The 59,170-nt window shown below is 33.2% G+C and overlaps 6 protein-coding genes across 8 annotated transcripts; 5 read left to right on the forward strand and 1 right to left on the reverse strand.

Moving 5' to 3' along the window:
• The first annotated feature begins 4,728 nt into the window (after nucleotides 1-4,728).
• Nucleotides 4,729-10,514, forward strand: LOC129894434 (E3 ubiquitin-protein ligase RGLG2-like). 3 transcript variants are annotated; one of them, XM_055970134.1, is made up of 12 exons: nucleotides 4,729-4,989; nucleotides 6,172-6,422; nucleotides 7,985-8,069; nucleotides 8,147-8,287; nucleotides 8,363-8,476; nucleotides 8,581-8,678; nucleotides 8,806-8,885; nucleotides 8,970-9,075; nucleotides 9,190-9,317; nucleotides 9,447-9,648; nucleotides 9,963-10,019; nucleotides 10,103-10,514. In XM_055970134.1, exons 2-12 carry the CDS (start codon nucleotides 6,195-6,197, stop codon nucleotides 10,181-10,183), a joined length of 1,320 nt encoding a protein of 439 aa, XP_055826109.1. In that variant the 5' UTR covers nucleotides 4,729-4,989; nucleotides 6,172-6,194; the 3' UTR covers nucleotides 10,184-10,514. The 3 variants fall into 3 exon arrangements, with proteins under 3 accessions (XP_055826109.1, XP_055826110.1, XP_055826108.1); XM_055970135.1 differs by having other exon boundaries at nucleotides 6,177-6,422; XM_055970133.1 differs by having other exon boundaries at nucleotides 4,730-4,989; nucleotides 6,190-6,422.
• A 214-nt stretch (nucleotides 10,515-10,728) lies between these two features.
• On the forward strand, nucleotides 10,729-12,756 carry LOC129894433 (aldehyde oxidase GLOX-like). Its single transcript, XM_055970132.1, has one exon. The coding sequence runs from the start codon at nucleotides 10,779-10,781 to the stop codon at nucleotides 12,627-12,629; it is 1,851 nt and encodes a 616-aa protein (XP_055826107.1). The 5' UTR covers nucleotides 10,729-10,778; the 3' UTR covers nucleotides 12,630-12,756.
• A 611-nt stretch (nucleotides 12,757-13,367) lies between these two features.
• LOC129895418 (indole-3-glycerol phosphate synthase, chloroplastic-like) lies at nucleotides 13,368-18,664 on the forward strand. The gene is made up of 10 exons (XM_055971135.1): nucleotides 13,368-13,678; nucleotides 14,252-14,500; nucleotides 14,606-14,782; nucleotides 15,599-15,673; nucleotides 16,345-16,389; nucleotides 16,483-16,647; nucleotides 17,440-17,518; nucleotides 17,912-17,994; nucleotides 18,084-18,152; nucleotides 18,407-18,664. The coding sequence occupies exons 1-10, from the start codon at nucleotides 13,478-13,480 to the stop codon at nucleotides 18,488-18,490; spliced, it is 1,227 nt and encodes a 408-aa protein (XP_055827110.1). The 5' UTR covers nucleotides 13,368-13,477; the 3' UTR covers nucleotides 18,491-18,664.
• Nucleotides 18,665-28,634: 9,970 nt separating this feature from the next.
• Nucleotides 28,635-33,713, forward strand: LOC129896553 (28 kDa ribonucleoprotein, chloroplastic-like). Its single transcript, XM_055972487.1, has 4 exons — nucleotides 28,635-29,264; nucleotides 29,366-29,467; nucleotides 31,247-31,528; nucleotides 33,487-33,713. The coding sequence occupies exons 1-4, from the start codon at nucleotides 28,791-28,793 to the stop codon at nucleotides 33,550-33,552; spliced, it is 924 nt and encodes a 307-aa protein (XP_055828462.1). The 5' UTR covers nucleotides 28,635-28,790; the 3' UTR covers nucleotides 33,553-33,713.
• A 593-nt stretch (nucleotides 33,714-34,306) lies between these two features.
• Nucleotides 34,307-37,946, reverse strand: LOC129896554 (protein-L-isoaspartate O-methyltransferase 1-like). The gene is made up of 4 exons (XM_055972488.1): nucleotides 37,731-37,946; nucleotides 36,442-36,712; nucleotides 34,985-35,149; nucleotides 34,307-34,806 (listed from the first exon to the last, which is right to left on the reverse strand). Exons 1-4 carry the CDS (start codon nucleotides 37,923-37,925, stop codon nucleotides 34,556-34,558), a joined length of 882 nt encoding a protein of 293 aa, XP_055828463.1. The 5' UTR covers nucleotides 37,926-37,946; the 3' UTR covers nucleotides 34,307-34,555.
• A 9,866-nt stretch (nucleotides 37,947-47,812) lies between these two features.
• LOC129895750 (protein SIEVE ELEMENT OCCLUSION B-like) lies at nucleotides 47,813-51,218 on the forward strand. Its single transcript, XM_055971513.1, has 7 exons — nucleotides 47,813-48,116; nucleotides 48,226-48,348; nucleotides 48,638-49,089; nucleotides 49,182-49,294; nucleotides 49,456-49,598; nucleotides 49,677-50,162; nucleotides 50,346-51,218. The coding sequence occupies exons 1-7, from the start codon at nucleotides 47,883-47,885 to the stop codon at nucleotides 50,961-50,963; spliced, it is 2,169 nt and encodes a 722-aa protein (XP_055827488.1). The 5' UTR covers nucleotides 47,813-47,882; the 3' UTR covers nucleotides 50,964-51,218.
• Nucleotides 51,219-59,170: the final 7,952 nt, after the last annotated feature.

Here is a 59,170-nt window from a genome sequence, read left to right on the forward strand (position 1 = left end):
ACTTATGAATTTGAATTTAACGAAGGTCATTTTATGATTGTACTTTCTTTTCAATATTTTTATATGTGTAAGCGAATGTGTTAGTATAATATAATTAAAACGTTTTTTAAAAACCCCAAATTATAATTCTTTACCAAACCACAAAAAAAGAACTTTAACATATCGAGCCATACTGAATTGATTTTGTATGATAATGATATCGTGTTTTTGAAAACCAAAAATTAAAATTATCGAACCAAAATTTTTAATACCATATCATGGTGCACCATGTCCGCTCTAATCACAAGCACATGATGATGAGGATTTAGCTTTAGGCCTTTCACTCTCTCCTTTTTGAATGAATTTTACCTTCTTAAAAGAGTAAAAGATGATTAAAAAGAGGGGCTAAATAAGTTCATATTTTGATTTAAAATTTGTTCAATAAAATAAGGTCATATTTAAGAACTTGTTGTCACGTTATAAACAACCAATTGCAATTAAACGTAGGGGTATTTATGTGCATTGACTTTACAGATACTTTAAAAATTATAACTGTATTTTTTATTTATTTATAGATTTTGGAGAAGTAAAGTGACCCTATTATAGTAGGGATCGTTTTTTATGAGCGAAAAAATAATAATTTTGAAATAAAATATAAAATAATTTTATTTTATATTTAATTAAAAATATTAATTAATTTTAAAATTATTCATCTCATTATTTATATTATAATAATAAAATAAATTATTTTATTTCTAGTACCAAACTAAGCAAAAATAGAATTCTATATAGCATTTAATATTGCCAAGTTGCCAAATAATTTCTTTTAACAGTAATAAGGACAAAAATCCTGTGGGTCAAAAGTTATGTTAGTGGATGGTTAATGATTATGGAGTAAAGTAAGAAAAAGATAGTAGTTGATTGGACTAAGCAAAATAATTACTTAACGTCTTCAAAGATTCAAAATTGAACAGGCAAATATAACCGAAATTTATAAGTTTGTAGATTAATATTATAATAATAATTAAATTCATATCTAAATATTTATAAATAGTTAATAGCTTTGTTAATCTCTAGAATGTTTAAGAAAAAATTATTGAGTTTACCTAAATTCGAAACCGGACTTTCACCCCTGTGAATGAGTCGCGGAACATTATTTTACAGGAAGATTCCCTAGCCTTTTTGTTTTGCCAAAAAAGTTGTCACTAATTGGATTACTTTTTATTTTCTTCATTTTTTTTAATTTGTCCACTGTACTTTAATAAAAATAGATATTTATTTTTATTTTAAAAAATCAAGAGATGATTTATTACTTAATTTTTAATTTATCTTTATTATTAATTATAATTATTTTCTAATGCATTTTTCAACGAATTGAATTTATTATATTCACAAGGTGATATAGTAAAATTATCATTATATTTATTGCTTTTTAAAAAATGTGTCGAGTCAATTCCAAACAAGTAAAAATGAACAAAAGGGAGTAGATTGTACAAGTAATCCTTCCGTAGACGATCATCAAAATGCATTAGTATATTTTTTAGTTCTTACCCTCAAATATAGAGTGACACATAAATTTAACATAATATATGAATAATTAATTAATTTAACAATTAATAATTTGTTAAAATAAAAAAAAATAAGAACAAAAATATTTAAAAATGCTTATTTTAATAAATTGAACTTCGGTATTGGACAGTTCGGTATTTAATCAAATATCACAAAAATCAAAATCGCATTTGTCAAGATATTTCAAGGATTAAGCACAAAGTCCCTTATTAATTATTCTTAAAAAAGAATAAAATCACATTGAAGTCAATCTTGAGATGCAAAAAGGGCAAAGTGATGAATATCAAAGGTGACAAATGCATATTATGATATGGTTCAATAATAATTGTCAATTGATAAAAAAGTCGATAATTGACTAATTAAGCTTTAAGAAAATGACACATTTAAAATGTTGATTTATGCTCCGATAATAAATTGCCAGCTCAAAAAAAAAAAAAAGACCCCTAAACTCTAGTATGATTTGGAATTCTTTGGCGTATTGAAACACAATTCATATTCTTATACAATAAATTCAAAGTCATTATCACGTAGTATAGTATTTTGGTAAATTTCCTTGTGTTTATATGATTGACATTTGATTGATCATACCATTTGTCCCCTTTTAAATTATATGGAAAGTATAGTAGGAAAAGTTGACTCAGTATAAATAGACCAAATCAACAAATCTATGTATTAGAAAACGGAGTTATCCTGTTTCCATATTTAGTTGACTAGATAGGACCGTAAACTTCTTAGAAATAGCCTATCCACAAGTAAACTGGACATTTTTGGGGGTTCATAAACGACTTAGTTACAAATACATAACATGAAAACAATGTTTTGTTTTTACATTTTAGAAACTTCTATTCAATATTATTGCTATTTGAATCTAATATATATGAGGGGTGTGAATTATTAGTCAAGTCTTTTAAATTTTATTTTGTTGTGTTTGAAATCTGAGAGACAATATATGATTAGTTTGAATCTAAAAGAATCAAATTAAATAAGATATTAATAAATTATTCTCAAGGGCAAAACTAGTTAGGGCGGAGGGACTTTATTCGAACCACCTTCGATTGAATATTATATTATCTATAAATAGTTAAAGTTATTCTTATGAATATATTCTATATATAATAAATATTGAACCTTCTTTATATGTATACTTTATTATATTTTAAATCCCCGTGATGAAAATATTAACTATATTACTGTATATGATATATTTTAACTTGTTTAGGGATAAATAATATGAAAAAATAAGTTTACTAGGGTGTGTGTGAGATGAGATCATCAGGGGTAATTAATATGAAAAAAATAAAATAAATTTAGTTGTGAATTCAAAATAGTCAAACGACAAATGATTTTTGGGATTTTAAAGTTTGCATGGGAACTTTCAAAGAGTGATCATTGTACTAAAATAATTTTCACATATTAGTTGTTCACTTTATTAAATCATAAAAGTATTAATTAATTTTTTTTATATAATAATATTAATTGATCATTATATTAAAAATAATTGTCACATATTATTTGTTCAATTAAATCACGAAAGTATTAATTAATTTTTTTCTACATTATCCTTACAATTAATTCTTTTTGAAAATGTTCATATTTGTAAGTTTTCAAGAAGTTTTTTAAGAAGTGAATTAGTAAAATTATCTTTTTATTTATGATTTTTTTCAACAACATATAAAATAAAAAGTGATCAATTAATATGAAACGAAGGGAATATTATTCATGTATCTATAACTTTTTACAAATTTTGAAATTAACCTTTTGAATTCATATACATGCATGATGCACGCATTATGATCCACTATAATTGATGAAGTATCAATTCCATAAGAACGCGTAGTAAGTTATTAGTATTATATGAGGAGAAAAATTCAGTTTAATAATTTGCACCATTGACTTGGAGTCATTCAGCAACACTCCTATGAATAAAATGTACAAATAAAGATGGAAATTTTTTCTTGATTAACATTTTAAGGAACTTGTAAATTCTTCTTGAAGTTTCATTTTATAACTCAAAATATTTTTTCAATATTATTTATGTGATATTTAAAAAGTTTGTGCCAAACAATGATTACTATTAAAAAAAACATGAATTTTAAAACATAAAATATATCGTTAATTATAATAATGGAGAACTTCTATCTCAAGTTATATTTGGTAGAGGAATATATAATTATTCAAAAATTATAATATCCTAATTCCCCATCACCTCATTTAAATCAAGAGGATTAGGCCAATATTAACTTATTGCACCATTTAGAAAACGAGGAGCCAAACACTTCTATAAAAGAAGTCATTATTGTACAATTTTTATCATAAACTTTTTAAGGAGTACATATTAGTTTTAAGCTTTTCTACTTTTACAAAAAGAAGATAGCAAAATTAAGCAAACTTCTTCCAAGGTATTCGTGTTTCTTTTGATTATTATATACTACTTTATTATTATTCTTGAGAAATCTGTGTGTGTGATAATTATTTATTTTGGTCTTTCAAGATGAAATATAATTTCAATCCAAATTACATTGTTCTTAGCCTAATATTCCGTTGTTTTAATTTTATAATCAAATTGACATTATGTGCATAGTTTAAGAAGTCTTTTAAAACAAAATTCGAGATTTCTTTAACTTAAGCAAAAACAAACAAGATCCCCCTTCAAATAGTTTTTCTAAATATTAGCTTCCTTCTTTTAAAACTAGGATCTTATTGTACACTTTTTTTTTTCTTCTGAAAATTTGGGGCGGGGAAGGAGAAGGAGAAATGGAGAAAGGATTACAAAATGAAAAATCAAACCTTCATCAATAAGGTGAGATGAGAGTTTAAGTAGTCAACCAACTGAGTTATAAAGATTCTCTAGTACAACTTTGAATAAGTATTCTAATGATAAAAATTCTTAATGATTACAACTTTGAATATCACATCAAATTAATTGAGATGTATAAAATACCCCTAACACCATAATTATATATATAGAAAAGGTTAAAATAGCCATGTTTACTATATGAAATTGAGATGTTTATAGAGTTATTTTATTTGTGTTACATTACACATCTCAATATACTATTATAACAACATACGGCGTGTAATTTGATAAGTGCACTCTGAAAGGACAAAATGACTTTACCATTGGCTCATTACATATCTCAGTTAAATTCTTTAAATATGAGCTTTGAGGGAATATAAATAGAGCAAAACCCCGTGATGTGTTGGAGTTGTGAGTTATCCTATTTGGCTCTGTACAATAGAGAAACTTCATAGAAATAACAATTGAGAGACGTACGCTACAGAACAAAGAGAAAAAACAATCGGTTGGTCCACTTCCTAAAGCATAAACAAGAAAAGCTTCATTGTCCCAACCTACTTTTTTTCTGCTCCATCCCATACTGTGCACACAGAAACTGAGAGAATCTCAAGTAATGCAGCAAAAATTGGGCGGCGCTTGAACAGGTGCCGCACACTTTCTTAATTTTTTTTTTGATTTCTTGATGAAATTGGGACGACCCCTTTTATTGTTAATATGATTTGTGTTTTCAGATTTGAGTATTTCCAGTTTTAATGTACATTTGTAATCTTTAATTGTTGGGTGAGGAGTAAATGCAAATTGCAATATCTCTCGGAATAGTGTCTTATTTATTGGGTTTTTGTGTAGTTGTTCTGATTATACACAATGTTTTCTTTGGTTTTGACTTACTGGGTGTTGGGTAAAAGGTGTTTTTTGATTACGTTGGATTCAAAGTGAAGTCTTTGACAGATACGTTGTATCTTGAAATTCAAGTGTTTCTTGGCTTAATTTTGATAATCTTGGATTCATATTAAATTTTTTTGGCAATACTTATTTTCTTGTATTGTTGAACTTTGTTTTATCTTATAATCTGCAATTAACTAGTCAGGAGTGTGGATAGAGAGAAGTGTTCCCTTCCCTTTTTGGCGTTATTACAATTTTTCTTGGGTAGAGTGGGTAATGTATAGAATTTACCAACATTTGATTGCTCATACTTCCACTGACCAAAAGAAATTTGATGTCAAAACGGACTTAGTGATCAATTTTTGGAAGATATACATATATGTTTTATTAAACTTATATTCACACATGATTAGTCCTGTGATAGTTACTGCAAAATCAGCTTTATGAGGTTGATTGATTGGTTGGTGAACATGCCTGGCTTGACCAAGCTAGAAACGTATACTGGTGCAATCACACAATAATGAGTCAGGCGAGCTTGGCAGAAGAGCTTTGGTGCATACAATAGTCTAGTTTTGCACTATTTAATCTCAATATCATCCTTTGCTCCTTTATTGATATCAGCTGATCCTCCTCCTACTTCGTCACTTGCAAACATCAGCACATTCTTTTGTTGACCATTTTAGTAGATGTTACCTCTCTTCATCGAGGTTGAACCTAGATAAGGCTTTGGTGATCTTTCAACCTACTAGTGTTGTATAAGATTGTACCAGTCTCATCAAACTTTTTCCATGGTTTATGTAAACTACAACCTGTTGGGAGTGTGTTTGTGTACAAGCACCCTGTGTGTTGGTGTGTAACTGTGTCTGTTTTAACCTATAAGTTTCGCATCTTTCATGTTTAATTTATTGTTGACGAAAAATGTAATAAAAGTTAGTTGTTAAAAGAATAGATTTGGCCTATAGATTTCATGGGTGGCAAGAGTTCAAAGAGGTCAACAACTGGTCGATATGCATCATATGGCTCCAGTTCAAATTCAGGTTATCCAGGCTATGCACAATCACCGTATACTCAACCATCCTACAATTATCCACCACCACCTTCTTATCAAACATATGGTGGTCCACCTCCTGAATCAAGGAAAAGGCTTGAAAGGAAATTTTCAAAGATAGATGATGACTTCAACAGCTTAGAACAGGTAAAGTGAAACACTTCCAATCTATGAGTGGGTAAAAGGATAAAACTTCAGCAAGTTTATGGTACTGGGGAATATGACTATAACCTCTTCAATCTGTTTTGTTTGTTAAAAATTGTCCTTCATGATTTTGGTGATGCTGAAAGCAAGCATTTCTTCTTCATGTTATCAACATATTCATGTATATTTTACTTCCACTTGCCACATTAAATTCTGTTGAACCTGCTTTGTAAGATTAGAATGTGCATTCTTAAAGTTAAGTCAACACAATATTTTGGTTGTACAACATCTTTCCAGATTTTTTCTTGAAAGATGAATAGTCATTCCCTCACAAATTCTGAGAATTCAAATATGTTTTGCATCTTGTTTGCCCACTCTTCATTCAGGGTTTAGGTTTTAAGGAATGTCAGATTTGACTCATTGAGTCTAGTGATTTTCTATGTCAATATGTTCATTCCTCGTGGTTATTGCCAAAAGTGTCTTAAGGCTTCATTTGTTTTTCACTAAGATTAAGACGTCTGAGTTTGAACGCACATATGAATATGAATGATTAAGTCGTTGTTTCTAGATTTGAACACTGAATGATTATGACTGTGTATAATTTATTTGTTTTTGCAAGAATAATAAATATACAATTCAAATAAAAAAGTACTTAAATATTATATTTTAAAAAATAAAAATAAAATTATTATTTAATAAAAAAATTAAACATTAGCACGTAACGATTGATAGTAGTGGTTGACAACGGTGGTGGTTGATGGTTGTGATGGTAGAGGTGGTTGGTGGTGGTGTCTGGCAACGAAAGTGGTAGTGACTTTGTTCAAAATCTCAATGATTTTGACCTATTTAGATCAATAAGTGCTTAACTCTTAATGTAAACAAATGCACTTAATGACCTAAGATTTGAAGTTCTTAACCATCTAGTTTCAGACCTCCATGCAAACAAATGAGGACTAAATGTACCCCTGGATCCTACTTTTCTATCTTTGGTGAAGCAACTGGTTCTGACTAATTTTGGGCATATATTTATTTAATTTTGCACCTAAAGTTATCTTTTTGAGCATGCCAATTGTCTGTTGTAAACTATAAGCTGCTGGTAAAGCACCAAATTTTCCGAGAGGGTTGGTGAAGAGCTTGTCAATCCAACATGTGATGTGGAGCCACATTTAAGTTTATTTGCAAGTAAATGTGAAATTACTCCTTCAAGGCTAGGCGTCTCGTGTCTATTTAGTTGGTACAATCTGTCCCCCGTAAATTCCCCCGAATTTTTTTTGGAAGCTCCCTGATCTTAGCATAGATTGTCATGTATTGGAGCTAACATACTCTATTTTGTTCTTATTACCCTTTGTACTCATTGCATCTGCTTTTGTCAAAAGAAAAAAGGGAAACTAACTTTGTCACTAAACCTGAGAAGTACCACTATGCTTTTGAACCAAATCTTTTAGTCATGCCATATTGAATGCTGGAGTTAGGAAGTGTGAATTAATTTTTTTGAAAAAATCTCTTTACCAGAGTCTTTTAGATAGCTTTTTTTTTTTGGTTAATAATGTAACTTTCTTTTCTAGGTCACTGATGCCCTTGCACGTGCTGGTTTAGAGTCATCTAACTTAATTGTTGGCATTGATTTTACCAAGAGCAATGAGTGGACTGGTAATACCTAAATTTGTTGTAGAATACCTATATTTTGATTTACAACACACTGTCCATCTAATCCGCTCTTGAACTAGGTGCAAGGTCATTCCACCGGAAAAGTTTGCATCACATTGGGGATGGGCAAAATCCATATGAACAAGCAATATCGATCATTGGAAGAACACTATCCAAATTTGATGAGGACAACCTAATTCCTTGTTACGGATTTGGAGACGGTATTTCTCTTTACACTTAATTTCTAAGTGGATTTGTTTTAATCACAGATGTCTTATTTGATTGTGTATTTGCAGCCTCAACACATGATCAAGAAGTCTTCAGCTTCTATCCCGATGAAAAATTCTGTAATGGATTTGAGGAAGTACTGGGTAGATATAGAGAATTAGTTCCCCAATTACGGCTTGCAGGTCCAACTTGAGTCATCTCTCTCATATTTGCCTATTTCTGATGGTCTGCAGTGGGCATAGTTCTGCATTTCTTTTTCTGTTTCACGACACTTTTATCTCTACAGGACCAACATCATTTGCTCCTGTTATTGAAATGGCAATCACTATTGTTGAGCAGAGTGGTGGTCAGTACCATGTTTTATTGATAATAGCAGATGGACAGGTAGATATGTTGTTGCTATAACAACAATAGTGAATATTCTATTTTGTCACCGGATGCATTCTATGTTCTTTTTTAGATAATTCCTAGTGCTTAGATACTCATTATCTAAAACGAGAGACTATTACAGGTTACTAGAAGTGTAGATACTGCAAATGGGCAATTAAGCCCTCAAGAGAAGAGAACAGTTGAAGCAATTGTTAAAGCTAGGTAACTTTTTTGCTGTAGAAAAAAATAATCTTTGATGATGTTATTTCCAAATAATTCTTGAAATCTCCTGATCTTTGTTTGCAGTCAATACCCCTTGTCAATTGTTTTAGTTGGGGTTGGAGATGGGCCATGGGACATGATGAGGGAATTTGATGACAACATCCCTGCTCGAGCCTTTGACAATTTCCAGGCAAGTAACTACTGCTGTTTCTTTTCCTGTTCTTGATGGTATTGGTTTGTTATCTCTTATTGCCTTAAGATTTGATTTCCTTGTGTTAATTTTTTTTTTTCCTTTTTTCTTTAGTTTGTTAATTTTACAGATATCATGTCAAAAAATATGGATCTTTCCAGGAAAGAAGCAGAGTTTGCCTTGTCAGCATTGATGGAAATACCATCTCAGTACAAAGCAACTCTGGAGCTGAACATTCTGGGGTACAAACTTAACTCTCATCGTTAATCTGTTACTAGTTGATACTGAAATTTATCTTCAGTTTATTTTCTACTTCACTCTTCAGTCGCTGCTCATTTTGTTATCTCAACTGGCTTGTACTTTTTGAGCAGTGCTCGTAGAGGGAACGAAATTGATAGGATTCCTCTCCATCCTCCTCGCTATGGTACAGCTTCTTTTGGCACATCAAAACCTTCACAAAACAGTAGTTACTATCCTAGTGCATCTTCTTCTAGCGGACACAATTCAACTGTTGGAAGCGGACACAATCCTGCTGTTGGGTCAAGTCATCCAGCAAGTTCTGCAGATAATCATGTAAGCATAAATTTTTCCGTTTGATTAAGGTTAGCTGGTTAGATAATTGTTTCATTCTTATTTATTTCAACTCGTGATAACTGTTCAGAATGAGTTCTGAACCGATTTGTGAAATGATTTCGATTCTGTTCTAACTTATTTATCTCCATTTTCTTTTGCCATGAGTTCTGAACCGATTTGTCAAATGATTTCGATTCTGTTCTAACTTATTTATCTCCATTTTCTTTTGCCTTTTCTGATGTTTGGGTCCATATCTTGATGTACCTTCAGAATCTTTATTTTAACTACTAATTTCACATTTCATGGTTTGCCAGCTTTGTCCCATCTGCATAACCAATCCAAAGGACATGGCATTTGGTTGCGGACATCAGGTATAGTTGCACAGGTTTTCAATTTCCTTCTCAGGTAGCAGTAGCAAAACTACATATATTGACAATTTCTCGTTTATTTGCAGACATGTTGTGAATGTGGTCAAGATTTGCTGTTGTGCCCCATCTGTCGGGACAGCATTCAAACTAGGATAAGACTTTACTGAGTCACTTCTCTTGGCGGAAGGACAGTTTGCTGCTGCTATTAAGAAATCCTCTGATTCTTATAATACTGGGAAGGGGTTTCCTAAATTAGTTTTTTCTGATGGATATCAATGTCAGCAGTATCCTATATCTTTTTAATTTAGAGATGCTACATTTCAGTATTTTGCTCTGTACATAGATTTTTTTCAAGGCCACTCATTGTTCATTGAATCTGGTGCTCAATGTGCAAGTAAATTTCTGCTTACCAACTGTGTTCATCGACAAACCTTGTTATGAATAGTTTCACAAAAATGGAGGAGAAACGGGATAATGTCCGAGCAGATTTATACTCTATCTAAATGCTTCTAAATAAGAATTAGTTTGATGCATGCTTCAACAAGTATAATTCTGTCTGTCATTTTCTCTGTGATATTCAACATTCATCAAGTATCTGAGCAACCTTTTCTTTATATATATATTTCTCAAGTCATCTTGGAGGCCACAATTTTAAATTGAGTTAATACCTTTCTGGCAGAATGGATGAGTCTTTGAGTGTGTAAAAAGAATGTTTGGTGCTCCCGCTCTTTTAGTGATGAACCATTGTCACACAAAAGGTTCATGTGGCGAGAACTACCTAACCATTTATTAGTTAGACCAAAGAATGACCATTTGCATGACTTCCTCTATAAGTCCCTATATATCCTTTCAAACCATAAGGTATTCGATGAAAATTTCTCCAGCACTTATTTTTCTTCTCTCATGGAGAAGCTCTGGCAGACACTAATCAACTGCATCATCATCAGTGCAGCTATTTTACTGCACTGTCTTATTTCATGTAGAGCAAGAGCTGTGTTGCCCCATTCTGCAGAAAGAAAAGGGACATGGAAGTTACTGCTGAACAACACTGGAGTGGTGGGTGTGCATATGGTTTTAACCCATTGGAACACTGTGATACTGCTTGATCGGAGCGGGTCTGGTCGATCAGGGTACCAGCTACGTCATCGGTTAAATGGAACAAGATGCAAGGGCACTCATGATGACTTGTCAGACCCAACTTGCTATGCTCATTCTGTTGAGTACAGCATTTCCAACAACAGTATCAGGCGCTTGAATCTCATGTCTGACACTTTTTCATCTTCTGGCTCCATCTTGAGTGATGGAAGGATAATTGAATCTGGAGGCTTTGGAGACGCTTCGACAAGGATTCACTACTTTGGGCCTTGTAAAAGTGGTGATAATTGTGATTGGAGCCTGGGCAAGAAGCACTTATCTCAAAAACGTTGGTACGCTTCTAGCCAAATTCTCCCCTCAGATGACAGGATCATCGTTGTTGGAGGACGAGGGTCCTTCACATATGAGTTTATACCAAAAATGTCGACCAATGGAAATGTTTTTCATCTTCGTTTCTTGCAGCAAACTAATGACGGAAATGAAGATGGAAACAATCTTTATCCTATTGTTCACCTTTCCGTTGATGGCAAATTGTTCATTTTTGCCAACAGGGATTCCATTCTTTTTAACTACAAGCAAAACAGGGTTGTAAAAAAATTCCCAAGAATCCCCGGAATAGGGTCAAGGAGTTATCCAAGCACAGGATCATCAGTTATTCTTCCACTGGATCAGAAAGATGGCTTCCGCAAAGTGGAGGTCATGATATGTGGAGGGGCAGCTTCAGGGGCGAATGCAGCTGCTCGACAGGGCAGATTCTTGAAAGGTCTAAACAGTTGCGGAAGAATGTTGATCACTGGAAATAATCATAAATGGAAGATGGAAAATATGCCAGGGCCACGCCTGATGAACGATATGGTGCTTCTTCCAACAGGACATGTACTAATCATAAATGGCGCAAAGAGAGGTTGTGCTGGATGGAGAAATGCAGCTAGACCTGCTCTTGAACCTTACCTATACAACCCCAAGAAAACTCTTGGCAGAAGGTTCACGGTTCTAAAATCCACTAAAATCGCGAGAATGTTTCATTCATCAGCAATTCTTGTACCTGATGGAAGCGTACTAGTAGCAGGGAGCAATCCAAATAATCAATACATTTACAAAAATGCAAGTCACCCTACTGAACTCCGGCTACAGGCATTCATCCCGGACTATATGGGCAAGGAATACAGTCATCAACGGCCTCATAACGTGTCAATTGACATCAATAGCAAGGAAGGAGTTGCATATGGTAACGAATTTTTGGTTCGTTTTTTGCTACAGAGTAAGCCTAGTAAATATCTGGCTTTTAGTGCATATGCTCCGCCATTTACGACACATTCCCTGTCGATGAATCAGAGGTTGTTGAGACTCAGGTGCACACGGATAATAAGTGATGCAAAAGGTTGGTTGAATGCTACTGTGGTAGCTCCTCCATCAGCTAACGTTGCGCCCTCTGGATTTTATTTGCTTAGTGTTGTTAATGAGGGAATTCCTAGCATTTCTGAGTGGATTAAGTTCATTCAGCCTGCTTCAACTTGAATTAATCATCTTGTTTAACTTATGAATTCTATTGCTAATGTTCCATACAATATCGTTTTTGTTACGAATGATTTCTTCGTGTCATTTCATGCTAATTGATTACATAGACTTATTACTCTATTATTTATTTGGTAGTTTTATGATTTATCAATGAAATGTATTACACCACTATGAGCAAGTATTTTTTTTCCCCATGTACTTGTAATAGTATCCATTTAGAAATACACTTTTTACTAAAGAGAGTGTTGAACTTGACATTTTATTATCTCGACTTGAACCACTATTTTCAATCATATTTGAGAATTATAATAAGGCATAAATGCAATTATTCAATCAAATTATTGCCATAAAAAATTGAAATAAATATAGAAATGTACTATGATCAAAACTTGTGAGATCAAGAAATTTCTTCTGCGCGTGCCAAATTTTATACACAAACTTGTCTGGATCATGATTCAACTACCATAGCCCAAACAAGAAAGAAAAAGAAAAGAAGACAAAGAATGCCCCCAATTGAGTGTCTTAAGATGGTACCCAATGTCAAAATTTCTTTAATAACACACAAAAATATTTATTAAATCATTTTTCCTCAAATTATAAGAAATTCTAGTAGATTAATTGGTTGACGACTTAAATTTTGTGATTATTAATAAGATTTATTTTCACTTTGTAATTTTTTCGTTACCCGTCAAATAATAATTTTTTTAAAAAATGAAGCTAGAGACAGTTGGACATGATGCATCGCGGGGGTTGGCGGCTGCGACTAATCCTATTGCCCTTCGGTGGTTCAACATAGCCCCTTAAGAACCCCCATTTTTAACAACCATTTTTTTTTCTCTAATTGAATAATGGATTCTGTAATAACCACCACCTCCGCCACGGCAACGGCGGCAACTGCAGCGGCGACGGTAAGACCCCGGTTCTCGTTTCAACTCCTTGCCAATCCCAGACCTAAGAAATCGGCATTCTCCTTGTCAGTTCCAACGACTATTTTCACGACCCACCGAGCTCGAATTTTGCCCCAATTTTCACCTGTTCGAGCTCAAGAGGTAGCCGAAATTGTTGATTTAATTTTGATTTTATTAGGTTTTGGTTATGACTTGAAGATTGAATGATCTTTGTCGTCTTTTTTTCCCAGCATTTGAAATGAGGGTTTTCCTTTTTGCTATATGCTGTGTGATTAATTAATTAATTATTTCGGCTGCATATGCTTTCTAAGAAGCCGCGTGATTGTTTTCTTCCTTTTTGCTGCAAAAAGATGGATACTTGATTAAGGAATGATTTCTGCGGTGATAGTAGTGTTTTTAATCTATTAAAGGGTAACCATTTTTAGGTTTTCATATTTTGTCTTCCATGCTCTGTAAAAAAATCCTACTGGTGGATATTATTTCATTTCAGTAGTTGATGTTCATATGGTTTGCATATTGATTTCTGGGCTTTGTAAAAAATATGTCTCATTTCCATTACGGAATGATGTATATACTGTAGGTTTACCTCAAACTCTTGGGTTCAGACATGCCTCTTCTATTTACATTTTTTGATAGCATCACAAGATAGATGAGAAAAATCTTTCTTATAGAGATCGTTTCACTAAGATAAGTCATAATTGATTTGACTTGAAGGATGGTTCAGCCGTGGTTTCTGAATCAACCATTCCTGAAGGAGATGCTCTCAAAATCAAGCAGTGGGAAGTAGAAAGATTCCAAGATGAAATTGCTGCAAGTCAGGGTATAAAAATTAGGAGGAGGCCGACAACGGGACCTCCCTTGCACTATGTTGGCCCTTTTGAATTTCGTATGCAGAATGAAGGCAATACTCCATGTAACATACTAGAAGAAATTGTCTGGTATAAGGACAAGGAAGTCTCACAGGTATCTCTTGGACTAGAGTCTCAAATGCTGCCTGAGGGTATATATGCTATCATGTTTCCTATTTCATTATATTCTACGTACTAAAAGGTGATTTTTGTTTGCCAGATGAAAGAGAAGAAACCGCTTCTTCTACTGAGAAAACTGCTTAGCGGTGCTCCACCTACTAGGGATTTTCTAGGAGCTCTGAAAGAATCATATTCAAGAACTGGATTGCCTGCTCTTATTGCTGAAGTGAAGAAGGCTTCTCCAAGTAGAGGTGTTCTGCGTGAAGATTTCAATCCAGTAAGTGTGTCATTTCCCTCTCATGTCAACTGAGTGCTTGAGATCTTTTACTGTTTTAGTATGACATTACTTTAGTTTCTAATTCCTTCATGTCAACTGAGTGCTTGAGATCTTGTACTGTTTTAGTATGACATTGAGACATGTCTGGAACTCCGAATATGTTATCGTTTCTTCTTTTCCTCTGAAGTAGTTCTTGACTGGTTTTAGTTCTCTTGAATTATACAAGGAATCTTATGTTTTATAATCGTATTCAATGGAACTATATATGGTTCCTAAGAATCGTGTTAAAGTTCTTAAAGGCACTTGAAGTGATATATGGTTATAAACTATATCAAGAGGAAGGAGTGAAAGACAAACTTTCAATATTCTTGTCAGATAAAATTAATAGTCATATTTAGGGCAAATTCTGATCCTTCTTGGCTGTCTACAAGCAGCCAATCAAATGAAAAGAAGGTGACGCTGTGAGACATGTATTCCAGAGCTACATTTAATTATAAGTTATCATTTAATTTGGTATTTCTTTTGATGTATGAAAATGTAGAAATAGAAATGAAAGTTAAAAAGAAGTTAATATCAGAACTGCTACCATTTTAACATCATTGTGTTGTTTACCTTTGCACTGAGTTATTTACTACCACAATAATTATCATTAGACTTGATCATGTACTTTCTAAGAGACTACTTTCTAATGTACAAAGAAACCCATCCATTAAGTCAAACCCATTAAAGACAGTTCAAATGTTTCAGTTGCAACTTATCCTTGTTGAAATTATTGAAATGTGGGGGGATTAACCTTTTAATGTTTTTGCATTACAGGTTGAGATTGCCAAAGCTTATGAAAGAGGTGGAGCGGCATGCCTTAGTGTTTTGACAGATCAGAAATATTTTCAGGTAAAAGTTTCATTCTTCAAATTGCTGATAAGGATTGTAGTTCTTTCAAGTAATTAATGGCTTTAGGGATAGCAGCATGACCATCTAGGCACCACTATCAGTAACTAAATTTCATAATGTAGATGCAATGACCAAAATAAGGTAAATTCCGTGGTCATTCTTCAGATGACAATGTTAACGTTTCTCCCCTATGCTATTCTAGCAGGAATCCTAAGTTGTAATTGAAGTATTTGACAAAGTTGCAAGCATTATTTTTCCTTTTGATGCAAAGGGAATCTAATCAGAAATGCTGAAAGATTTGTATCCTTTTCCACCAATCAAACAATAATAGTAATAACTATTTGTATCCTTTACCTAGTAGGACCTTAAATTGTAATTGAAGTGTTGAAAAACCTGTAACTAGGATATGTTTATGTTACAGATTATCTTTTTGATAAGGAAAGGATAAACCATCCCATTTAAGTGCATGACTAAATCTGCCTGATTCGCAGTTGTAAAGGTAGGTACATTCTTATTGGGATGTATAATGAGTTGTTAGGAAGTAGCATCAACTGTGAGAAATTAGTTCATAAACTTTACTGATTCTTGGTGTATCGTGGAAATGCTTAGATGCAGATTGTCAGATGATTCTCCAATTGCTAATTATGATTCTCGTTATATTTGTGAATTAGGGAAGCTTTGAAAATCTAGAGGCCATAAGGAATGCTGGAGTAGAGGTATGCAGATTCCCTCAAAGTTTCTTGTGCACCACCTATAATATATCATAATTGAGTCCTTTACAGTTTTTCATTGAGCTCCAACTTTTGCAGTGCCCTTTGTTGTGTAAAGAATTTGTTGTAGAGGCTTGGCAAATCTACTATGCTCGGGTCAAAGGTGCCGATGCAATTTTGTTAATTGCTGCTGTTCTACCAAATCTTGACATCCAGTATATGATTAAGATCTGCAAATTACTTGGATTGACAGCACTAGTTGAGGTAATTTTTTTACCTTCTCCACCCCTACTTTTTGATCATTCCATGAACTGAAAGGAAAGAAAAGTTAAAAATCTACATCATATTATAGAAAAACTGTCTTTGTTTTCATTGACGAAAGTGAAAATGTCAATGTCCGTTTGCTCAAGGTAGTTAATATGTTTCATGGACATGAAATATATTTGGTGCAAGTTCTTCTGTTCATGAAAGATTGTTGGGTAACTCCAAAATCCTACCTATGGCTAGGTCCAGGTGATGGACCACGGATGACCCTGCTTAGAGTCATGGTCGAATATGGTGCTTGCTTGATGGGATTAGTTAAGAAATAAAGTTGCACCTTGTTATTAGCTATAGCCTATAACTTTTGGTATGATGGTGAACATTTGATTCTAACAAGCGGTATTAGAGTCACTGTCATGGGTTCGATTCCCAGGAACATGTTGTGTGGTAGGTGTTTGCCCGGCCGGCGGGAGGAGATTGTTGGCTAACGCCAACATCCTACCTATGGCAAGCCTAGGTGATGAGATGGTAATTACCGGGTAGAGTCATGGTTGAACAAGATGTTTGCTTGATGTGTTTGGTTAAGAAATAAAGTTGTGCACAATGCTATCAGCTATAGCTTTTGACATGATGGTAAACGCTTGATCCTAACAAATATTCTTTTCCATCCGCATATATTGGTTTCTGGATTTGTATTGTATTCCCATTATAAACTAATAAATCCTTTGTTGATGTTGATGGTTCAACTGTTTTATTTCTTTTCCTTTAATAACCATTTCAACTGCTTGTTTCTAGGTACATGATGAGATGGAAATGGATCGTGTCCTTGGAATTGATGGGGTTGAGCTGATTGGCATCAATAATAGAGACCTTGGTAATTTGCATAATTAATTCTACACCGCCAATCTACTCATTTCTTGATAGACTACGTGCTGCCAACTGCTCTAAGGAGACAAATTGAACAGCAAAGGTGTACGTGACCCTCTTGGGTTTGGGTGGTGCAAGGGAGGAGATGTAAGATGATAAGCTAGCCTTATAAGGAAATTAAACAAAATGAACTCCTAAGCATTGGATAGATTAATCAAGGTTCCTACATTACGACAGATTCTAAATTCCTGTTCACTTCCATAGAAAGTCATACTTTCTGGCTACATATAAGGTTAGGGGATAATTACAAACAGAATCAATGAAGTTATAAGCACATGCTTAATCAACTGAAGTTCAATTGTTTAAGATCTGTCAGCTAAATCAACTTTTGTGTTACCAGGAACTTTCAAGGTGGACATCAGCAATACCAAGAAACTTCTGGAAGGAGAGCGTGGGGAAAGGATTCGGGAGAAGGGCATAATTGTATGAACTTCTATACATATGGAAACTTTTGTTTTAGTAGTTTTGTTCTCTCAATAAGTTGTGACTTCAATGCCACTTTAATTCTTCAGGTTGTTGGGGAGTCTGGACTATTTTCTCCAGCTGATATTGGTTATGTACGAGAAGCCGGTGTCAAAGCGGTAAGCTTCTTTTCTAATTTTGAAATTCACAATGACTGCGTATAATCATTCCAAAACAGATTCTAGTGGATGATAGTTTCTAGTGGCTATTTTCTAAATATGGTTTTGCCTAGATCTTCATTCTTTATTTGACAAATATGTTATTGCCTTCTACCATGATACGTGCATTCTGATCAATAGTGTAATTTGATTTATACCCTTGTCCTTGTCAATCCTAATTCATATATGATGATAATGTTGTTGCATCTCTGTAGGTGCTAGTTGGCGAGTCACTTGTAAAACAAGAGGATCCTGCTAAAGGAATAAGTGAACTTTTTGGTAAAGACATCTCCTGCTAAGATGCAGTCAGTTGACTCTGTTACGGTTCCCATCCGGAGTGATCTTGTTGAGATTCCTCACCACAATTATGTAATCTCTCACCATTTTGTATTGTTCGTTACCTGCTTGCTTCATTGTAAGATATAAGGTATAGATAATTTACGGTATGAATGGAAATGATAATTTGATACTTATTACATTTAGAATTGGGAGTATTTGAACGTCGGTTCAAAATATCAAATGGGGTGCTTATTAGTGTTTTATAGAGCTTTACTCGCGCGTACCTAATGAATATATGATACATGGCTTTTCACCCCACTCTTGTAACTGAATTATAGTTTATTAATACACTTTTTTTCCCCTTAACTTATGACAATCATAATAAATTAGTATGGTTTAATGTAAACATAGAGTGTGGACAAGTTTTTACCCTAGGTGTTTTGTGCAACAAGTTTCAAATATTTCTTATTGGTAAATCAAGTTTAAACTTGGGAAGTTCAATCTTATCAAAGTTCATTCAAGTAATTTGAAAAGAGATTAACTGTCAATGTTCACATAACAGTTTCTTTGTATATTACACACTTTTTTTAAAAGTAGGTTTCAAAAAGGATAATACCTTTGTATATTGAAAGATATTTCTCTTTAAGCTTTCCATTTATCCTTAATGAAATGATTTTTAGCCATATAAATGTTTAGGGCATATTTTAAATCACTAAGAACAATCAAACCTTCGAAAATCCCAACAATTAAAGCATTAAGCATAAACGCATATAACTAAAACATTCAATCAAGTCTAAAACATCAAAACAACATTCAAGTAGCATCCAAAAGCAAGTCCAAAACATCCAAACATCACAAGCACAAACAAACTAATTCTCCCTATCAGACTCATCATCGTCAGACTCTTCAGATCGGCATTCTTCTATGAGATGACGCACTAGATTCTCCAGTCCAGCAAGTCTTAAACGGTCTGCTTTTTGCTTTTTCGACAACTATTCTACTTGTCTCCGCAATGAATCTCTCTCTTCCTCTTCCTGATTCTGCGGAGAACTTAAAGAAGCAGCAGTAAATCCGTACGTGATACAGCCTACAGAATGCCCTGATCCAAGGCCACGTGCTTTACGTTTCTTTACCCCACCAATCTTCTTCGGCAATATTGAGCTATTATCCTCAGAAGTAGGTTGACTTTGACGCCATTCATCCAAGTCTTTTTTATACCCAACCTGAAACATGAATGATAAGCTAGCAATATATAAACAAATTCATGTTGAGGAAACAATAATAGTTCTGAAGCTAAGATCTTACATTGGTCCCCTCAACATGTGGCTCGACAAAATTACTATGACCATCCTTTTTATTTTTCACATGTTTCTCCTCAACGACCTCATCATAAGTAGTTATAATTCTCCTTTTTTTTTCTTTCCCTGTATAACAAAAATATGAGTTGGTTAAAAGTTCAACCGCATTTAGTTAAAAACAGAGGAAAATTTAATATACAAATTACAGATTTCCTTTGATGAGTCCCTGCACTAGCTGAACCCCCGATGTGCAACAAGTCACCTTTGTTGGAGGCTCGTGATGCCTTTGCTTGGATGCTCGTCTTTTGAAATTTTGCAGTGGTCCAATCGGGCTTCTGATTCTTTTCCCAAGCACTCACCAAGATATCGTTAAGCATACAAGCAGCGCTTATGTCAAAATGACAAAATATTTGATAATCATGTTGGGGATACCATGTGCACTTCGTCTGAAAAATGTACTTGAATTATGGAAAATTGAACAAGTTTGGTCTATAAATGCTATTGCCATCAATTCGAAAAGAACTAAGAAATATAAATATTTTCTATTTTATTAGATTTTCGCTTATTGTTATCGAAATGAAATTAATGATTGAGTTACTAAAATTTCATATATGGCCTATATTATTAGTTAAAAAGGTATATGTAGTTATTCTATTTTAATTGATAAAATGAAATTAAGAAAAAAAATTACTCCTACTTATTTATTAGTTAAAGTGATTTAAAAATAATAATCAAGAATACGATTCTTTACAAATAATAATTTTTAGGAATAAAATGTGTTTAAAAAGAAATATATTGACAGCATTAAGTAACTATAAAGGCATTTTGGACTAAACTATTGACAGCATGAGCATTTTTGATTCTTTCTGATAAATGATATAAAGAATTAATTTATTTGTACCTAAAAGTGATACCACATTTGTTTTTTGTTATCGGCAGGTATCTCTCCCAGGAACTCTAAGTGTCACGATAAAACGATTTAATAGAATCCATAATCGCATTATAGATTGGGTGGCAGGAAAAAACCTGCATTAAATTTAAAATATGAAAAAAACATATAATTCAATAACTAAAAACTAACAAAAGTAGTATTGTTTACCCAGGCTTAGCATGAATAATAACCAGTCTCCCCGAAGCATCCAGCATTCCAACCTCTACAAACTATTGACTCTGTGTACCTGTAAAGATCCATGAATTTTGATAATCAATTTGGGAAAAATTATGAGCTTAAAAGTATAATGTATTCTCGCCTCAAAATATGTAAGGCTCCACCCAAGGACAAGAAGACCTTGGGATAGATAAATGTATGACTAAAGGACAAGTTCACAATTCATAGCCCACAAAAGTCTAATCCACGAGTTTTAATTGTAACTACTGTCAGATAACCCAAGAACGAATTGAAGAGGGTTAACATTTCAAAACTATGCATGATCCAACGCAAAATTCACAATGTGGTTGCAAATTTGCAATGCCATGGCAGCTAACAGTTTGATTGATTGGTGACTAAATGTGTGTTTTGCCAGCTAGAAGATTAAACAAGGGATCATATATTTGTTGAGTGTCATTATAATAGGTGTTTGTAGACCAAATTACTCAACTGGATGCAATTATACTATGTTATACCAACTACTTTGAGGGCAAAAGCTCGAGCAGCATGAGCCTCACGAATAGGACAACTCCACATCTCCTCTCCATACTTTTAGTGTGACTCCACAGTTATAATTAGAGAGAGACATTTACTTCATTCTTTTGAGTACTGGAGCCTGTCTTGATTGACTATTTCACTAAGCGTTATAGAAGGTCCATAGACAATAGTTTTTTTTAACGTTGTAATTTATGATTCCCTTGCTTTAAATTGATCATTAAATTTTTTTAATTGCTAGTTTCATTTTCATCAAGTAATTATTTCTCGCTTGTTTTATGTTCATCAATTGAATCTCCATTCTTGACTGGCATTGATGTATCTTTCTCAGAATCTAGTTGATTTGAGCTACGAGTAAAAACTGAAGGATAAGTTCTTCATAGATATATTTGATTAGTTGGGCTCTAAAGTATTAGACATCCGATGAGAAACGGAAAAAAATATTAGTAACCAACTATTGTTTTTTAACTAGTCTGCTGCTTTTCTTATAGACAAATAAATAGCCACTTCATGAACATTTTGCCAATTCTTCTTTTGTGTAACGAAACATCTTCTGGGTAATGAAACATCTTCTGCTCAATCACCCAAAAAATATAGGTAGATGGTTCTATCTTTCGTGTTAGATGAAATTAACATAGTTTCAAAATCATTAGTACTAAATACAATAAAGAAAGTTTAGAAGTTAATTAGTCAAAGCAGAGACTAAGGATTCAAGTTAGTAATATTTTCATATGAGCAACACCCAGAAAGAAGAAGAGAACTGAATGAAAGCTAAATTCTACACGGACCTTTGAAGAAAATGGTGATATTTATCCAGATCTATTCAAAAAAATCTATCTCATAGAAAAAAGAAAAAAAACTGAAAAGTGGAAGGAGAATACCTCGAGTGAGCGGTGGTGCCTCTACTGGACGGCTTTCTTTGGCTGTTCGAAGAGGTGAATCGGCAAGGAAAGAGAGAGTTGAGAAATGAGGGTTTGCTCCCAATATAAATTTAAGTTTTTCGACGGCTTTACATCGGACAATTGCGTCAGTAATCACTTATAAATACAGCCTCGATCTTCGCAATCTTTACGTCGGAATATCAAATTTTTAATTTTTTTTTGGTATTCTTCTTCTTAAATGGCTTATTCTCTAGTATTCTTCTTCCTCTGTTCCTAATTTCTTGCCTACAACAATTCCCAAAATTCCTAATTAACATAAGCTAATGCAGTGGAGAGAACACATTAAACTGAGCCAATCTGTTTCGTATATCCTCATGTTATAATATGATTTATGAAACTTTTTGTTTTAGGCGATGCAATGTGTATGAGGTGGTTTTCATGAATTCAGGAGGCAACCCGTTCAAGCTGATAAAAGATTGAATCAAGTATGTCATATTCAGGAAGATTACTGATGATTGCCTCTTACAAGTCAATAGTAGCTTGAAGCTGAAGTAGAATATCCACTATTTGTATTCTTTTGCAGGATACTTGAGAATCACATGGGAACATTTAAGCATATTGACTAGGTTACTTTGATCAGATCTTATTGCTTCTGTGTTTTACTATGGAAAAAAACTTGAGCTTAGAAAACAAACTTATGTGATCACAAAAGAAAAGGCTTGACCTTAGAAGAGTTAACTGTTCTATTTTTGTTAGAGCATGAACATCACGACTAAATTCCATGGTGTATGTTAGGTGAGCGGTCCTATTTACACTATGCAGTACAACATTCTTATCTATGTTGAGACCCTCTGCATGAAGAGATCTTATGGCAATTTGATTGTTGTGGCAACTTCTTCAGTGATGAGTCGGATCACCACAATTTTGAACTACTTAAGAAACTAGTTTTTCCTGATGGCTCAATCCTAAGAGCTAGATTTTATCAATAGTTTCTAAGGGGTGTTTCCTGCACACATACTAGCGGTCACAGGGACTACTCAATTAGTGGCTTGGGAGAGAGAGAGGGAGCTCCTACAGCTGAAATATTGAAACTGCAATATCTAATGAGTATTAATCTTGACCTGATGCAGCTTATTGAAAATATGGAATTTAAATAACGTATCTGGTGTAATTGGTGCTTTTAACTGTCAAGAAGCTGGAAATTGGCCACTGAAGGAAGGATCAGGGAACATCCTTGCCTTGACATTTAAGCCTCTAACCATCACTGTCCATATCAACCCTCTTGATGTTGACTCTATTGCTGGTGATGATTGGACTGGGGATTGTATCTTCTATGCATTTAACTCAGGTATTCTTATGATAACTTTCAGTATTCCAGCTTTTGTATCCCTTCAAAATTTATTCTGTTTTGAAAAGCCAAATTTTTGTAACTGGCCATTTAGCTAATCTCATTGAGTTGTTGTTAGGTCCTCTTTCTAGATTTCCAAAAGAAGGGAAAATCCATGTCTATGTGAAGTATTTACCATCTATCCAGTGAAGGTATGTCTTGTTGGAATACTATATAGAATTCACCCAAGATTAAAAGTAAATCATTAGACAAATATAAAAGAATGAAAAGAAAACACTAACCTTTATCCATAGCAATAATTTAATTGAATGACTTGATCTTCTAAACCTTGAAGATAATTCTGTGTTATTTTCTATCTGAGATGGAGAAAAAAAGAAAAAAAATATCTTCTGATTTAGGAACCATGTTTATTTATAGTTTAGAGGTGTCTTTTCATGCTGAAAGTTACATTTACTTAAAATGTCTTTTCATGAAAGATATCTTTTCTTAGAATACCTTTTCATAAAAAGATATCTTTTCTTATATGTTTCCATCACGATTATAAGAAAAAGCTCATAAAATGATAGCATATGTATATACAAATATATTAATATGTGAGTCCATAAAATAGAAATTACAAACATGTCAAACTGTCTGCAGTATATTTGAGGTTTTGGACCATTCTATGCTAAGGGAAGCTCTTTAATTATCAAATGAAATGTCATATGTACAGGTTTATAATAGTCATCATTTTGCTCCTATTGGATTGATTGACATGTACAACTCTGGTGGAGCTATAGAGGGTCTTCTTTGCAGGCAGCTGCCATCAGGATGCTAGATCCAAATTAAAACACGAGGCTGTGGCCGATTTGGAGCCTATTCTAGCTCAAAACCAAGGTACTGTACAGTGAATGATGAGGAAACAAAATTCAATTATAATATTGAAGATGGACTGCTAACTATTCAACTTGAAGGTGGTTGTGATATTAGGGAGATTGATATTGGCTATTAAGTGTAATGACCTGTTTCTGTCATTAGGGATAGGCCAATGGGGAAGGATTTCGGGCAAGAAAACTTCGGATAGTAACTTCGAAAAATTTGAGCCTAGGCCAAACTTGAACGAATTCTGAGTCAGGTGAAGTCTAAGGCGATCATGTGAATGATGAAAGGTCAAATCTATAATTTATTCGACAGGCTGATAGCCAAAACGATACGGAGCATTTACGATTTTGCGGAATCGCATTTGGGCAAGTAAAACTCACGGAATCGAATTTGCCGTGAAGGGTATAATTTTAATGCATCTTTGGAAGGGGTGTGTTGAGAAATGGGGGCTTGGAGCACAAACTTCGAGCTAACTAATTCCGCATATCCCACCAAAACAGGTTTATTTCTGCCAGAGCGGGATAGTCACGACTTAAGTCGTGAAAAAGACCAGAAACAGTCTTTTGTGCAACAATCAGTTTCTAAAACCCCAAGTGGCGACCTATGACGATTTCCATTGATTTTTCGCGGATTTCCACGCTTAAGGTAAGGTTTTTACTCCCTAGATTCATACTTTGATTCTTAGAAACTAGAAATATGAGTGATAATCATTGGAGGAGGGTTTAAACTGAAAATCTATGGTGGGAAATAGCCCTAGGGTAAGGTTAAGATCATGGTTTTGGTCTAGGAAGTGAAATTGTGTTATATTTTCTGATAGTTAGGCCATTGTATTGATCCTTGATATTAATTTAATATTTTCTAGACCAAGAGCGAGAAGAATGAACCCGAAAAAGAAAGGCTCTTGCATTGTAAGGTTGTGAAAGCTTAAATTTGAGATAGGTGATGGTCTAGTTTCCCGTATGTGTTTTATATACTTGTTAAATTGCTTCATGATATGCATGTGTGCATAAAAATAGGGAAACATGCTGGATTATGTGTAAAATGATCACTTGTTGGCCTGTTATTGTGATGAGTCTGTTCTTGGTGGTATAAATGTTGTAAACATTGAATGTTCTTGTGATTGTGATATTTTGGGATCGGGTGTCACATTCCAACACATAATTTGAATCGGGTGTCACGTTTCGACACGTATTTGAATCAGGTGTCATATTCCGACACAAAGTTGATTGTTTGTAGGTTCCTTGAGAGGACCCTTGTATGAAATTATAGCATATGGAAGACATTGAGTTGTGATATTGAGATGTTGTTGACTTATTATGTATATGTATATGCTTATTGTGTTGAATTTACTTGTCTATGATCCGCTTACTGGCTAACCGCGTGATCCTATCAGTACACCGTTATCTTTGTGTACTGATACTACTCTTGCTCTACCTTTTTGTTGAGTACGGGGCATACTCAGCCGGTTGTGGAGAGACCTCGGTTGGAAGATTAGAAGTTTGTTCAAAGTCCAAGGGTGAGCTATTCTATCATACTGCCGTGGACTTTTCTATTGATCTCAGTCCTTTTTTCGAGACTCGGATGTTTAGACACTGTTTTAGTAGTTTGACTTCTGTTTGAAGAGTGTTTCCCCTTTTCTTACATTGACACTGATTAGAGTTTTGGTATGGACGACTTTCAGTTCCTAGGATGTGTTGACTTTCGCATTTTTATAGTTATTAAAATTGTTGGCTGAGTTTATGGGAACTCAATATTATTTTCTGGTTATATTCCTGTTTCTGCAAGGTTTTTAATATTTTTTTTTTAAGTTGATAAGATGGGCTGTAGAAATGGTTCTCCCACTGGAATAAGTATTGTGGGTGCCAGTCACGGTGGATCGAGATCGTGACATTAAGCCTCTTTGGAAGTGAACATCAGATTATTTATTATCTTTATTATTGTACTTTCTCTTTTTCTTTCGAAGGAAAATAAACAGATGCCTTTGTACAAATACACCCATTTGCCACCTCTAGTTTCTACCTTGCTATTATAACAAGTTAACAACAAATAATGCTCAATAAAGTAAAGAAGTTGCAAGGTATTACAACATGGAAAAATAATCGATTTAAAAGGCGTAAAAATCATGACCTATCCTCGATGAATTTAATTCAATTCTATTTTAAAAAATAGCCAAATTCATACAACTCTTAATCCTAAGAGATTACCCTAATTCCTTTACCTAAACAATCACTTGATTGTTATTAACCCCTTCAAGTTAACTGTAACTTGAAGAGATTACAACCTCAAAATTTACTTGTCAAAAGTGGATAAAGATTACTACTCAATAATCGTGTACATGAACTAGAACCGGACTCAAAACTTCATAGTATATGACTAATGAAAAAAGATTTCTTACATATAACTGTACATGCAATAATTTATTTTTGAACAGAAGCGGTGGTATGTATATGAGTATATCCACATTGTATAAATAGTGTATAATTATGTTTATGATATATAATTATGTATTAGAGATGTATATATATTTATATACATTGTTTATACAATATTTATACATTGTAGATTAATTTTTTTCAATTCTAACCAATTCAAATCTATTCTAAACAATCCCAAATTTTTATGAGCTTCTCTCGATGTTTCGAGTTTGTTCATATATTGTTCACTCAAAACGATTCACGTTGGTGACACGTGAAATTTTAAAATCGAGCTATGAAGTAACTTTAATGAATAATGGAGTCTTTCAATCCCGGTCAACTCAAAAATTTCTTTAAATAATCTCAATTTTAGATATGAGATCTTCTCGATGTTTCAAGTCTTTTAATATACTATTTAATCGAAATGATTCACATTTGTGGCACGTTAAATTTTAAAATTGAGCTTTGAAACAACTTTAATGGTTGAACATAGTAGAAGAAGGAGGAAGGAAGGAAGAAGAAAAGCAACGAAGAAAGAAGGAAGAAGAGGAGGGGGAAGTGGTTGATGATATGAGATTACACATTGCATAGAAGCGAGGTGGATGAAAAGGAAACTCACATCCGGTGTCTTGCGTGAGAATAATATGTCACTTAGACTTAAAGGTAAATTCTATAAAGTTGTTATTAAACCAACTACAATATTGTATGAGGCAAAAGTAAAGGAGAAGAGTGGGTATACCAGTTGGGTTAAAGTTAGAAATGAAGACATTTGTGACATGGAGATGTTGCCTTCATGATGAATAAAAAAAGGGAAGCGAGATTAGGATAGTTTGAGCATGTGGGAAAGAGATGCGTACGCCCTAGTATTTAAGTGTGAGAGTTGACTGTGGTGGGGATAATGAGACGAAGATGTAAGCCAAAGAAGTATTAGAAAAAAAAATATTAAGCATAATGTAACATCTCTTTCTTTTACTGAGGACACGATCCCATATGGAAGGACATGCATGTTGAGCATTATGGTATAAGGTTGTGGGCACTTGTGTGCGTACTATTATTATTAGTCATCAATTATCTTATTCTCCGATTTTTATTATTATCTTTGTTTTATTATCTTATTCTTCAATTTTTGTTATCATCCATTGTTTTCTTTTGCATCTACTGTCCTATTATTTACTATTTTTATAGGTTGATTTTTTTTTTTAATTTTCAATATTTGCTTTATTTAAGTTGAGGATATTTCGAAAACAATCTCTCTACCTTTTCAAGATAGTGTTAAGCTCTGCGTACGCACCACCCTCTCATATCTCACTTGTAGAATTATGCTAAGAATGTTATTGTTATTTAAACATGCATATTTTGCTTCATGTAAACCTAAACTTATATTTCCTTTCGTATTATTTAGCTCTTATGAGTATGACTTGACACATTCCTTGAGAAAATTTTAATTACAAATATATTTTATTAAATTAATCTTATTAATACAGAGAATAGTTTGAGAAAAATAAGAATAAACCTCTCATTATTTCTCATTATTAGGCGAGAAAAAGGTGGAAATAGGTTTTGACTAGTCTTGGAAAGATAAACATTATTTTGAAATTTCAAATTTGACCAAAAAGAATCTTTATTCTTGTGGAATTTGAAATTATAAAACAATCTCTATCTTGAAGTATTTTTTTTTATAATTCTAAGATAATAGAGTAGTAATGTATTAAAGAAAGGAGTGCTGGCTACATATTTGGGGCCTGGGGGGAGGAAATCTTGAAAGGAACTAGGACCATCCGCCGGCTTCAAAACCTCTGCTCTCTCTACTCCCATCTTATCCTCTTTCCTCCTCATAAACCCCTTTTCTTCCTTCCTTCACTCTACCCTAAAGATAATGTCTTCTCTTACCAAACCCTTAATCAAGAATTTATCCATGGCGACCAATTCTTGCCTTATCTCCCTCCCTCCCTTCTTCACCACCACCAAATCCATGTCTTTTATCTCAACCCCATTAAAACCCATCTCCCTTTCTTCCTCATTCTCATCTTCACCTTCTTTTTTATCCCTTAAAAAGACAGCTACCCAATTCCCAAGTTTTGTTTCTGTAGTGTCTGCTCAGCAAGATGATGACAGCCCCATTGTCCTTGAAGACAAAGAACAAGGTGGGGAATCGTTTAGCTTTGATTTTGAAAGTGGTGGTGATGCAGGGGAGAGTGATGAGGCTGAAGCCGAGGCCGAGGCCGAGGGGGAGGAGTACCAAGAACCTCCGGAAGATGCTAAATTGTTTGTTGGGAATTTACCATATGATATAGATAGTGAGGGATTGGCTCAACTTTTTCAACAGGCTGGTGTTGTTGAGATTGCTGAGGTAATAATGGGCTAATTTCATTGACAAGTTTGGACCTTTTTTCAAAATTTTAAAGAATTAGAGCTTCAGGTATCATGTGGAACTGAGTTTTGGTATTGCAGGTTATTTACAATAGGGAGACTGATAGGAGTCGTGGATTCGGGTTTGTGACTATGAGCACTGTGGAAGAAGCTGAGAAAGCTGTAGTACTGTACAACCGTTATGTGAGTTACAATGGTTCTTTTTCTTTGATGGATCTGTGATTATGGTTTATTCTTTTTGATTGAGGTATGAAATTCCATTTATTTAAAGCAGGCAAAAGAATAGTTATGTTAGATTGTTGGATTTTGCTGTCAAAAGTTGGACTTGAAGATGCTTCCTATTAGACATGAAACGTTTATTCCTTTTTGTTGCTGCAAATAAGAACCCCTCCCCCTTTTGTCTGACAGGTAGTGCTACTAAGAAACAATGTAGGTTAACTCTATATTTGTAGATTCAATAGAGTCTTTTTGCCTCTAAATTGTTATGATTCTCTAATATCATGTACAATGTGAGGAGATTCTCTTTTACTTTATCAAATTGTTTATAAAATTCAATGGAACTTAAATATCCAGGGTAAATGTTCATGAAACAAGTATTTGCAGTTGAAGGTGAGTTTTTGAATGGCAGGATGATTTTGATATCCATCCATTAAGGTTGTGAAATTTTGTGTATGATTTTATGACATTATCTCCATGAGTAAAATTTTTCTTTATGATAGTTAACTTATACATGACCAGAAGTAAAAGCATTCTCAGCTCACTACTGAAGGAAGGAAGCTGAGCTTGTTGGCTGAAATGCTTCCTTCCACTTTCCTGGTTTGCTTCTTATGTCGATAGCATGTGTAGAAAGTATTCACTCTTGATTAGCAATCTATCCCTAATAATGTTTATAGAAGATTCATACAGTTTCAAAAAAAGGATTCATATAGTCGCACCAATTAGTTTGGGTAGACATAGTTGATTGATTAATTTTTTTCCCCAATCAAGAGGCTGTTCCCTCTGGAAATTAGGGAGAAGGTAAAGGGCTTCCATAGTAGCTGTGAAGCAAGAGAGGAAGTAGAGAGGGAAGGGATGGTTTGTCCTTTTATCAACTTACTATTTACTTATTTAGATAACCCTGTTTGCATGTGAATCCCCTGCTATGAAGGGCATTCCTTTCTTGTATGGCTGCATCACTCTACCATAAGATTCTTGTATGACACATTTGATGTATTGGCATAGCAAATTCTGCTTCAAAAGTGTAGACTCTGTTAAGAAGTTAATAATTAGTGTAGAGAGAACAATAAATTTTCTCTGCAACCAGTTTATATTGAGTAGATTGCTCACGTCTTTGGATATTTACATAAATTTACCAGCCTGCTAGGTATAATGCAGATGAACTAAATTTCTGGTGCTGGATATGCAGTTGATCAACTCTAGTATACTGCAGGGTCTGTTTAAGTATCCTGTGTGTCATACAGTGGTACCTTTTCACTAAAGAGTCCTACACCCAACATTGTAACGAACTCTTCAACTAGATTTTGACATCATTATCCAGGTCTTCCTATTGCTTCTCTGGACAACCATGGGGAGGCTGGTAGTCCTCCATGTAGTATGTGTATTTGACTGAATGTGCTAGTCACTTCACAATAAAAGGGCAGCCCGGTGCACTAAGGCTCCCGCTATGCGCAGGGTCCGGGGAAGGGCCCGACCACAAGGGTCTATTGTACGCAGTCTTACCTTGCATTTCTGCCAAAGGCTGTTTCCAAGGCTTGAACCCGTGACCTTGTGGTCACTTCACAATGAATTTGAATAATAGAATCTGATGTTTTCCATGTGCTATGCCCTTGACCTGTCCCTTGATAAGAGGCCTGTCACACAATTCAGATATTTCTTGGTTATGATGTGTGACACATGGATACGTTGACATGTTACTGGACTATTTGTAGGAACTCTTCCTAATTTTCTATTTTATTTGGCTAGGATCTCAATGGAAGGCTCTTGACAGTCAACAAAGCTGCTCGCAGAGGATCACAGCCAGAACGTCCACCTCGAACATTTCAGCCTACTTACAGAATCTATGTTGGCAACATCCCCTGGGACATTGATGATGCACGCCTTGAGCAAGTCTTCAGTGAACATGGTAAAGTAGTAAGTGCCCGGGTGGTGTACGACAGAGAATCTGGACGGTCACGAGGCTTTGGTTTTGTGACGATGTCAAGTGAAGCTGAGATGAGTGAAGCAATAGCCAACCTTGATGGACAGGTGATGTGCACACACATTATGACACACACACACATGCATGATAGGAATTGATCATTCCATGAGTCCTTTGGTCCAACCATGAGTTCAATTCTAAATGCTTTGACACCTTTTAACCATTAGTATGAAAAAGAAAAAAGTTAGATCTCTTTTCTAGATTTTTAATGATGGATCAACTTTTTTACTTAAGACTTTTATTAGTTTTCTATGATAAATTGCAAAGTGACTTCAATCTAGATGTTTAACTAACATCAGTCTACACTCTAATTTACTAGATATCTATCCTGATTCTGATATCCTTATATTCTGAATCTTATAAGAGAACAAAAGAATTACCAACAAGTGCTTCCATACTGATGATGAAAATTTAAACTTAAATGATTTCTAACTCATTAATTTATTTGTAATTGCATGTAGTCTTTCTGCACTTACTTTATATAATTGGCATTGTACATGAGTAGACAAGCTATACATGCTAACTTTTCAAATACAGGAGTATAGTTTATAAACCTGTGTTTGTAAATTGGTATCTTATAGATAGGGGCGGAACCACCTTACAGTTAGGGAGTTCATCCGAACCCCCTTCAGCGAAAAATTACACTATTTATAAATGGTTAATAATTTTTTATGTATATATAGTAGATATCGAACCCCCTTCAGCTAGTGAATTAGTCTACTTTTTCTGAACCCGGTTACTAAAAATCCTGGCTCCGCCGCTGCTTATAGATATCGTATTTTGTGGCAAGAGACCAAGTATAAATCTGTAGTTGGTGTCATCTTGAAGTACCAATGACGTTTACATTCACTATTATCCCACCCCAGGCCCCAGCAAAAAGAAAAAAGAAGAAGAAAATAACTCTGGTATCATTTATTTGCTGCAGCACTTGAAATAAACTGTACTTAATTTTGCATTAATATCAAGTGTTTGGTTGTCATTTTTGGTATCCGTAACACAAATCCCACATTAGTTAGTTTGTACTTCCCCCATTACTTATGCAAACTGCGTACACCCCACCTTCCCCAGACCCCACTTATGGAATCACACTAGGTATGTTGTTGTTTATTTGTTAGCGGAACATATGTAGGAGCATGACTAAAATGGTTGTTATAGTATTACTTGCTTGGTTAAAATATTTCTTGTCATCCCATATTAGGTCCTAATAGTTCTTGTAATACCCTGGTATTGCTTTTAAAATTAGAAGAAAGCAATTCTTCGACTCTGGGTGAACTTTAAGGGGTCGTTTGGTTGGGAACAAGTTATCTCGAGATTAATTATTCTGGGATAAGTTATCCCGAGATAAGTATTTCATCATGTATATGGGATAACTTATTTCATTACTATGGTATAAATGGTGGGATAAATAATCCAAAGGCTACCTAATACCTCTAATCAAACGTAGGATAAAATAATCTTGCATTTTATCTTGGGATTATTATACCTTATGCCTCACACCAAACGGCTCCTAACTATAGCTAACCTGGTGGGCTTTACTTCAAGATAAACCGAACTTCACTTCGGGTTGGCATTCTTCTTTGGAAAGAGAAGTTGCTTGCCTTACCATGCCAATCACCTTAGCGGTGGAAGCTTTAGCAATGAAAGCTAGGCAAAGGAATATTATATATCAGTTACATATTCATTAGATAAGAGATTGTGGATCTGTCCGTAGTGATGACATCTGGGTTGGTATATTCAGATTTTGATATGATTAACTAATCCGATAAGAAATGCAAATATATAATGATGATTATCAAGTCTATTATAATTCAAGTATTATGCTTCCTGATGTGACTTGTTCACAGAACAAATGACCTCTCTATGTATTGTATGCTTAATACAGACGTTGAACAGTTAGTTAGTTGGTTGATGGTTATTCTCATTGATGGATTCTTGTTAGGCATATATTTTCTTTCGTGATCTTTGATCTTGAAGCTAATAGTTTATCTTCATTGTTGTATTTCAGACTTTGGATGGCAGGACGATCAGGGTAAATGCTGCTGAAGAAAGGCCTAGGCGTAACACGTATTGATTTTGATCGTACGTTTATTTGTTCAATTGACATAGCAGTCACAGTTCTGCAGCTATGAGCAGTTAGATTTTTATCAGACAAGTCTTTAATTTAGCTCTCTACTTGTAAGCTTTTATTCGTTGTTTACTTATATAGAGCACGGCGACTTTTTTGTGTTCTTTCTTCTGCTCTTGCCCCTTGGAAACTCTGAAGTAGAGGATTGAGTGCTGTACGATTTTGAATTCTATTTGTGGTACTGATTTGCCGTTAGCTTTAAACCTTGACGTTGGTAAAACTTATTCGGACATTTGGATGCAAAATAGATGGAAGTTTTAGTATGGTCAGGAGATTGTGTCCTAATTAAGCTAGTCTTCAAATGTTATATATGTACGACATATCAGATGCAAAATAGAAAAGCATTGTAAATTGCCTTACTGGTGTTTTGATGAAGGAGCTCACACTGGTTGTTCACATCAATCCAATGATGCATACCATGTGTATGAATATACATGATATATATTCACTACATTATATCACTTAACTACTTTAAATAGCATCAGCTCGGTGTGGCTAAAAGGAAAGGCTATATAAGTACAATAGGAGGGTACGGTTAAATAGGTAAGTGAAGGCGCTCTCTATAGCACAGTGGTCTTGTGTGAGTTCACCAACCTAATGCATCAATGCTGGGATTAAATATAGCAATCAAATGTTGGATTCCTAAAATTAAATTCAATATCAGTATTATCTCCAATAACACATGTTACCAACCGATTCCTTTTGCTAAACGAGAAATATATTACTGACAAGCCAAGAGAGCACAGTCAATAGCTTCTAGAGCTACTCAGGTTCTACAGGAGAGAATTTGCATGGAATTAAGTACAGAACCATTTAGATTGTTCATTCTTTACAGGCTAAGAGGTGAAACTGTACAAAACATCAAACTAGAGTGCCACAAGTGGAAAACCAAGACTACCATTGCCTGACAACCAGCTTTATGTGGCCTTTATCTGTGCTTCTCAACTAGTCACTGCCCTTTTATCTGCGCCTCCCGACTAGTCAGTGGAACATAACGGACAGAAGTCTCACTTCGAACACTTATTGAACCATCCAACTTTTTTTCTATAACCTTGAGGTCTTGAAAAAAAGTACCCACTGGAATCACCATCCTTCCCCCAGGCTTTAACTGGTCAATGAGATCCTGTGGAACATCAGCTGCAGCTGCTCCAACGTGAATAGCATCATAAGGTGCGTGCTCTGGCCAACCCTTCCTCCCATCTGCAACAATGCACAAGTTACCAAAAACACTCATTTGTCAGCACACTCGAGAAAAGTCCCATGGTGGGAGCATGTCAGACTGGAAAAAGAAATAATATTAACCAGCCATCTATGAACACTACTTCGCTACGGCGAGTGTCTCCGGAACAAACTATATGAAAATGCTATAAAATCATACCACCAACATGCAATGAAAGGGACCCTTCTTTTAATAAAGGACCTGCTGCACTCTTCTCAACATTCTTGATTGACCACGCAACCAACTCTGGTATATGTTCCACACCAACAACTCTACCTTGTGGTCCAACCATCAGAGCAAAACATGCTGTGAGATACCCCGTTCCTACATGAAACAAAAACCTATTAAGAAGCTGACTGCTGCAACATAATTAGCTTTGACAAGAAAAGGTCATCCTTCATTCATTCAAACAATCAACTATACCTCAATCCAAATAGATAGGATTTCATTGCTTACAACCCAACAACAAGAATACCACTTATGGCTAATACAGGAAAAACTTATACGAAAAAAAAGAAAGAAATAAGACAGACCAACTCTACGTTCAGACCAAAACAGAAACAAGCAAAGACGGTTCAACAATATCCTCTTCCTCTAACCAGACCCTAGATTTGATTCTTTCACTTCTATCTAAATTTGACCCACCAAATACCCAACGATTATTAAGATTTATACACCAAACTAACACAAGCTATTAACTGTTCACCTGGACAGGCCAATCGAGCAGAACATTTTGATAAAGAACAATCATGTGAAACATTTAACATCCTTCTGAAAACGTTATCTCCACATTGGATTAGAAGTTAATTTTTAACATTAAGATTCATGAATTTCATAGCACAAGTGTAGAGTTGATACTACACCAAACTGTTATGCTTGCTGCTAGATGGCATCCGTTTGACATGCAACCACAAAACAATGAACTTGAAAATGAGAGAAAAAAACTGTGCAGCAAAAATGGTTCACTTTCTCAATCCAATGATGGTGTTGAATCTGTTGATACATGCTCACAAGAAAAACGTTATTGATCTCAGGAAAACATAAACAACCTAGTCCAAAATATTGAGAACCAATAAGCTGCTATGTAATCATTCACAGAGTGCATGCACATAGGTCATTTCAGATTATCTACCCACATGAAAAACCAGGCAAGTTAGGAGAATGACCCCCTTAGAGAGCTCTATAAATAGCATCTCACTTATCCCTGTGAAAGCACAATTCAATCACATCTTGGACAACATTTTCTGGATAGAATCAAAATCTATCCTAAGATCTCAAATTGGACAAATGGAATTTTCTCTGCTACATTTGAACAAATAAATACATGCTTCTGAATTGTTATCCCCCAAATTGTTATCTACCCACATGAAAAACCAGGCAAGTTATGAAACTGACCCCCTTAGAGAGCTCTATAAATAGCATCTCACTTATCCCTGTGAAAGCACAATTCAATCATAAATGGGGTAACGTTTTCTAGATAGAATCAAAATCTATCTTAAGATCCTAAATTGGGCAAATGGAACTTCGTTTGCTACATTTGAACTAATTAATATGTGCTTCTGAATTGTTATCCCCCAATTAGTTTGTAGAAACGAGTGAGCTCAATATATAATTACCTGAACCGACATCAAGAGCATGCATGCCAGGCTGCAACCTGTCCTCCAATAATTCAAGGCACATAGCATGCATATGAGGTGCTGAGATAGTGGCATTGTAACCTATACTCATGGGGCTATCAACGTAAGCAGGAGTACCCTCAGGTACAAATAAACCCCTATCAACAGTTTCCATTATTTCTGTTACTGTCTGTGATTTTATGACTCCATATCTTCGCAACTGCTCAATCATTCCTTTGTTTCTGTTAACACTAGTTCCACTCCAAAATTGCTGTTGACAAACATAAAACAAGATTGAAGTAAGAGATAACAAATATGCCCATCTGGTGACCTGCTCAAGGTTGACCAGAAAACAGAAAAAGATGCACAGCAGTTAAAACATTTGAGTTATGTGACAAGCAAATAAATAGATGATGCAAGATTTTATTCATAAGAGGTAGATCAGAAAATATATCAGGAAGATTTGCTTTCTAGGAAGTCCAAGAGTATCACAAGTAACTAGTTATCCAGGCACCCCAATCTACCCTTTCTGTTCCCTTTCTCACTGAAGGTTGAAGAAAAATTCAATAAAAAAAATTCATAGTTATCTCTCCCAGGACATTCTTTAGATTGTGCCTCTCATTTAGGAACACTCGCACAACCCAGTACAATATAATAGCCAAAAGGATGTGAAGCTTTAATGCATGCACGCCAAGCCGAGCTAGGGAGTTCAAAGACTTGTCAATTGTCATCAAGACGCTACTTTAGAGGCTTAGAGGGTGCTTTGGATGAAGGTTTGAAGGTTTGACTTTGAAGAGTGACACTCTTTTGAGAGAGTGTGCTATGGTCTTTGTTGCTAGACAATGTTGATCAGATTGCTTGCTTGAAGAAGCATTCCTCTTGAGAGTAATCTTAGTGATAAATTTCTTGCTTGAAGAAGCATTCCTCTTGAGTGTTATCTTAGTGATAAATTCTTTGCTTAAGGATTCCATCCTCTTGAAGGTTATCTTAGAAAAAATTTTGGTTTTAATATAGTCATTATTGTCTGTTAGTTCCTTGCTTGTGTCTGTCTTCTATCTTTTATACTTGTTCTTAGATTTAGGGTTTCCTTCCTAGTTTGGATTACATCAGGCGTGGAGGTTGACTATTCCACTTCACCTTGTTTACTGCTACTAATTTTCTTTCAATTCACAATCACAACAGAATAGCAGGAAATAAATCATTTGAAAGCAGTAAACAAAAACAAAATAATTAGAGTATAAATGATGAAATTAAGTGCAGAAAAACAACAAAACAGAGAGAAAAAGTACCTCCATTCGAGAGAAGAGAGAGTTCCCCGTGAAGAGAGTGGGATTTGGGACACGGCAGAAGGATGAAGAGAAGGTGGCAGATTTTTGGTGTTGGAGTTGGTGAGCGTACAATAAATAAGTGTGCTTTATAGGCGCACGGTAGCGGAAACCATACGCTATAGCTGACACCGACTGGAAGGATATTGAAGACGGCATTATTCACTCTCGTTGCGTCTCTATCCTTTAATTTAGCATTCTCTTCTTACTCCCACGTGTCTTTCTACAACTTTTTTTTTTTCCTTCTAATTGGGCCTTCAATTTTATCTTAGTATGGGCCTTAGCTAACTTTGTGGGCTGTCTACCCAAACCCATCGAAAGCCCCATGGGTCAAGCTTCTTGAATTAATTGCACTTTTACCCTTTATTAGCGATCGAACTTAATTATGTCTAGTGGGATGGGGCATAATTATGAAATATTATGATACATAAATATAAATTTGTACCTCACGAAAAAAATATGTATAATTTACATAAATCTTATAGTGTGAAGAGTTAATTACATTATTTTTCTATTTTTTTTCAAAATACAAAAAACTCTTTAAAATTCATGGATTTCAGATACATTGCTGGACTTCTCGATAAATCAGTAGACATCTAGATACATAGGGGAAAGATATATCCGAAAGGGATGGATATATCAGAGAGGGGATAGTACATCCGAATACATATAAGACAGATGTATCCAATAGGGGAGGGATGTATACGAGAGGGAAGAGATGTATTTCAGAGAGGAAGATAGGGATGTATCTATGGCTGCTTATCGGTCGGATCGGGCGGATAATTTTACTTAACAATTTGGTTTATAGGATATCGATTTTTAAATTTACTAATCCGCTAGCCAACCTATAAGATATCGGTTGATTTGGTAACGAATTATCAATTATCGAACGGTTATCAGGCGGTGTATCGGATAACCTATGAGAAATTCGTAGACTATTTGACAATGAGAAAAAACTTAAGTTGACATTGAAAAGGTGGAGTTGATTGAAGAAAAGATATACCATCAAGCAAAAGTCAAGAATACATTGACTTCAAATTGGTGACTCATATTTTTACAAAATTGTACACAATCAGAGCAAAAGACTCATGTCAATTGCCTACAGACTGAAAAGAAGTGTAAGTATATGATAATTCTTAATGGGTTAACGGTTTATCCGATAAGATAATTTAATAATCCACCCCCACACCAATATGCTGTTAATTATAAAATTTTAATCCGTTCCCCAACCGTTTATTCGATAATCCAATACTAATAAGCCAATAAGTCAATTTTACGGTTGACTTATCGGTTACGGTTCGATTTTGAACACCCCTAGATCTATCAGCAAGAGGGGAGAGATGTATCTGAGAGGGGAGGAATGTATCCGAGAGATAAAGATGTATCACTAAGGGGGATAGGCAGTGGCGAAGCCACCTTGTTGTCAGGGGGTTCGGGCAGAAAATTATACTATTTATACATGATTAAAATATTTTTTTATGTATATACAATATATGTCGAACTTCCTTCGACTAGTTTGTGTGTCTACTTCTTCAGATTTTGAACTCCCTCAGTCAAAATTCTAGCTCCGCCACTGGGGATAGGAATATATCAGCGAGAAGGGGGGGTGATGTATCCGAGGGGGAATTTTTGAATTTTTTTTAAATGATATAAAATTTTAGAGATTATAGTAAAACAAAATGTGTATTTAGATAATTTTTCCTAAAGTTATTTGTCTTTGAAGGCCAAAAATTAAAGACCAGATGAAATGAACCAATGTTCTTTAGAAGGAACTCAAGGTAAGGGAGGCGGAACCGAAGGATTTGATAAAATCAGCTATTAACACTTATAGTTAATCTGAAACAAAAGAATACTTACAAGTTTAGTATCCATGAATCTCACACTTTTATGTAAAGTTTATCACGATTAGTTATGATGTGATCTTAATTTAAGGTATTGTTTAGCCATAATAATTCACTTAATCCAGCTAATTCTTCTGCAATAATAAAAGATAATTGAATTTTAGTATATGCTCTCTCTCATTTAAATGAAATCGTGTAGATTTAAAAACACTATTTTATTCAAAAGAAGTAATATAGCAATCAAGCCTCAATTTTAAACTAGCTTAGTAATTATGAGCAAAAATATATATATATTCTATTTTACATGAACCCATTTCATTTTAATTTTCCCAATGGTTATAGTATGCTTGTTTCAGGACTCAATAAAAACTATTGTATGAATTTCTCACCAAAGTTGGAGGCATATCTTGGAAACAAAGTTTCGTTGATGGAGACCAAAAGAATCTTGGAAACCGATAGTTAAAGGTGTTTGTTTGGCCTCAAATAGTTTTTTGAAAAAAAATTTAAAAAAATTGGGAATTAGTGTTTGGCCATATAATTTGCCATTACTTGACAAATATATTTGACAAACATCCCAAATTCCCAAGTTCTAGAAAAAACTAGAACTTGAGTCAAGTTATAATATTTGGGAAGTTTTAAAAATTACCCCAAATTTTTATATTTTATAAAAACACTCATCATTTATTAATTTCAACTAATATTTATCTATCAACTTACTCCATTAACATGGTCAACCAACATCATTAAATAACATCTCTATCTATTAATAAATAATTAGACTATTTTGGAAAAGAATAGTTTTTGAGTGACAAGATTGAGAAAATAGAATAATTTATTTTTAATTCGATTAATGTATTGCTCTTGCTCATATTGTTATTTTGTTGTTGTTGATTGTTATCAATCATATTATAAGGATTTTTTTTAACGAAAAATGTTCATTATAAAATGATAACACAAATTTATGAATATATTTTAATAATTTTTAGAACTTACGAATACAAAAATAATATTTTTGAAACAACCAAATATTCTTGAAATTCTTTTTGGCTAAACACATGTTGAAATTTCATCAAAACTTTATCCAAAAATAATTTGACAAAAATATTTGAAAATTTGAGACCAAACACTTGCTTAGTTGGTTTCTTCTTCCACTGAACTTTTTAACCAAATAAGGAAATAAGATGGGTAGGGTGGAGGTGGGGGGAGGGGGTTGAGAAGAGTAGTCATATTCTCTTTGCACATATTTTCATATTCTAAAATGAATTAGAAAACTTACCTATATAAGCTATATTAATTTTATATAGTTGTTGCAAAGTTAAAACTTCATTTGTTACACGAAAGTCACTAAATTATTTTTGTATAAAAAAAATATGTTATCGGTTTGAAATGATAACATCGTGGAACTTTTTTTAGAGTTTAAGTATAATATATATTGTTAATATAAAAAAAAATAGACCATCAGTCAAAACTAATTTGACCCGATCAATATACGGCCCTATTCTAAATTTAAAAACAATTAAGATATCGATATAGCGTAATCATTAAGATATCGATTTTCAATTTATCAGTTATTGATCGCTGTTAGTTCGACTATCGATTTAACAATGAAGATATGACAATAAAATCATTGAAAATCTTTTAGAAACAAGATGAAAAACGAAATAAATCATGCACATGAGTTGACAGAATGCCAAAAGCAAACATAAATAACTTGTAGAATAATCGAGAGTTTGAGATAGTTAGAATTAAAAGTATAAAACCAAGCCCTAAGTCAAGAACTTTATATAACAAATGATATAAATATAATTTATTAATTTATTATCGAGTTATTAATAACCTATTTTAAAAAAAATCAAACCGTTAAGAATTGATAATCCAATATAAAAAAATTAAAATTATTATCAAAACCATTAAATTAATAATTCATCATTAATGAATTAATAAAAAAATTTAATTTAAATTATTAATTTGAGATCAATTTTGAACTACCGTGATATGAGTGGAATTAATTAAACTAGCTAGTAGTAGAATTTAGAAAATTGGATAAAATAAATCTTTTACTTTATCCAAAAAGTGCCGTACCACTCCATCCTCTGTACTCGTCACATTTATTACGTACAACTCACAAGAAAGTACAAAAAAAAACTATATAAACTTCTTTTATTGGACCACTAAAAAGCAACTGCAGTTGGATTTTGGTAACACTTCACTGTTTGCTCGCTTTTGTTCAAATGTGAAAAATAAATTGCGATTAGTTTTCATGTTGGACTCAATAGCAAGATGCAGACGAGAACAATAATAATAAATTTAGTATAATTTTATAAATAAAATTTGAGTATAGTAAAATATGCACAGTTTTGCATTTATTTTTATAAGGCAGATTAAAAATTATTTTTAACTGACCATCAGTAAATCATCTTTTTTATTCAGATTTGAAACCAACAATAACAAAGTTTATAACAAAATACAGACCAAAATCATATTACTTCTGAGCTACATGACAACAAAAAAATCTTGGAATTAAAATATTGTCTGATATTCCGGCTATTCTAATGAATGTGATTCAACTAGATATGCCATTTCAAAGAGAAATTAATACTTTGAAAATTTGCAGTCTGATTTTTTTTAAAAATAAATAAATATAAGTGATCGGTTATAGGTAAAAAAAGAATTAAATAAATTATTTTTAAATATAAAAACAATATATCTGACCTCTTTTTATACTTTTTTTGAGCCGAGGGTCTCCCGAAAACAGCCATCCTACCTTGGAAGGAGTAAGATCTGCGTACACTTTACCCTCCTCAGACCCCACGTTGTGGGATTTCACTGGATTGTTATTGTATAAAAACAATACTTAATATTTGAAAAAGACTAAAAATGAAAGAATATCACATAAATTGAAATAGATACCTATATATAGCTATATTAATTTTATATAGTTATTGCAAAGTTAAAACTTCATTTGTTACACGAAATCACTAGATTATTTTTTGTATACGAAAAAAAAATTATGTTATCGGTTAGAAATGATAACATAGTTAAACTTTTTTTAGAGTTCAAGTACATTATAATTTTTTTTTATATTTAGACCATTAGTCATCCTTTTTATGTGGCGTAGTAAGTAATACATCTTATTTATAAGACTTTAATTTTTTTTTAAAAGAGATATATCTATAGATTTATTTAATAATGTACCAATTAATTAGATTGATGATATACATAATTTAAATTTAAAGAGTTAATTAAATTAGTTTCGATTTTGTTGTTGGATCTGGGGATGGACTGCATATTGGTTGGGTCTCGATTTGACTTATTCGTTATTAGTTTGTAGACATGGTAAATCGTTATATTATAGAATCATTTTTTTTATGGGAATAAAGGATTTTATTCATAATCAAACTAAAGAGTCACTACATAAGGAGACTAGCCTAGGCAACATAGTGTCTATTTCATCATTTTCAAAACAGAAATAACAAAAGCGGGGGTATTGGGATACAACATTAAGTTTCCAAAAATATCAAGATCGCATCCTTCCTGCTTCATGCAATAATAGGTACCTATAATTGTCAATTAAATTTTGATAGGAACAGTCTTTGTTAGATAACATGCCAAAGATTTCACATTAATCAGTTTTGAGTACTAAAAGTGTTAAGTTGTTTTGTAAAGTGAGCTTTAACCCGTGAAGCAGAGCCAGTGCTTTCATGTAAATGTTAGTGGCCTGGTATATTCTCATTTTGAAAATCATGACCCATTTTTTATTGTGTTTTCTGAAAACGCCTCTAATTTCTCCTGCCTGGATTGAATTTGCAAGCTCCGTCTATGTTGAGTTTGAAAACGATCTTATTTGTAGGTTCTCAATTGATCTAGATGGTACTTTTTATCCTCTTTGGAGCATTTTTACTAGTCATAAATTTATATTCTAGTGTATCATTATATACTTATCTAATCAGAGGAGGTTTAGTATTATTTTTTTGAAAAATAATGCCATTTCGATTGTTCCAAATTTGCCATAGAAGAAAGGGAATAAATTCAAGCTAGGTTAGGATATCATCCCAAGTATCTATTGATTTAAACTGCTTCAACCAAGTGACCATGGTTTCTTGATCATTAGTATGGAGTGGATAGTTATGGAGCCGGTTTGTTTGCTCTCACAAAGTCATAGAGCAAGTGCATTTAAAAAGTAGATGTTCAGAGTCTTTCATATATATATATATATATAGAGAACCATTAAGATATCGACTTAAGTTATTGATTGTTATCGATTCGGCCATCGATTTAATCATGAAGATTTGACAAAAAAAATAATTGAAAATATTTTAGAAACAAGGTGACAAACGAAATGAACCATGCACATGAATTGACAGAATACATCTTGCTCAAAAACAAACACTAACACCTTGTAGAATAACTGAAAGTTTGAGATAGTTAGAAACAAAAGTATGAAATCAAACCTAAGTCAAGAACTTTATATAAATACTAAATGAAATATATATATAATTTATTAATTTACTATCAAATTATCGGTTAATCCGTTGAAAAAATCTTAAATCGTTAAGAATCGATAATCCGATATAAAAAAATTCAAAATAATTATCGAAACTACTAAATTAATAAATAATTATCAATAAATCAATAACTTTATTTTCGATTGAAATTATTGATTTCAGATCAATTTTGAAGGAACCTAATAGTATAGGGGAATTAATTAAACTAGCTAGTAGTAGAATTTAGAAAATTGGATAGAATAAATCTTTTACTTTATCCAAAAAGTGGCGTACCACTCCATCCTCTTTACTCGTCAGTCGTCACATTTATTACGTACAACTCACAAGAAAGTACTAAAAAAATATAAAATTCTTTTATTGGACCACTTAAAAAACAATTGCAACAGAAACCTCAGTTGGATTTTGGTTCACTTCACTAAAAAATTGCGATTACTTTTCATGTTGGACTCAATAGCAAGATGCAGACCACAGTAATAATATTGAATTTAGTGTAATTTTATAAGTGAAATTTGAGTAAGGTTATTGTCTTATATTTATTTTTATAGAATAGATCAAAAGTTATTTTTGATTGATCATTATCAAGTCTCTTTTTTTATTTAGATTTGAGACCAACAATGTAAATAAGCTGACACAAATAAAGTTTATAATAAGATACACACCAAAATCATATTACTTCTGACCTAGATAGCAACAAAAAGAATCTTGGAATAAAAATATTGATTGATATTCTCGTTATTCTAATGTATGTGACTTTATTCAACTAGACATGAAATTTCAAAAAGAAATTATTATTTTGAAAATTTGTGGTCTGATTGTTTTTAAACATATAAGTGATTATATATCATTTCAATGAGGGTAATATAAGAATTATATAAATTATCTTTTAATATAAAATTTAATACTTATTATTTGGAAGAGACCAAAAATGAAAGCATAGATCACGTAAATTGGAATAGGTGTAAACTTTTTTCTTTTTAATCTTTAGTTAGGTTTGTTAAAGTTAAATCCAAAGATGAGAGATGAGTAATTAATTTCTCGTATTCCATAATCACCTTGGAACGTCACCATAACACATGAAACATGTTTTTCAATTCTTCCCTAATTTTCCTCTTAACTTTTAACCCTAAAACAAATTAAAACAGACAAAAAGAAAAAGGAAATAAAAGAAATCTTCATTGGAAATGTTTTAAAATTCCAATTATGATCCGTTGCTTGGAGTGGACAATCTAGTCCTAGGAGTATATTATCTAATTAAAGTTTCTATGTGTTTGTCTTGTCTTTTTATTTATTATTTATTGGGATGTACCCTAAAGAGGCAAGTGATAGTCTAATTAAGAATACTCTCGTCACTTTATAAGTGGGACAACACGAACAAATACTAATATACTAACAAAAGGAGTAAAGGTCATCCCTACATATATTCCTATCTTCTTCTCATCATATATACTAGTAATAGGTTAATAAGCAGCTTGGTGAAATTTAAAAAAATAATAATTTATTTTTAAAATAAAAATAATATTTAAAAACTAGAGTTGTGTCTAACCATATCTATAAACTAAAGTTGTTTTTTAAATTTTACGAGTAATTTGAAATGAAAATATTTTTTTGATATTTTTTAAATTTTAAAATTCAACTTCAAATTGAATTTTGAGTTTTTTCTGAGATTTTATGATCAAATATAATTTTTGAAATTTAACTCAGAAAAAAAAAGTAAAAGAATATGGCCATTAAATGCTCCCGATTAATATCGACGAGTTTGGAGAGAACCAATTAGATTAAGAGTGTGTTTGGTATGTAGGAAAATATTATTCAGAAAATATTTTATATATTTTTTTGTTTGATTGGTTTAAATATTTTGAAAAATATTTTTCAAATTAACTTATTTTCCTCAAATTTAAAGAAAATGACTTCCTTCCAAAAATTAAGGAAAATATTTTCCAAAAATCTCCTCAAACCTAAATTACAATGTTTTCTACATTTTAAAAATTTAATTTTTTTTACCCCATTTCCACGTCGACCACCCTACCCGCCAAAAAATAAATTAAAAACTTTATTTTTTTGAAAAATATTTCAAAATTTAAGAATTTTATTTTTTTCACCCCGCCCCTCATCAGCCCCCACCCACGCCTCACCCCTCACCCCGCCACACAAAAAAAATTTAAGAATTGATTTTGAAATATTTATTTTTGAAAAATATTTCAAATTTTGAAAATGTAATTTTTTTAACCCCCCCACCCCACACACACATACAAAAAAAAATTAAAAATTTATTTTTAAAAAATATTTTAAGTTTTAAAAATTTAATTTTTTCACCCCACCCATAACCCCGACCCTCTGCTAGCCCCCCCCCCCCCCCTCCCGCCCCACTCCCAAAAAATATTTAAAAATTTATTTTTTAGAAAAATAAAATTATTTGAAAGTCAGGTTTGGTCGAATTTCGGTTCAAAAATTGGGATCGAGTCTAAATTTGAAAGTCGAATCTTGGATTGAAAATCGAGTTGGATCCCACATCAGGTGTCGGGGTCGGATCCCGAGTCAATTACTAAAGTTAATTTTAATGTCAGAAATTATTTTCCTAAAGAATATTTTCTACTCTCTAACTAAAAGTAAAAGATATTTTCTAAAAAATATTTTTATTCACTAACCAAACAATAGAAAATATTTTTCGGAAAATATTTTTCACTCACCAACCAAACATGAAAAAATAAGTTAGAAACCAACTTGTTTTTCAAGAAAAAATTTTCTAGGAAAACTTTTTCCTTCATACCAAACACACCCTTTAGAGAAACACTCTTTCATCCAAATAGCTTAGAGCCCGTTTAAATTGGCTTAAAAAAACAGTAAAAAATAAAAAGTACGGGGAGGATTGCTTTTGATTTTTAACTTATTTTAAGTTATTTTATATTTTGCCAAATACTTTCAAAAGTTAAAAATTTACTTAAAAGTAAATTTGCCCAACTTCTAAGTCAATCCAAATGGGCTTTTAGTATGCTCCTTTTCAATTCCAAATGCTAAGAAAATTATTAAGGTAAAATTGTATAACGTACCAAAAAGAATTAACGTTAAATTTTTTCTTACAACTCATGATGTTACTTAAATGATACCACTACAAATTAGAATATTACTATCACGACGATATGTCAAAATCGAATTTAAGATCAAGGAAATTAGGCATTAAGTACTCTTTTCTTGGTAATTTAAATAGAGGAATTGGAAAATTACATATCTGAACAAATATTCTTATTATAACTTACTACATTCACACGATATTTTCTTAATTTCCTAGCGAATTGCGCAACATATGAAGTTTTTTATTTTTAGCCTAAAATAGGCATGCAAAGAAGGTCTGAATTTCTTTTTGTTTTAAAATTAGGCTGAATATAAATTCTCTTTCCGCCACTAATCGTTTAGAAGAAGATTACTACTAGCTGTACATTATATTCTTTCTCAGGTAACAACCAAATCTAGGAGTGGTCGAGTTGTTTAAACAAAAATCAAATTAAAATGAAGAAATATTCTATGCTTTCACCCTGTAAAGTGATTTGTAAGGGTCCACAAGGCTAATAATTACTTATCTATGAACTTTTTAGCATATTACACCTTCTTACAAGCAAGGAACTTGATTCAATTTGCTTGCTTTATTAAATTTTCCTCACTATATATAGCTTGCATGCATGGTTCACTAAACATCATCATCATTCGAACCAAAGCCTAGTAAATTAACCCATTCTTTCCTTTCTTTTTTCAATTAAAAACCCAAATTAGCAAAAATGTCCAGTCATGCTTTGGTGCCTGCAGCAGCAACTCATGTGAAACCTACTCAACATGCAATGGCTAGGCGTGAACGCCCCGTTTTCTCCTTGTCGGATGATCATGCTATGTCCAAGAAAATCCTGGATACTCACAATCCTGATGGTCGTGAAGTTGATGTTAACATCATTCTCCACATTGCTGAGGAGATTTTTCAACATGCCTATCCTGCTGGCATTGATGGCATACTTCACGTATGTAACATTCTAATTTTTTCGTATACATTTAATTTCTAGTCAATACAACAAAGTTTTACTGGCCCTGTTTAGGTATGTACAGCAGCACTAACTCTTATGTTTCCAGGGCGTGGGAGCTCATCATCCTGAAGGTCATATTGAAGCATTGAAGTTAGAAGAAAAGGCCTCACTTGCCTTTGATGGCATCATCGAAGGATTGGCTTACATCATACACAAAGTCTCTTGCGAGGTACTTCATACAATCTCCTCCCATCCTTTTTAGTCTGTTCCAATAAGGATGTCACACTTCTTTAATTAGAGCTAATTTAACTAAAACTTTTTTGTTTTATCATACAATTGCTTATTGCTGGTTATGGATTACAAGCTTCAATAGTCTTTAATCCTTTCTTTCCGTACAGAGTCAAACATTGCCACTGTAATTGGGGCGAAAGGAAATAATATATATAATTGAAATCCTTACTCGTTTATGAATTATGGCTATAACACTTGTAATTTGGCGTTTAAAAATGTAATTGCAGTTGACATGCAAGTGCTCGAGTGGAGGTCATGATACACATTCAACAACAATGTCAGTCTTAGGGATGCTCTCTGGCTACCAATGGGACGCGAAACTAGTCATAGCTTTAGCATCATTTGGCGTTACCTATGGTGAATTCTGGCTGGTGGCTCAGATGTTTGCCACTCATCCCTTGGCCAAATCTGTGGCCATCTTAAAACAACTGCCAGACATCATGGAACATCATGGTAGCCTCAAGTCTCGATTTGATGCCATCAATGAACTCATCAAGGCCATTTTGGAAGTAACCAAAATCATAATCGAATTCAAGAAGCTTCCTTCTCAGTACATCAGTGAAGACCAACCACCTTTGTCTGTCGCAATTTCTCACATTCCTACTGGTGTTTATTGGACTATTAAAAGTATTGTTGCTTGTGCTTCCCAACTTACTACCCTTCTTGGAATGAGCTATGAGTAAGCCTCCTCTGTTTTAAACAAAATCAAACTTTTTTTCGTCTTATAATTTGATCGAAATTGAAGTAATTAACAATTAATTGATGCTGCAGGATGATAGTAGCTACCACAGCAGACACATGGGAATTGTCAAGCTCTACACACAAGCTGAGGAACATAGCCGAACACCTCAGAGCTGAATTAAACCGTTGCTATCAGCATATTCGTAAGTAAATTTAAGTTTGAAGGAGAAGGAAATGGATCTTATTAGCATTAAGAACCACAAATCTTTCATAAGGAATCAAGAAACCGTCAAGACGTATCAAAATGTAGGCTAGTAATTGGAATTTTGTGATGGGCTTGTATTTACATCAATGTTTCGTGCAGAGGACAAGATGCACATCGAGTACTATAAAATGCTGGTGCACCTCTTTGAGACAACACAATTCGACAACATGAAGATAAACAGGGCGATGATCTATATCAAGGATGATTTACTTCCACTTGAATTAGGAAACACTCACACAAGGGTACGTTCATAATTTAAAATTATGATCAATTTTCCCTTGATCTAACTTTTTTTTATGACTTGTAAAATTCAATTTCAGGCTAGTGTTGAAGTGCTAAGAAGAAAGACTGTTCTGCTGCTGCTGTCAGATCTTGAGGCTAGCCCTGAGGAGATATTAGTACTGTCCCAATTTTACATTGAGTCAAGATCAAGGACAGAATTTCAATACGAAATAGTGTGGCTTCCGATTGTGGATCGATCAAAGGGATGGAATGACGAGCAGGAACATAAATTTAAGGAGCTGCAAGCACTTATGCCGTGGTACACATTGCACCATCCATCCTTGTTGGAGCCAGCAATCGTCAAGTTCGTCAAAGAAAAGTGGCATTTCACCAAGAAAATGATGCTTGTAACCTTGGATCCACAACAGGGCAAAGTTGCCTGTCCCAACGCTATTCACATGGCTTGGATTTGGGGAAATTTGGCCTATCCCTTCACTATTTCTAAAGAGGAATCCCTGTGGAATGTCGAATCTTGGAGACTTGAACTCGTCGTGGATGGCATTGATCAGAATTTAATCGAATGGGTAAAATCTTATACTAAATTTTTGTTTTAGACTCATATGCAATTATCAGTGACGAAGCTAGAAATTTCGCTAAACATATTCAAGATTTAATTCATGTAATTTTATTTTTTTACTTATATAGTACAGTATAAATGGGTGTTCAACTGGCAAGTACTAATACTTTAGAATCTTGGCTTTAATCAGATGACAAGTGGTAAGTTTATCTGTTTATATGGAGGAGAAGACATGGACTGGATCCGCAGTTTCACAAAATCAGCACGAAGCGTGGCTCAGAGAGCTGGGATCGACCTACAAATGATATATGTAGGAAAGAGTAACAACAAGGAGAGAGTTCGAAAGATCAACAGCATGATAACCGCGGAAAATCTGAGTTACTGCTTGATGGACTTAACATCAGTTTGGTACTTCTGGACAAGAATTGAGAGCATGTTCTACTCAAAAATGCAGCTGGGGAAAACCATCCAAGAGGATAAAGTTATGCAAGAAGTGTTAACAATGCTAAGCTTCGATGGAAGTGATCAAGGGTGGGCGCTCATAAGCAGGGGATCATTCGAGATGGCTAGAGCTAAAAGTCAGATAATCACTAAGACATTGGATGATTACCCAATTTGGGAAGAAGATGCTAGATCTAAAGGATTTGTGCCTGCACTTATTGATTATTTCTTGCAATTGCACACTCCTCAGCATTGCAATCGCCTAATTCTTCCGGGACTTGATGGTGATATTCCTGAAATGATTGTGTGCGCCGAATGTGGAAGGCCAATGGAGAGGTTCTTCATGTACCGCTGCTGCACTGATTGAGGGAGGAGTTTGTTTTCTGTGCAATCTATTGCTTGCTTGGTATAATAAGCAAGTTGTAGTTTTCTATGTTTTTGTTGTCCAAAATAATTGGTTGGTCTTTAGTACCACTTTTGTTTTTACTATTATGCTGTAATGTACCAACTGTCTGGCTATCAAAGAATTCCATGTCTTTGATCAGCTCTAGACTACTACTATTTGAGTGTGTAATAATTTATAGGTAATGAAATTGAGTTGCCACGTCTTTTTTACTAGTTATTTTTTAGTCTTTTTTCTTTTTTGTAACTTCCATTGAAGAGTCTTCATCAATATGATGGTAAGCACTTTCATCGATATACAGGCCCAAAGAAAAGATTATTTTCTCTCAGTAGAACGAAAAAACATAAAATGAAAAATCAATAGTTAAACGTTGAACATCAACAACAATAACTATGTCTCAGTTACAACAAGAAATTAAAGATAAATAACTGTGTCGTATCAAAATTATCAGGTCTCTTTGTTACCGTTTTCCCAAGCCTACACAAACATGAAATTTGTGGCTTAATATAAACACAGAAAACTGTAACATTTGAATTGATTCTGTAGGTAATTAGTAATTATTCTAATTAAATCTTTTCACTGAAGTTCAAGTTGAACAAATCGCTTTCTAAGAATTATCAACTTGACTGATTTCACAATCATCTATGAAAGAAGAAAATTCTACAAATTTGAGTTTTAGAACTGTACAAATATTGTATTGTACTTTGTTGATTCATGTCGAAATGTTGCATTTTACAAATTTGGTAATGTCATATAACTTATAAGCTAGTAGTAAGATTTTTTAAGTAATTGTTTTTTTGCCTATTGTATTTGACATTTAGTAATGGTAAAAATTTATCCACTGTTTATATTTAATCAATTGATGCATCAGTGCATAGAAATTTAGCAGTTAATTATAAATATGGTAAGGTTGAAAGTGTACTAGAGAAGTAATAATTTTTTATTTCCTTTTTATTATGATTCTTGTTACAGTAAAGAGAGAAGCATCCAATGTGTAATGGAGTATCTGTTGAGAGTGTTGAAGTGCATGGGCGACTTACCTGATTTTCACGATTTCATCCAATGTGTAAGCACCTCAAGTTAACTCATTTGATCTTTGTAGACAATCTAATTGTTGGGAAAAAGTCACTAACTAATTCTCATCCCTTTCAGACCGCCTACAAATAGAAAAATAACAGAGAAATTTAAAGAGAATAACAACACAAAGATTTAACGTGGAAAACTTTTCAATTGGAGAAAAACCATGGACCACCTAGAAAAATATTCATTATATGAAAATTGTTACAACGATATAATACATAATATTTTTCTCATACACCCAAATACCTAAAATACTATACCAAGAGATCTCCAAGGGAAAATTCTCTAAATCTCACATGTATTTTTCCAGATTTTTGTTGTTATGTATTCATGGTGGAGATGTCTATTTATAGGAAATTTAGAGCCATGGTTGGTGCTTATGAACACATTTATGCCACCATATTTAATAAAATGTGTGAAAACCACATTTTTACTGATATTCTCTATGCATAGTTTCTGGAGGTGTATGTTCATCCTCCCCAAGAGTATCCTCAAGGAGGTTGACAGGATCTGTAGGAATAAACTAAATTTGGGGGAGTAATGATGAGAAGAGGAAACTGCCACTTGTAGCCAATATTCAATTTCTGCCAGTTACAATGCAATGCTAGGTGAACTGAACAGTCTACGGATAGCTGATCTTATATGGACATCTGTACCACAGCCAAGGCAGGCTACTTGATGCTAGTGTACAAAGTGAGGTGAAACAAGTGCTAGAAAGGATCGAGTGGAAGCATTGGAGGCAATTCTATTAAGAAGTAGTCGCAGCAATTTGGAGTACCAAAGTTTACCAAACTTGGAGGGCAAGGAACTGGAAGTTGTATGGAGACACAATTGTTAATAGTACGTGAGAGAGTAGTTACACAGATAAAAACAGAATTTATAGAGAAAATATCATTCTTTAGAGGATATAAGAAAGTTCATACAAATTATAGGTTGATTCAGCATTTTTTCATGTAACTATCTCTTGTCCAGTTGGAGGCTTAAAAGACAGAGAACCCTTTGTGGCTATGAATTTTTAGGTACTCTATAGGTGTATGGCTCTTTGTTGTTAATAGATTTTACAGTTTACAAAAAAAGAAAAGAAAGAGAGAAGCATACACTTGTGTGTGTTGTCCCTCAAACCAATCAAATGAGACATTTCCGTCCATATCCTTCACTATAAAGAAGTGTAATTCTTTTCTTTATTCATCCCGCTTTAAGTCTTGGTCCAGGCATACTAGCGGATTCATGATTTAATATTGGGAAATTTACATAAATATATTACATTAAAAAAATATTTACCATTTATAGTAATAATATATTTTTTTCACTGAACACTTATAATACAATTTTAATACATATTAGTGAGAATAATTTATAAAACTCATATAATACAAGTTTTATTCATGGATAATATATTTATCACATACTTTAATACACTTATAATACATTGTGTCAATTTCTTACCAAACAAGTATAATATATTTTAAAACACTTATAATACATTTATATTGTATGCATAATTCAATTTTAATACATGGCAGATATATCATAATATTGTTATATATTGCTATAAATGGTAATAAATAAAAAGTATCGCTAAAATCAGTAATTATTTATTAAAAAACGTTTTTCCTAGTAATTTTTCCTTTAAATTTTAAGTTTTTTTTGCATATGTTATTATATTTTTAATCTTATGTGTTTATATTTAACTAATTTAGTATACATGCTTTGCAGGTGTATCTCGCGTTAATTAATAAAATTATATACAAAAAAAATAAATTATTATAAAAATATTAAAACTTTAAATATTAGGAGTTTTAATATTGATCAAATAAAGAAAGATTTTAAAAGCAAAATTTTAGTCAATTTTAAAGTACTAAATGTTATGTCGGAAAAAGACGGTTTAAAATCAATTTGAGAAAAGAAGAGTCGTCACTTAATTTTTAAAGAAATTAAGAAAACTTAATTTAAAAGACCCAAACAGATTTAAGTCTTAAAAATTCAGAGAAAAAGGTACGAGATTTTAATTTTCACTTTGAGAAGGTGTTAAGCATTCAAAGTGGCCGCTAATGCACGGTTATCCGACGATTTGAAAAAATTATTTGACTAACTTTTGAAAATATTAATTTTAAAAAAAATGAAGACTTTAAAATTATTTTTAGAAAAAATGATCAAACTTAAACATTGAAACTAATATACATGTATATAAAAAAACTAAAAGTTTATCAAATGAACAAGTAAAGGTAGAAAATCATTTAAAGAGTAAATTAAAATGAATTGGTTTATCTATAGGACAATCTAATTAAGTTAAAACAAATTAAAATTAATATCTAAGCAAACATGAATAACATAAGTAATTAAATTATTATAACCAGAATCAATATAAATAAATAATAAATAACACATGAAAATATAACCCGACATTTAGTTTTTGTACGCCTGAACTAAGATGTTGGGTCATCTGTGTTTTGGGCCTTAAGCACAATTTCAATGTATATTGCAGTTGTATATACACTATATATCAGATTGTATATACATTGTATAAAGTGTATACAATATTATTTCTGTATATCAAATTGTATACACAGTGTATACCACTTGTTTTTCCCTGTATCTTCTGTATATCACTATATATTAGACTGTATATACAGTGTATATAATATTATTTTCTTGCATATCAGACTGTATAGATACTGTATATCAATGTATATGACCCTGTTTTCCACCTGTATTCCGTGTATACAGCCCAATATCAATATTCAAATCATGAATATTACCTTCTTTTCCATGTATCAACTTTCCAGCTTTTTGATCAAGATGATGGGAGACTCAAAACTCAACGATATGCAAGGATGTAGTCCAAAGATGGACTCAAATTGACATCACATGCACCAAAATAAAATTACATAAGAATTTACTCATTTTAAGCTGAACCAAGAAATATATCATGATATTTTAAGTTATCAAATTGATGGACAGCCTAGAAGTGACTAACAATATGCATATATATAGACAAAGGAAAGTAAAGTCCTTGATTGTAGTGAGGAGCACAGGTGGAGTCTCAGGAGGAGTGAAATATTTCGTGTCATTTATCGACAAGTACTCCAGGAGAAGTTGGGTGTATCCAATCAAAAAAAGACAGATGTTTTTCCTGTTTTCAAAGAGTTCAAAGCGCGGGTGGAACTTGAATCTAAGAAAAAAATCAAGTGTTTGAGGACAAATAATGGAGGAGAATACACTGGTAATGAATTTGATAACATCTGTAAACAAGAAGGTATTAAAAGACAGTTCACGGTGGCATATACTCCACAATAAAATGGATTAGCAAAGCGGATGAACAGAACATTGTTGGAACGGATAAGAGCTATATTGGCAACTACAGGGTTGAAAAAACCATTCTGGGCAGAAGCAATCAAAACCGCCTGTTATGTGATCAATCAGTCACCATCAACCGCAATTGATCTAAAAACGTTAATGGAGATGTGGACAGGAAAACCAGCTGATTAGTCTCGCTTACATATATTCGAAAGTGCTACTTATTTTATGTACAACACCCAAGAAAATTAAAGTTGGATCCGAAATCTAGGAAATGCATTTTCTTAGGGTATGCTGATGGATTCAAGGGGTATCACTTATGGGATCCCACTGCCCGCAAGGTGGTAATCAGCAGGGATGTTATGTTTGTTGGAAAAAAGATACAAGCAAAAGAAGGTAGCACTTCGAAAGAAAAATCAGAGAATACTACAGTTGAAGTTGAAGAAATAAAAGAAGCTCTAATTTCTTCTGAGGCAGCACCAGAGCACGAAGAACAAGAGCAAGATGAGATCAAAACTCCACAAGTTCGACGGTCAACTAGGGAGATAAGAGAACCAGCTTGGCACTCAGATTATTCTATGGAGGGCAATGTTGTATACTGTCTATTAACAGAGGATGGAGAGTCTTCAATTTTTCACGAGGCTATGAAAGGCTAAGAATAATCTCTGTGGATAGCAGGAACGCAAGAAGAAATTGAAGCTCTTCATAAAAATAAAACATGAGATCTTGTTCAATTTCCACAAGGAAGGAAGGTCATTGGAAACAAATGGGTCTACAAGATCAAACGCAATGGTAATTCTCGTGTTTAATTTATTTTCATTATTTATTATCATATTAAACTTTAATTGTAGTGCTTCCTCCCCAAACATAAATCTCTCCAACAATACATAATTGAAAAACTGCTCAAGCTTTTATGAATTTTCTTCATATGAATCTTTCAAATGTTTTATCTTTAAATGGATCAATTAATCGATTGTAGTGAGGAGCCACAATATAAGTCAATCCACAGAGTAAACCATAAACAAAGAATCTTAAACAAAGAAATTAAACCTAATCAACCTAAATATGACAAGAATATTTAAAGAAAAATTAATTACGTTAACCTAATAAAATTAAATAATAATTTGAGAAAATAGTAAATGAATTTTTTTTAATTAAAAAGAAGTAATTGATGTTAAAATAGATTATATATTTATTTAAATAATATATTTTGACATTATAATCTATTTATTAAATCACAAATATGTTTGGAATCAATAAATAACTCTTTTAAATTATGAAGAGGAAACAATTTTCACTTTCATAAATAATAATAAAAAAATCAGATATACATTAATCATATTTAGCTACACATGCGTTAAAACTCAATATTAATCAATCAATAGCTTGTTCTTTTGCGTCTCACGAGAATGTTGTAATCAATTTCAATATCAACATGTATAGTCTTTACCATAATTTAGACTGAATACGATTTTAGTTGAATTAAATATGTACTACAAGCTCAAATTTAAATATTAGTACATTTTTTATAGAAAAAATAGGTAACAAATTCTAGATTAAAAAAACAGAAACAAAATTCAGGAGAATATACCTAATATATCAAAACGCTTGGTAGATTTGGCATTGAATCTCCGGATCATATTGACAAATTCATAAGCCGTAAATAAATTGATAATTGTGGTGGAATGATTGGAACACCTTCTCCCTTGATCATATATTTCAAATTCATCAACTTCAATGCATCAAAAAAGTTTCTTGCTTGATACGTAGTACTGATTAAAGAAAAAAAGACCTCTAATTTGCTCTCAAAATTTTGCTATCAACTGTGTCTATATTATCATTATCATCCATCTTCAAGATACCTATAAAATCACTGCAAAGAAAATTAAATATTATTAGACAATACAATTTTCAGACCTAAAAAAAAATCAAACAAGAAAGAACAACCTAAAAAAAAGACCAGCTACTCCAATAAATATACATAAACGTATAATCCTAGATGGAATAAAATTAATGACATACACGTAGGTATTAATACCTTGGTAAGTATTATTTGTCATTACTTTTTAATTTAATGTGATGTATACAAAAAATATGAAGGAATATTTTTATAAGGTAAAATTTTAATAGAGTCCTAAATATTGAGATTTTCTATCTAGATAAGGAATGATATAAGAAATATTTTTTTGTCAATTTTAAGTACTATATATTTGAAGTTCTTACTTATTATAACTAAATAAAGATTTAATAGCTATAATTTTAATTAATTTCAAAGTCCTAAATGTTATATTCCGTACTTTTGTACATTGGAACATTTTTAAGTTCCTCTAAAGTTGTCATGTGATCCATGTTATCCATCACGTTATGAAAATGACCCTAAGGAGGGGAGGCTGTAACGCCTCATATTTTGCATAGACTAGTTCTATGTGGGTAATGATGGTTTGAAATAGGTTTGGAAGGATTTGAAAAGGGTTTGAGGCAAAGAATTTGTCATAGTAATCAACCTACTTGATTAAACTACTGATTTGGATGTCTTACATAATTAAGCTACTTGATTACACGTCTAGCTTAAGTAGCAAGGATCACACGGGTTCTTAAGGTAAGACTAATTGCTAACCTACGAAAAGAACAAGTAGGTATGCACCTACTTGGAATATGTGGGCTGCATTTTAAATGAAAAGGGCAAGTAGGTGATACAACTACTTACAAACTTGTGGCAGGAATTAAGTGGGGATTAGTGATTAATTATGACTAATTAACTTAATTAGATCACTAAGTGGGCCCCACCAAGACATGTGACAGAATCTGATTGGTGTGCAGATGATAATGGACACATGTCAACAATGGACACATGTCATAAAGGTGGACATGTGTCCAACCCCTAGGCAGCTTATATATACCCAATTTGATGACTAAGAAGCTCATTTCTTTAATCTTCAACCATTGAAAATATAGAGAAAATAAAGGAGAGTCCAAGCCATGTCACCTCACGGTCATGGCTGACCAAATCAAACTCCCAAATTCTGATCCCTACATAAATTTTTTAAGGTAGTTTTCGATCAATTGGAGGTGATTAACAACATGAACTAATCATTGGAGCAGCAAGAAGGCCTAACATGTAATCCACAAGTTTCAACCAACTTGTTAAGGTAAGAGTTAAATCATTTCTATATGTTTTAGGATGAATTTGGACATGTTGTGAATTTGTAAAAGTGAATTGGATGTATGAAATTATGTATGTGGGCGTTGGAATGTTGTTGAAGTTGTATAGGCTGTTTTAATTGAAGTCGCTGAGTTGAATTGGATTAATACTTTGGTTGTTATTGTCATGGGTTATGTAATGAGAATGAAGGAATTAAATGGTTGAAGTGGAAGTTGTAATTGTTGTGTGGGCTGTTGTAGAAGTTTATATGATGTTAATGTAATTTTCTTGCACATAAAAAGGTGATATTGTTAACGTGTAGTTGCTGGTGTAGTTCATGAACTTAGACGAAAAAATGTATTAAGTAATGTATAATGAACGTAGATGGTCCGTTTGGCATGTTCATAGGTGTTTGTGAGAGTATCGGGCATCTCTTTACGTTGTTAGTTAGGGGTTGTTTTGGGTGTGTTGTTGTTCTTGTTGAATTGAAAGACTAAGAGTAGTTAAGGCTATAGTGTTGTTGTAATTGTTGGACTATTATAAGGTCATTAGATGGAGTGTTGTGGCTATAGATTATTAAGAGTAACTTGATTACATCGTAGTTGTTATGTTAAAAACTATGGAACGTCGTATTGTGCAGACTGTTTTGGAA

Source organism: Solanum dulcamara, chromosome 7 (assembly GCF_947179165.1).
Source record: "Solanum dulcamara chromosome 7, daSolDulc1.2, whole genome shotgun sequence".
Lineage (NCBI taxonomy): Eukaryota > Viridiplantae > Streptophyta > Magnoliopsida > Solanales > Solanaceae > Solanum > Solanum dulcamara.

Bases quoted from the DNA above. Each gene is read 5' to 3' on its own strand.
- LOC129896554 (XM_055972488.1), bottom strand. From the start codon at position 37,925: ATGCCGTCTTCAATATCCTTCCAGTCGGTGTCAGCTATAGCGTATGGT. The intron at 36,713-37,730 runs GTACTTTTTCTC...GTTTGTCAACAG, and splicing joins CTCTCTTCTCTCGAATGGAG to CAATTTTGGAGTGGAACTAG. The intron at 34,807-34,984 runs GTATGATTTTAT...GCATTGTTGCAG, and splicing joins CCTTTCATTGCATGTTGGTG to ATGGGAGGAAGGGTTGGCCA.
- LOC129894434 (XM_055970134.1), top strand. From the start codon at position 6,195: ATGGGTGGCAAGAGTTCAAAGAGGTCAACAACTGGTCGATATGCATCA. The intron at 6,423-7,984 runs GTAAAGTGAAAC...TTTCTTTTCTAG, and splicing joins ACTTCAACAGCTTAGAACAG to GTCACTGATGCCCTTGCACG. The intron at 9,318-9,446 runs GTACAAACTTAA...CTTTTTGAGCAG, and splicing joins CTGGAGCTGAACATTCTGGG to TGCTCGTAGAGGGAACGAAA.
- LOC129895750 (XM_055971513.1), top strand. From the start codon at position 47,883: ATGTCCAGTCATGCTTTGGTGCCTGCAGCAGCAACTCATGTGAAACCT. The intron at 49,090-49,181 runs GTAAGCCTCCTC...TTGATGCTGCAG, and splicing joins CTTCTTGGAATGAGCTATGA to GATGATAGTAGCTACCACAG. The intron at 50,163-50,345 runs GTAAAATCTTAT...GGCTTTAATCAG, and splicing joins ATCAGAATTTAATCGAATGG to ATGACAAGTGGTAAGTTTAT.
- LOC129894433 (XM_055970132.1), top strand. From the start codon at position 10,779: ATGTGGCGAGAACTACCTAACCATTTATTAGTTAGACCAAAGAATGAC.
- LOC129895418 (XM_055971135.1), top strand. From the start codon at position 13,478: ATGGATTCTGTAATAACCACCACCTCCGCCACGGCAACGGCGGCAACT. The intron at 14,783-15,598 runs GTAAGTGTGTCA...TTTGCATTACAG, and splicing joins TGCGTGAAGATTTCAATCCA to GTTGAGATTGCCAAAGCTTA. The intron at 16,390-16,482 runs GTATGCAGATTC...CAACTTTTGCAG, and splicing joins TAAGGAATGCTGGAGTAGAG to TGCCCTTTGTTGTGTAAAGA.
- LOC129896553 (XM_055972487.1), top strand. From the start codon at position 28,791: ATGTCTTCTCTTACCAAACCCTTAATCAAGAATTTATCCATGGCGACC. The intron at 29,265-29,365 runs GTAATAATGGGC...TTGGTATTGCAG, and splicing joins GTGTTGTTGAGATTGCTGAG to GTTATTTACAATAGGGAGAC. The intron at 31,529-33,486 runs GTGATGTGCACA...GTTGTATTTCAG, and splicing joins TAGCCAACCTTGATGGACAG to ACTTTGGATGGCAGGACGAT.